Source organism: Theropithecus gelada, chromosome 12 (genome assembly GCF_003255815.1).
Source record: "Theropithecus gelada isolate Dixy chromosome 12, Tgel_1.0, whole genome shotgun sequence".
Taxonomy (NCBI): Eukaryota; Metazoa; Chordata; class Mammalia; order Primates; family Cercopithecidae; genus Theropithecus; species Theropithecus gelada.
In genome coordinates, this window is record NC_037680.1 from 104,304,566 (window position 1) to 104,376,654 (window position 72,089).

The 72,089-nt window shown below is 42.6% G+C and overlaps 1 protein-coding gene across 1 annotated transcript; it reads right to left on the minus strand.

Moving 5' to 3' along the window:
• Positions 1-1,857: 1,857 nt before the first annotated feature.
• LOC112636524 (thiamine transporter 2-like) lies at positions 1,858-43,547 on the minus strand. Its single transcript, XM_025405250.1, is given in 10 exon segments — positions 1,858-1,959; positions 1,961-2,007; positions 2,010-2,087; positions 19,868-19,941; positions 24,462-24,602; positions 33,445-33,636; positions 39,432-39,470; positions 39,839-40,167; positions 40,169-40,609; positions 43,398-43,547. Coding segments are annotated over 10 exon segments (1,593 nt in total).
• Between the last annotated feature and the right edge of the window lie 28,542 nt (positions 43,548-72,089).

Genomic DNA, 72,089 nt, shown 5'->3' on the forward strand with positions numbered 1-72,089 from the left:
CTCACATTCTAGAAAATCTTGATCTCTCTTAGAAAGCCTTTCATGGATGGGCAGTGATAGTGGAGCAAGTCAAAGACCCTGAGAGTAGCTTCCTGCTTCTGTTGTTTGTGCCCTCCAGTTACCAAACAGAATACTTGAATGTCCAGCATTTCTCTACAGTTTGTACTCAATTTTGAAATGGGAGGTTCCTTTAAAAAGAGATAAGCTGGGCTGGCCTCGGTGGCTCACATCTGTAATCCCAGCACGTTGGGAGGTCGAGGCGGGCAGATCACCTGAGGTTGGGAGTTCGAGACCAGCCTGGCCAACACGGTGCAACCCCATCTCTACTAAAAATACAAAAAAATTATCCAGGCACGGTGATGCACATCTGTAATCCCAGCTACTCAGGAGGCTGAGGCAGGAGAACCACTTGAACTTGGGAGACAGAGGTTGCAGTGAGCCAAGATCGTGCTACTGTACTCCAGCCTGGGTGACAGAGCGAGACTGTCTCAAAAAAAAGACAAGCTTCCTGAATGCATTCAAAATCCTGTTTTATTCACAAAGAACTAATTCGAACAAATTTTCAGAAACACACCTCTTTGCAAAATGCAGGTGACTACATTTGCTTTAGATTTCCATCTCCTGGGGCCATTTACTCCTTGCCTGGAGGGCAGAGTTCCATCCTTTCTTAGAAGCCTAATTTTTACCACCCCCCACCACACCATAAATTCAGCCAACAGTGCACATTTAGAACTGTGGTATTATCGAGTTAGCTTTCACATTTCCCTAACCACAAAATTAATGCCATCAGGTTTTACTGACTATGTAGGCATTGATGAACATTGGATTTGGGCTTTATCTTAGCCCTCCTGGCTTTCTTGTATCCACCTTGGGCCCCACTTCTTATTTTCAAGTCAGTTGCTATTTGCTTTTCTGTCTAAATTAATTTAACCGTGATTGGAGTATTGTTAAGGCTTGTGGTTTCTTTCTAATTCATTTCAGATATTACTTAATAACTTAAACTGTGATTTATGTTTTCGTTCATTTCTTGTTTTTTTTTTTTTTTTTTTTGAATTCATAAACCTAAGGGGACTTGAGATTAGAATAATCTAATCTGTGTCCTTTTGCCGGACAAGTGAATCCATTTCTGATAGAAAAACCATTTTTGTGTGTATAGGATCTATGGTGTTTTTTATACCCAGAGAGAAAAGTAGATAATAATTAGATAATCCTCAATAATCATCATTCACTTGGAAGGTATAAATTGAAAGGCAAATGACGTTTTATGACTCAGACCATGAGTAGTCTATAAAAGCATTAACAATTTTTAGAAGAGACTTCTTTCTGTTGACCAACACTCATCAAGAGACTCCTAGATGTAGGCCAGGCCTGCTGACTCATACCTGTGATCCCAGCACTTTGGGAGGCTGAGGCGGGTAGATCACTTGAGGTCAAGAGTTTGAAACCAGCCTGGCCAACATGGTGAAACCTCATCTCTACTAAAAATACAAAAATTAGCCAGGCGCGGTGGCACATGCCTTTAATCCCAGCTACTTGGGAGGCCGAGGCACAAGAATCGCTTGAACCCAGGAGGTGGAGGTTGCAGTGAGCTGAGATCGCGCCATTGCATTCCAGCCTGGGCAATGGAGCGAGACTCTGTCTCAAAAAAATAAAATAAAATAAAGAAACTCCTAGATATAAAGGCAGGTTTAAGGGGGTGAGACCAGTTCAGAGATGGAGCAAGTCCTGCCGTGGACTGTCTTTGAGATGGGATGCATTGTGCACAAAGAATGATCATCCTAGGCAAAGTGTGGTATTTGCCATGGTATCCCTATCAGAGGTGGGAAGCTAGCTTCCCTGAAACCATCTAGAAGGACTTCAGAGCACTGAATCTTGTGGCTTCTTATTCTCTGTGGACTTTGCATTACATGCTCCCTCCCTCACACTTGGTCTGGTTAGGGCGGTGCCAGAGAGAGTTTCAGGCTGAAGCTCGTGCAGTTACATGGCAGAGGCCGTGGCCCGCAGGGCGAAGGTCAGCACGCATGTCTGTATGGTAAGTTTCCTCATCCCTGGGTCCCAAGGCTCTAGTTTCTCAGATGGACTTAATACTAAAAAAAGAAAAAAAAAAAGATGGGTCAGAATTTAAAGAAGATATTTCTGTAGTTCAATTGTTCCCAACAAACTGTTTTCATTTTTCAGTCTACTAGTATTGTCACTTGGTTCACAAATCCCTATAAGACCTGCCTATAAATTCCCCCATAGTAAGGGATAGTTGACTACATTTGTGCTAATTATTCAGACAACCTAAACCAAGACTCAAATTCACAACTGGATGCCGACAGGTGTCCCCGGTGCACTGCATGGTGAGTTTTGCCCGTCTCTCCCAGGTGGGCCCCAGCGTGGCATGTTTAGCCCCTGCCACAGGTTCCCCTCCCTGTCCTCCCCTGACTGAGCCCCAGGAACATTCAGATGCACTGATGGGCACCCCTGCGCCTCTTGCTCGTATATTCCACCCTGACACCCGTGAGCGAGCCCGTGGGTCCTCTCTCCCTGTCTGCCTGGCTGAGACCACTCCCCTGGTGCCGCCTCCTATGTGACCCCCTCTTGGCATGCAGTGACTCTATCTCCTTAGGACCTGTGATTGGAATACACTGTTTTCCTGAACGTCTCCTTTGTCTCGTCTTCTTTTTATTTATTTATTTATTTATTTATTTATTTTTTAAATTTTTGAGATGGAGTCTCGCTCTGTTGCCCAGGCTGGAGTGCAGTGGCACGATCTTGGCTCACTGCAAGCTCTGCCTCATGGGTTCAAGTGATTCTCCTATCCCAGCTTCCCCGGTAGTTGGGACTACAGGCACATGCCACCACGCCCAGCTAATTTTTGTGTATTTTTTTTTTTAGTTGAGTTAGGGTTTCACCATATTGGTCAGGCTGGTCTTAAACTTCTGACCTCAGGTGATCCGCCCGCCTCGGCCTCACAAAGTGCTATAATTACAGGCATGAGCTACCGCACCCAGCCTCCTTTGCCTCTTCTTGTGGCCATGCCTGACGGACCATCTGACTATCTCATAATATGTGTGTGTGTGTATATATATACGCACACACATACACACGCACAACACAAACCTTACACCAGGCCACCTGGGCTCTTTTTTCAGGAATCTATGTCAACATGAGTAGTGACACCCAGCAAATCCTGGCAGACAGCCACTGTTTATGCTGACTGGAAACAAATTCACATTTTCAACGAGTGGGACAGGAGGAGCAAGTGCCTAAGAAGTGTTGGGTCTTGGTGTCTGGAAAAGCCACATGTCCCAGAATCCTGCCCGTTGGGTTGGTCCACATTACTGTGTGGGAAAAGCGACTTGAGGGGTCCTCCCTCATGAGAAAAAGTGGATGCTCCTTGCCTTAGCGTAAGATGGATGAACTGATGCTTCTCTCCTGACCCCACTCTTCCAGCTGAGAACCATCACAAGGGAAGGGGCAGTTCTACGGGTGAAGACTGGGAAGGAAGAATGAGTGAGAGGGTGGGACCCCAGAGGTAAATCCTAAAGGCTGAGAGTAACTAAGGGGCTTTGGGTAGCCTGAGGGTCCTAGAGGCACAGGGCTCTTGGAGCTGGAAAGGGAATAGAGCCAGAGCCGGATGAGTGCCCAAAACCACGTTGTCAATTTAGACATCGAGAGGCTCATCTCGCACCCGCCTCCGAATCTGCTCTTCTGAATTTCAGGGTGGAAGGAAAACTGTCTTTCTGTGACAGCATCTTCCCCTCTTTGGAAATCTTATTTGACATGATTATCTGACCCATGTTCCCTGTGTTTATAACATTCATGTGGTCAGTTCAACCTGTTTAAGCTTCTATCCAGAGCCAAGCTCTGCTTAGAGTAACAAGGTAACACCCTAGGTGGCCCTGGTGGGGTTGCAGCAAGAACCAGCTTCTCTTGGAGACACACCCAAGGAGCTTGACTTCCCTCGGCCCCCGCCCCACTGCTCACCCAAGCTGGGATTCCCCACTCTACCTCGTTTCCTTCTCACTTTGCTGCTAAACCAGCCACAATAAATCAAGAATCTGGAGTCTGCAAAGAAAAGAATCAGGGAATCTCCATGAAAAATTAGCAGAAGGGGTGTTCGGGGACATTTTTTATTACGCATGAAGACACTCTCAGTAGGGCGTATGATTATTTTGATTCTAATGCTGATATTCTCACATTACAATGAAAGCTAATTTTGTAGTTTGAAGTGGTTGATACCACGGACTTCCATGATACCTGACATGGCTAAGAGCCAAATTTCATCTTTGCCCAAAGGTGACCAGGCTCCTGAATGATCATATGACCATTTGCAGTCTGAACAGGTATTTATGACTCCAGACTTCTCTTTCTAAGACTCTATCAAGAGAGAGATTTGGGGAAAGTTTTGGTTTATGATAATGAAGTGTCAGGCTGAGGATGTGCCTCCAAGTCCCTTCCTTCTTTACAAACCCACAATGGATTAATCATCCATGAATCTGTGTCTTTGTAAAGAATTCATCTAGTTTTTTATTCTTTGATTTATCTTTTGGGATAAAACTCATTTTTCCCCATGGACAGACAGTTTAGAGACTGGAAAGAACAAAAGAGATAGCTCTTTGAGAATGATTTAGTATAATTTATTAAGATAAGTGTTGCTTTGTGCATACAAATATACCCAGGCAGCGGTAAAAACAGCATGGAAATGAAGGCAACCTTAGAGGCATTTCAAGAAGGTCTAACTATTTTGACTCCATTTCGTTGAGGTCGTGACTTGAATTGTAATCAACACAGAAGGCTGCATGGTTATTATTTTTGTTGGTGATGATTAAATGCAGGCAGAATCACAAACAAACTGTAGGAATGTAAAATACTCACAGGCAGGTGACAGGTTCAGGTCATGCTTGTGTCCTGTTAGTCAGGGGCAGACAGAAGGGGAAAGCTTACCTACAGCAGTTACCTGCAGCAGCTGCCAGAGGCAGGTGCCTCGCCTAGCAGCAGCATTGCTTCTGGCAGCAGCACTTCTGCTGGCAACAGCCCTTCTGCTGGCAACAGCCCTTCCCACAGCCGCAGCCACACGAGCTGCAGGTGCGGCGGCAGCAGCAGATCACGGGCGTGCTACAGCAGCCCCCACAGCAGCCGCGGCAGCAGGGGCAGCAGCTGGAGCAGCAGCCCACCCGGTAGCACCTGTAGGTGGTGCAGCTGCCACAGCCACCACCACAACCACCACAGCCACCACCGCAGCCACCACAGCCACCACCGCAGCCACCACAGCCACCACCACAGCCACCACAGCCACCGCAGCCACCACAGCCACCACAGCCACCACAACTTCCACAACCACAGCAACCCATGGTGTCAGCAGAGAGGACTCAGGAGAAGTGAGGAGGGAGGACTCAGGAGAGGTGAGGAGGTCTGATGCCTCCTTCTGCTCAGGGGAGGCCCTTATGTACCAACTCTGGAGACAGGAGAGGGAAGACACATGACCACTTCCTTGTTGTCATTTGACTTGATGTACATGGAGAAATCTCTCCATCTCATATTGATTTTCCTTTCAGACATCTTTGTCTTCACTACATTTTCGGTTTTGTTTATTTTTTTCATAAAACTGTATTCCAGTATAAGTTAAAAAGGCCTAAAAGTTCTAGGGAAGCATTCTGAGAGCTGAGGTGTGGTGAGGCGTCCTTAGCCATGATGGCCTTCTCCTTCTTCCTAAGATGCCCTGGGATTATGTGGCAAGTGCATAGGTCCATGAGTTGTTACAGGGCTTACAAACCCCACAAAGCACCAGGCAGCCCCTGGACCAAACAATCCGAGAGCTTCTCAGCGACAGGTGCAGTGATATTGAAGGCACAGTCCCTGACTTCAAAGGGCTTGCAATAGTAAGTAACCCCGCTAGCTGGGAGGTGTAAATGGCAGCAGATTCAAAGGTCACTGCCAAAGTCAGATGCCATCGTCCCATTTATTGGCCAGTGAAGGCACCGATGCTGCTCCTTCCCTCCTCATTTGAAGCACATCATTGTGATTTGTCTTCTGCACACGAGGTCTTAATGCTTATTTCAAAGGCAGAAATCAATCCTTTTAGGAGTCTGCATTTTGGTGATGTAATTCTTGGTCTGGTTCACTGTAACCTCTGCCTCCCAGGTTCAAGCGATTCTCCTGCCTCAGCCTCCTGAGTAGCTGGGATTACAGGCATGTGCCACGATACTTGGCTGATTTTTGTATTTTTAGTAGAGACAGAGTTTCATCATGTTGGCCAGGCTGGTCTCGAACTCCTGAGTTCAAGCAATCCTCCTGTCTCGGCCTCCCAAAGTGTTGGGATTACAGACGTGAGCCACTGTGCCCCACCAGGAATTCATTTTTGTCCTTGATTCGGTGATGTCAATTGATGGCTAACAGAAACAAGTCTGTGCTAAACAGCCTGGCCTGGGCTCCCTAGAGAATAAGCTCTTGGGCTATTTAGAGAGCACAGAGTGGGAACATCGAGGGACGCATGGTCCAGAGGTCAGAGAAGCTTGCTGAGCTGAATGAAGGCCCAGCATGGGAAGGAAAGGAGTTTATGGCTCCAAGGAGAAGCCTGTGTCTGTGGACACGGTTTGTGGATCACAAACTTCATGAGAGTTTGTGACCAACAAAAAGTCTGTAAAAAAGGCAAGAAAAATACGAGTGCAAGCAGGGTCTTCTCCATGCGTGCTGAGGTAGAGGCTTCTGGCAATCAGTCAGTGCTCAGCAGCCAGCAGCCAGCATCTCTGCTGCAGACGAGATCATCCTCCAATTCATTTTGTAACAGGCTCGCTGCCCAAAGCCTGTTTTCCCGACTTGGTAAAATTGTTCTTCAGAAATTTGAGCAAGAGAAAGTGCTGCCACGTCCCTATGGCTGATTAGAGTTGTTTATTAATGACTGCAAGCTGTCCCTGTGGTATTTGGAGTAAACAGAGCATTTTCAACTTGTCAGGGAGTTGCTTGAACTGGGATCGCGGGGACAGTGGAACTACGGATACTTGAATAGGTTTGAAGTTATTAATGAGGCAGAAGCAACAGAATTTGGTGAAAGACTAGAAATGGAACTAAGAGAAAAGAAAGATTCAAATATAAGTTTTAACATGGATTCGTACCTTGATGGATATGGAGCAGTGCAGGAAAAACACAGTTTTTTTTTCTGGTGGATAGTTGGTGATCAGGCAGGGAGAATTATGACTTGAGTCTGGAGCATGTGACACTGGAGATGTCTCTGAAACCCCAAAGGGAGAAGATGGAATGGAGAGTGGCTATTGATGGATTTTGTAGTCTGCAGGAGAGTCTGAGCTGGAGGCTTTCCGTGGAGAAACTAACCAGGGAATACACATGTGGAAATCTACACGGTGGGTGTGAATGTGAACACTCTAGGAGGGAGGACAGAGCCAGAAGAGAAGGGAGTGTTGCTTCAAGCCTTATCATAGACAATAGTGAGGAAAACAAAAAAGAAAAAAGTCATTTACTACAAAGATCCCTTCAGAAATATAGCTGGGAAGTGAGCACTTTTGCAAAAACGACATGTTTTATTTGGATGCTCTTATTTACTCTTTTGCATCTCGGGAGTTTCCAAGAAACCAGGGTGATTTCCTGGAGAGAAGCCATTGCAGAGAGATGGAAAAGCAGCTGGCAGCAACCTTGGGTTCCGGCTTAACCCGAAGTCTCAAGGATTCAACTGGTTTCTGAGAAAATGAAGATCCTCTCCTACATGTTAGCATCTCTTGGCTTGCTTTTAATCTGGTTTTAACAGAGATAAGTGAAAATGAGCAAACGTTTTGGGTCAAATATAGCCCATAAGGATGTAAACAAGGAATAATCCTAGATGACCTTATCATGGAAACTGCAGCAGCAACAAGGAAGTGACCACTGGTCATGTGTCCCGGGTCACTCCCTCTTCCTTTTCCTGAGATGGTACATAAGGGCCTCCCCCGAGCAGAAGGAGGCATCAGACCTCCTCACCTCTCCTGAGTCCTCCCTCCTCACTTCTCCTGAGTCCTCTCTACTGACACCATGGGTTGCTGTGGTTGTGGAAGTTGTGGTGGCTGCGGTGGTGGCTGCGGTGGTGGCTGTGGTGGCTGCGGTGGTGGCTGCGGTGGCTGCGGTGGTGGCTGCAGTGGTGGCTGTGGTGGTGGCTGTGGCAGCTGCACCACCTGCAGGTGCTACCGGGTGGGCTGCTGCTCCAGCTGCTGCCCCTGCTGCCGCGGCTGCTGTGGGGGCTGCTGTAGCACGCCCGTGATCTGCTGCTGCCGCCGCACCTGCAGCTCATATGGCTGCGGCTGTGGGAAGGGCTGTTGCCAGCAGAAGTGCTGCTGCCAGAAGCACTGCTGCTGCTAGGCAGGGCACGTGCCTCTGGGCAGGGGCTGCAGGTATCTGTCCTGTAGGTAAGGCTCCCAACCTTCCCATCCTGTCTGGTCTCTCCGTCCTCTATGGTCTTGAACTCTGTTGCTGTGTTTGTTTGGTGTTTCATGTCTTTCCATCTGAAAAGCTACCAAACTCATAGGAACTATCTCATGGAAAAATAGGAGAGCGGTGCAGCACCTGTGTAACTGTCCAAGTAACTGACCTCAGGAAAATGAAATCACAACTCCTCGTGTTTGGTCTGACGGACATACTCACGCCTATGCAGCTCCGTCTCAGTTCCACTCTTCCCATCGGCATGCGATGCTTCTTTGTTTTTTGCTTTTGTGTTCTTAGTTATCATGTAACCTTGTCCAAATTTCCTAATAAAATAAACTAAGTGCCCATAAAAAGTTCTCTTTTTTGCCTTTCTTCCATTTAATCACACTGAATTCTGGTTTGTCTGTTCAGAAACTGGAGAGATATTTTATCTTTTTTATATTTGAACAAAGCCTTTGAAACACTTGTGCCCTGGCTCATGCCTGTAATCCCATCACTTTGGGAGGCCAAGGCAGGAGATTCCAGGAGTTCAAGACCAACTTGGGCAACATAGTGAAACCCCCGTCTCTACAAAAAATACAAAAATTAGCCAGGTGTGGTGGTGCGTGCCTGTAGTCTCAGCTACTCGGGAGGCTGGGGCAGGAAGATCACTTGAACCTAGGAGGTTGAGGCTGCAGTGAGCCAAGATCACGCCACTGCACTCCAGTCTGGGTGACCCAGCAAGACCCTCACACACACACACACACACACACACACACACAAAATAATAACCAAAAAAAAAAAAAAAGAAAAGAAAAAATGAGAAACACTTGCTATGGCAGCAATGCAGCAAAGGATCATGTAAGAAGCTGCGGCCAGGCCTCTGGGGACCAGCCCTGCTCAGAGACACATCACGTTGCCCTGAAATGTGTCTTCCTCCTTAGAGATCCGGGGTCCCTGTTTTTGTTTGAGATAGAGTCTCACTCTGTTCCTCAGGCTGGAGTGCAGTGGCACTGTCTCGGCTCACTGCAGCCTCTGCCTCCTGGGTTAAGTGATTCTCCTGCCTCAGCCTCCCAAGTAGCTGGGATTACAGGCATGAGCCACCACACCCAGCTGATTTTTGTATTTTTAGTAGAGACAGGGTTTTGCCACGTTGGCCAGGCTGGTCTCAAACTACTGACCTCAAGTGATCCACCCGCCTCAGCCTCCCAAAGTGCTGGGATTATAGGCGTGAGCCAAAGGAGCCTGCCTGGGGCCTCTGTTTTATTGATGTAAGATGACACAGTCCTTCAGCAACAGACCCACATACCAAACTCAGGCGTTCCAATCAAGAACAAATATGGAATTTAATGGTGGGGTAAGCTCAGCTGGGTTTTGATGGATTTCTTTCATTCATATATTTCATATTCTTCTTTCTTCTTCCTCCCTTTCTCCTGTGTGTGAGGCTTTCTTCTTTTCCTTTTTTTCCTTACACTGCAACATTTCGTGGAAGACATTTGAAACATTTTATTTATTGATTTATTTTTGAGACAGAGTCTTGCTCTGTCACTCAGGTTGGAGTGTAATGGCGCGATCTCGGTTCACTGCAAACTCTACCTCCCAGGGTCAAGCGATTCTTTTGCCTCAGCCTCCTGAGTAGCTGGGATTACAGGCACCTGCCCCCATACCTGGCTAATATTTATTGAAACATTTTAGAACCAAATACATTCAACTGTGAAAAAACTCTCCCAGTGACACTGTCTTCTCTACTGTCCTTAGTAAAATTAAGAAATGAAATCAGGGCCTAATAAAAGAAAACCCATGGGAAGGGGATTTTCAAGCTTCTTTGAAGGAGGAAGTATTTTCTTCAACTGCTTTAATTTAATGAAGAGCATGTTGCTCTTTCCCTTCCCTTCTTTTTTTCTTGTTGATTATTTTCTCCAGCTTCCACACTTTTTCTGACTGTTGAGATTCTACGGTTTTGTTTGCTGTAGACTTTAGGCTGAGGAGATTTGGGATCAAGATGGTTTCATGTTTTCACACACTGATGCAGCCTCTCTGTTCAAAACAGGAAAAAGAAAGCTTGTTTTTGTGTTATATACACAGGATAGATATGTGTATATAACATATAAAAATAACAACATAGCTGAACTCAAAAACAAGACATCTATCTCTGGGGACCACAGACTGAAAATGTAAAATGCGGGGCTGAAGCTGTGGGCTTGCTGGGTTCTGGGTCACAGACATGACGTGCGTAGGATACAAGAGAGGCCAGATACCCCATGAGAGTGGGGATCAGAGCCAGTCTTGCTTTTGAAGATACGTGTCAGAGTGGGGCCCCCTTCATCTTGGAATAAACCTGCTGTCCTTTGCTGCCCGGGGCTGTGGCTTCTGAACTGCTAACCCCTTATACCAGGTGTCCCCAAACACCAGACCACAGACCAGGACTCACAGCAGGAGGTGAGCGGTGGGCAAGCGTGCAAAACTTCATTTGTATTTACAGCCTCAGCCGCCCCCCATCGCTCACATTACCACCCAAGCTCCGCCTCCTGTCAGATCAGCAGCCACAGCATTAGCTTCTCATAGGAGCACAAACCCTACTGTGAACTCCACATGTGAGGGATCTAGGTTGTACATACTTTATGAGAATCTAATGCTTGTTGATCTGTCACTGTCTCTCATCCCCCTCAGATGGGACCATCTATTTGCAGGAAAACAAGCTCAGGGCTCCCACTAATTCTACAATTATGAGTTGTACAATTATTTCATGATATATTACAGTGTAATAATAATAGAAATAAAATGCATTGTAAGTGTAATGTGCTTGAATCATCCTGAAACCATCTCCCCACTTCCCATGGAAAAATTGTCTTCCACAAAACCAGTCCCTGATGCCAAAAAGTTGGGGACCACTGCCTTAGAGAGACTGGAGGATACAGACAGTCTTTTTTATTTTTTATTTTTTGGGACAGAGTCTCGCTCTGTCACCCAGGCTGGGGTGCAGTGGTGGGATCTCAGCTCACTGTATCCTCTGCTTCCCGGGTTCAAGTGATTCTCCTGTCTCAGTCTCCTGAGTAGCTGGGGTAAAATTATAGGTTCCTGCCACCACACCTGGCTAACTTTTTTTTTTTTTTCCGTATTTTTAGTAGAGTTGGGGTTTCACCATGTTGGACAGGCTGGTCTCGAACTCCTGATCTCTGGTCATCCGCCTGCCTTGGCCTCCCAAAGTGCTGGAATTACAAACATGAGCCAACATGCCCAGCCCAGACACAGTCTTTAGACTACAGATTGACCTAAATCCTCTGCAGGCTTGAGAATAACCTATTATTATCCCCATTAGCACTACGGGATGGGACCTGGGGATGGGACAGGAAAAGACAACTGCAAAACTGCTAGACAGGTAGAGGCAGGTGGTGCTGGGTCGGGGTGTATGTGTGATTGGGATGAGGAGAGAAAGTGACAGCAGTGGAAACAAAAACACCTTGCACTGAAAATTATGACACTGACGGACTTCATCGGCCCCGCATGGCTTCCTGAGCCCGGCTTCTTGATCATGATGAATCTCAGGCTTCTGATGCCCCTCGCTGCCTACCTGTAAGTAATCAACCTGCTTCATGTCATTCGTTGTGTGTGTGGGTGTGAGCCTCCCTGGACTCAGACAAATTGGTAATCAGCGCGCAGTGAATCTGCTCCCCAAAACTGACACAGCAGGCAGGGTCCAGTCTGACAGAATCACGGCTTATTGGTGAAGCAAGGGGCAAAACCTCCCAGTACCTGGTTGAAGATGGAGACGTCAGCCTGGGGACACAAGAGCTGGACGGTACTGCTGGACATCTTATGGGTCAAGAGGGGTTATATGTGGGACTCCTGGATGTGAGTGAGCTGGCCATGGACTAAGGCTGCCAGAAAGGAATGTGGAAATGAGATCGTGGCACACGGGCCCCTGATTGTTGGGCACTGATGCGATCATTCATTCCTGGGGCTGGAGAGCTCAGGAAGAGAATGCTCAGGTGGACCCTGAGGCACCTGAGAAGGATGAGGAAAGAGGTACTCAGGTCCTGAGGCATCTGAGCAGGAACCAACCACGCAATGCAGGCTGCCACAGAAGGGGAAACTCTCTAGCTAAAGGACAGGTATGGAAATGGTTCAGAGATGCCTTATGTGGCCTGGTTGATGTGTTTGTTTGATAAAAAGACATTGCAGACCCAATGTCTCGGGCCGAACGGTGTGGTTGGAATGAGGCCAAGGTCTCTGGGTCTCCACTGGAGGTCAGTGGCACTATGCTCCTGTCCATACAGAAAGGGAAAGAAGGGGAATTCAGACGTTTCTGGGGTTCTTGGCTACTGGAATCCATATGGCAGTATTTCCAGGTCCCCTTAGGGGAAAAATTAACCTGGTGACATTGGGAGGTTTGAGGACAAACATGGTGACCTGTGGTGCTTATCTGTTTCCAGGTGGCGCCCTCAGGCCATTTTGGGTTCTGGAGACCACGGTTCCTACCACTTAGTGTATTATAAGCACTAACGTCGGCTGCTTGTAGCACAGACCATCACTGTGACCTGAGGGGGTACGGCCTCCTACAGCTAAGAATCTGAGCTGTAATAGTGGAACATATCCACTGCTGCTGGCTACCTAAGCTCCCAAACCTGATGGGTTATTCAACAAAAGCAGTACTACAAACTAAGAGAAAAAAAGTATATTACTTGTTTAAATCTGCATCAGTCAGGGTTCAACCTGAGAGACAGAACAAATAGGAGATATACATTAAGAAATTAATTTTAAAAAGTTGGCTTCCATGGTGTTGGAGGCTGATAAGGCAGTCCAAAATCCACAGGACAGGCCATCAGAAGGGGTGGGCTAGGACTCACAGGCATAGGCTGAAGCTCCTGAACACAGACTGACTCTCCCTCTCCAGAGGAACCTCAGCACTGCTGGTAAGGCCTTTCCCCTGATTGAATCGGGTCTACCCAGATTATTGAATCAGTTCCTCTAGGATTGTATTTTTTTTTTTTTTTTGAGATGGGATCTTGCTCTGTTGCCCAGGCTGGAGTGCAGTGGCACAATCTTGGCTCACTGCAAGCTCTGCTTCCCAGGTTCATGCCATTCTCCTGCCTCAGCCTCCTGAGTAGCTGGGACTACAGGCACCCGCCACCACGTCCAGCTAATTTTTTTTTGTATTTTTAGTAGAGACGGGGTTTCACCGTGTTAGCCAGGATGGTCTCCATCTCCCGACCTCGTGATCTACCCACCTTGGCCTCCCAAAGTGCTGGGATTACAGGCATGAGCCACCGTGCCCGGCCAGGATTGTATTGAAAATCAACTGATTACGGACTTCAATCACATCTGTAAAATGCTTCACAGCAACGCCGAGGTTCGTGCTCTTACATGTCCCACTCTTTTGGTTTCCATGTTGTTCTGGGGGTGGACTTGAATGTGTTGAAACAGCATTTTGGGTTTCAGTTGCTCACTGAGGCCATGTAGATGGTTTGTTTCAATCTGTTCAATTAAATAATTTGATGGTACCCAGTTCACTGGCCAATGGATGTGGTCTTGAAGGGGCTCATGATCGTCCAGTCTTTCAAGGCACCCAGTTTCATCAATTATCAACTCATGGCCAATCTTGTTTCATCCATGCCCCAACCATTTACCCTTCCCCTCATGGGTTAATTTGAATCCCGTATCATATAATTTAATACTAGCTTTTAATTTAATGGTTAATATTTAATAAATATTTCAGTTTGTAGTTTTAGAAATAAGGATCCAGAATGTAGAAATAAAGATTCAGAAAGAGTGTATTACAAGGTGAGAAGAGATGTAAATTTAAATACGATCATCATGGCAGGCCTCATTGAAAAGGAGACATTTGAACAAAGACTTAAAGGAAGTGAGTCGCAGAGCAAGCCATGTGGATATCTGGGGGAAAGAGTATTCCAGGGAAAGGAAGCTAAAGTCCAAAGATGGTTTCTGAAATATTTAAAGACGCTCAAGGAGCCCAGGGTAGCTGAACTGAGTAAGAGGAAGAACAGTAGAAAATGAGACCAGATAGGTAAAGGGGAGGGCAGGAAGACCAGGTGGGGTTTGCAGATTACCCTCAGGCCCGTAGTTCTTTACTGTGTATGAACTGGAAAGCCATTGGAGAGTTCAGAGCAGACAAGTGACATGATCTCCTGTATATTGTATAAAGAGAGCTCTGGCTGCTATTCTGGGCTAGGTTGAGGAGGGCAAAGGATTAAAGCAGAGATGAGTTAGAAGGTCTTGCAATAAACCACGTGGATGAGATAGTGACAACTCAGACCAGAGCGGTAGCCATGGAGGTGGTGAGAAGTAACTATCTCCTAGATTTAGTTTGAAAATAAAGAAAAGAATATTTTCTGACACGTTACTTTTGAGATGAGAGAGACTAGGAGGAGTCAAAAATGACTTCAAGGTTTTGGGCCTAAGCAACTTGAAAGATGGGGAAAAATGGCAGATAGCACCGTTTTGAGCAAGATGAGGATTCCACCTGGAGCAGGCTGAATTGCAGATGTCCACTAGACATCCCAATGGAACTGCTGAGTAGTAGGCAGCTGAATACAGCGGTCTGAAGATCAAGGGGAAAAGTCAAGGTCTGAGCTATCATTTTTGGCATCATCAGTATACAAATATAGAGATTGCATGAAACCATCAAAGACTGTATAGAGAAAAGAGTTTCTAAGCACTTAACCTTAGGAGCTCTAGGGTTAACACCTCTGAAAAAAGAGGAGACGCCAGCAAAGGAGACAGAAAGGAGCACCCAGTGAAGAAAGAGTAAAATTAAGGATGTATGGTGTCCTGGAAGTGAGTATGGAACTGCTTCAAGGGGCAGAGAGTGACAATGGTGACAACGTTACCAACGGGTGAAGCGAGATGCGTGAAGTGAGGTGAGCACTGGCGAATGACTGCTGGATCGATCCCGGTGATCTGGACAGGAATGGTTTTGGCGAAGTATTGAAGACAAAATAGGGATATGAATGGGTTTAAAGAAAAAGTATGAGGAGAGGAATTAGAGAGACAGGAAATAGACAACACTTCCATAAATTTTTGCCTTAAAGGGAAGCAAAGAGATGACTTAATCTCACAAACATAATGTTAAGCAAAACATCTATGTAAGAATGCCCAACTATATTCATATAAAATATTTTTATATATGTATATGTGTATAAACACAGATATACATATATTTTAGAAACAGGGTCTTGCTCTGTTGCCCAGGCTGCATGAACCCTATAGCGAACTGTGCGTGTGACGGATCTAGGTTGCACACTCCTTATGACAACCATACCTCATTGCAGCCTTGAACTCCTAGGCTCAAGTGAGCCTCCTGTCTCAGCCTCCCAACTAGCTAGGACTATAGTGGTGGTGATGAAGTGGTCTTCCCTAGGTACAGGCAGTAAGGAGGAGAATTACCTGTAGAGAATTTAAAAGCAATAGTAAAACTGATGAAGGGCCTGTCTGCATTTTATTGTTGCCATGTACCAGCAATTCTAAATAATGATGGTGATAAAGTATGCTCCCCACCAGGTGGGCTGCTACTCCTCCCGGCTTGGCATGCCACCCTGGCAGTGTCTAACTAATCACCTTTACCTTTTCCAGAACAGTACAAAAATCTTTGGTTTTGAACATTCTTCTAATCTCTAATTTATTACTGTCCAGAATGTTAGTCTTATGTTTTTGAAAACTCTTCAAGATATAAAAAGTTAACTACTGTTTGACATGGCCAGTGTTGAGATTTACTCACGTGTTTTCTGTTTCACACTCCCTCTTGCATCATATGCCTTCTTTTGGGGTAATTTTCCTTCTTCCTCGAGTGCATCCTTTAGCAGCTGCTTTTGGAAGAGTCTGTTACACCCTTACTGAGTGAGTGTGTCTCACTCACTCCATTTCTGTGTGTCTGAAAATGTCTTTATTTTACTCTCATTTTTTGAAACGTTTTCCTCTTTGTGTACAACCCTAAGCTGGCAATTATTTTCTCTGGCACTTTGAAGGCGTTATTCCACTACCTTTCTGGCTTCCACTGTGTGCCATTGAGAAGTCATTTGTCAATCTAATTATCATTTTTCTGTAGGCGATGCTCTTTTTATTCTTCTGACTGTTTATAAGATTTCTTTTTCTTTGGTATTCTGTAGTTTCACTACGGTGTGTTTAGATTTGAATTTCTTTTCATTTACTCCTTTGGAGAGCTGTTAGGCTTCCTCAATCTAATTCATGCCTTTCATCTCGTCTGCAAAATTCTCCATGGATATTTCTTTGTCTGTCTGTCATTTCTATCTTATTATCTCCCCAAGGAACTTCAAATAGACCTTTGTGGAACTTTCTCACGCTAATCTCCATATGTTTTAATAATTTTTTCACTTTCATCTCTGTGCTGTATTCTAAATGAGCTCTTCCAGTTTAATATTTTCTTCTTTATTGCTCTTAACTTCTCCATAGCTCTTGTTTATTAAGCTTCTATTCTTGACTACAGTCATGCATCCTTAATAACAGGGATATTTCTTGAGAAATGCACTGCCAGGTGATTGTGTCATTGTGCAAACATCATATGGTAGACTTATACAAACCCAGATGGCATAGCCTGCTACATACTTAGGCTAAATGGCATAGCCTATTGTTCCTAGGCTATAAACTTGTACAGCCTGTTACTGTACTGAATGCTGTAGACAATTGTAACACAATGGTAAGCATTTGTGTATCTAAACGTATTTACACATAGAAAAGATACAGTAAAAATACATATAAGGGATAAAACATGGTACACCCGTACGGGGCACTTACGTGAACGGAGCTCCAGGGCTGGAAGTTGCTCTTTTAGGATCTTGCTCTGTCACCCAGGCTGGAGTGCAGTGGCACAGTCTCGGTTCACTGCAACCTCCACCTCCCGGGTTCAGGCGATTCTCCTGCCTCAGTCTCTGAGTAGCTGGGATTACAGGCACCTGCCACCACGACTGGCTAGTTTTGTATTTTTAGTAGTGACGGGGTTTCACCATGTTGGCCACACTGGTCTTGAACTCCTGAACTCGGGTGATCTGCCCTGCCCACCTCGGCCTCCCAAAGTGTTGGGATTTTACAGGCGTGAACCACCGTGCCTGGCCACTTATTATAATTATCAAGTGTTACATGCTGTACGTAATTGCACGTGCTAGACTTTTATAAGACTTGCAGTGCAGTAGTTTGGTTTACATTGGCATCACCACAAACACATGAGTAATGCTTTGCTATACAACATCATGATGGCTACGATGTCACTAGGTGATAGGATTTTTTTTTTTTTTTGAGACGGAGTCTCGCTGTGTCACCCAGGCTGGAGTGCAGTGGCCGGATCTCAGCTCACTGCAAGCTCCGCCTCCCAGGTTCACGCCATTCTCCTGCCTCAGCCTCCCATGTAGCTGGGACCACAGGCACCTGCCACCACGCCCGGATAATTTTTTTTTTGTATTTTTAGTAGAGACGGGGTTTCACCGTGTTAGCCAGGATGGTCTCGATCTCCTGACCTCGTGATCCACCCGTCTCGGCCTCCCAAAGTGGTGGGATTACAGGCGTGAGCCACTGCGCCCGGCCAGTGATAGGAATTTTTCAGTTCCACTACGATCTTATGGGACCACTGTCATATACGTCAGGGGTTCTCAACCTCCAGTCCAAGGGCCTGTACCAGGGTCCATGGCCTGTTAGGAACCAGGCCGCCAGCAGGAGGTGAGTGGCGGGTGAGCAAGAGAAGCTTCATCAGGCCGGGCGCGGTGGCTCAAGCCTGTAATCCCAGCACTTTGGGAGGCCGAGACGGGCGGATCATGAGGTCAGGAGATCGAGACCATCCTGGCTAACACGGTGAAACTCCGTCTCTACTAAAAAATACAGAAAACTAGCCGGGCGAGGTGGCGGGCGCCTGTAGTCCCAGCTACTCGGGAGGCTGAGGCAGGAGAATGGCGTGAACCCGGGAGGCGGAGCTTGCAGTGAGCTGAGATCCAGCCACAGCACTCCAGCCTGGGAGACAGAGCCAGACTCCATCTCAAAAAAAAAAAAAAAAAAAAGAAGCTTTCATCGGTATTTACAGCCGCTCCCCACTGCTCGCATTGCTGCTTGAGCTCTGCTTCCTGTCAGATCAGCAGCGGCATGAAATTCTCACGGGAGCGTGAACCCTATTGTGAACTTTGCATGTGAGGGATCTAGGTTGTGCACTCCTTATGAGAATCTAATGCCTTATGATCTGTCACTGGCTCCCAGGAAAACAAACTCAGGGCTCCCACCGATTCTACATTATGGTGAGTTGTAAAATTACTTCATTATATATTACAATGCAATAATAATAGAAATAAAATGTACAAAAATATAATGCATTTGAAATCCTGAAACCATTCCCCCACCTTGGTTTGTAGAAAAATTGTTTTCAACGAAACCAGTCCCTGGTGTCAAAAAGGGTGGGGACTGCTGATATACACGGTCCATCATTAACCAAAACATACTTATGCTTCCCATGACTGTAGTTCTATTTTTCCCCAAATTCCTGATTATTTTGTTCTATTCTTAGGATGTTCTATTTATGTATCTTGTTCTATTCTTATGATGTTATTTTCCTCCATGTGTAAACATACTGAACATTTTATATTTGAATACTGATTATTCTTCTATGTCAAATCGTTGTTAGTCTGATTTCGCTATCTATTACCTCAGTTGGCTTGTTCCTGAAACTTTATATCCTTGTATGATTCTGAATTTTTAAAATTCATAATCTCATATTTGATGGAATTTTATTTGTGGCAATATTTTGATTCCTGTACTGAGGTGCATTCTTTCAGAAATCATTTGCCTTTGTTACATATAGGTGCCTGGAGACATTGCCAATCAGGACCACTTTAAACTAAATTTTCAGCTTAAAAGAGAAAAGTGTAGCCTGTAGGAGCAGGACTCCAGAATTATGTGAGTGCTGGTTTATAAAGACAAATGCTGAGGGCATATTCTCCAGACTCCACCCAGATTAGTCTTCTTCCTGAGGGATTTCCCCCTGTCATTTTGTATTTTGTTCTGATTCATCATTCACTGAGGATGTGGCCCTTTGGGGTTGCCACTAGAACCAAAACTTTAGGTTCTGGGGGAACCAGCAGATGCCTTGAGCACACAGCAGAGTCAATGCTTCCTTAGCTATCTGGCCTCCTGTTCTTGCTTTGGCATCTGAGGATTTTTCTTAGTTTCTTACCAGTTCAGCCATTTATTTTTTTTAAAAATTAAATGTATATCCATGAAATCCAAGGGTTTTGTGGTGTAAAGATTTTTCTGATATCCAGTCTGTTGTTGCCGAATGCAAGTAAGCCTTTCTTACTTTAATATTTTTTTAAAAGTCTGTTGCCTTTAATAAATAAGCTTTTCTTAATAAAAAAATTTAAAAACATTGACTGAAATTTGTTTAAACTTCAAACAACCCTAAAGTCCCCCTCTTAGTCCATTTTCTGTTGACTGAGAATACCTGAGACTAAAACATTTGTTAAAAAATGACGCTTATTTAGCTCACAGTTCTGGAAGCTGGGAGGTCCAAGATCAGGGGGCAGCATCTGGCTGGCTTTTGGTGAGGGCCTTGCTTTGTGCCGTGTCATAACACAGCGCATAAATCCATTAAGGAAGGAGAAGGAGAAGCGCATGTGCAGAGACCAAACATGGGAGGCAGCCTTGCTTATAACAACTCACTTGAGTGGTGACTAATCCATTCCCAAGCGAGCAAGAGCTTCCTTTCAGGAGAAAGGCATTGATCCCTCTTGAATGACCCAGTCACCTCTTAAAGACACCACTTCTCAACACTGCCACATTAGAGACCAAGCCTCAGCATGAGATTTGGTGTCATATTCCAGCCATGGCACCCCTTTCTCCTTTAAGTTCAACCCCTCAATCCCATTCCCCCTAAGGTAATTGCATGGAGACCATCTCCATTAGGATAGAAAAGTAAGAAAACAAGGCAACGTCTAAATGATCAGGACCCAAACTCACTGAAAATCCATTTAAGGAGTTTATTTTGTTTGATAATGATAATGTGGGCCAGGTACAGTGGCTCAGGCCTGTAATCGCAGCACTTTGGGAGGCTGAGGTGGGGGTAGATCACCTGAGATCAGGAGTTCGAGACCAGCCTGGCCAACATGGCGAAACCCCGTCTCTACTAAAAATACAAAAATTAGCTGGGTGTGGTTGCGTGTGCCTGCAATCCCAGCTACTTGGGAGGCTGAGGTGGCAGTGAGCCGAGATTGCACTCCAGCATAGGCGACAAAGCAAGACTGTTTCAAAAAAGAAAAGAAAAGAAAGAAAATCTGGCCTTTGACTTCAGCTGTCCTTTGAGTTAAGACACCAAAAAATAGTTTATGAAATAGTGGAACCTAAGGCTGATGGACCACACACATCCTGCATTTGAGTCTATGAATATGAAGTGAGAACACTCATCTGGGCTATCTGGACTGTCAAATACCACTTATTCCACACACACTGAAAAATGTCCATTTTGATATATGTGAGCCTATTCCAAATCCAGACGAATCCCCATTTCATGCACTTAAAATAATGTCATCACTGTATTTGACTTTTTGGGAGGTAATCTTTCTACGCAGAGTGCCCCTCTCCTTACTAATCCCTTTGGGGTTGCAACTAAAAATGCGTTTTCATGATTCTAACTTTTATTTAATTAAAGGTAGATTAAAGTACCAGTTATGCTAGCTGGTTAATCTAATGGAGGGTGCAATCAGAGGCCATCAGCTGGTCCCAGAGTGGCTGAGTGCAACGGCTGCTGGTTGTGAGCACTGGGCAGGGTCTCTGTGTATTTCCCAGTGAGGAAAATGAAGGCAGAGCAGCACAGCAGCTGTGGTTTCTGTGATATCAAGGGGGCACTTGGGGCCACTGGCCTTTCCCTTTTCTTTTTGTGTATACTCCCCAAACTTGGAGATAAGAGTCGCTTTTCATGTCTTAAGCCTCAAGACCATCCAGGGAGGAGAAGGGTGAAGGCAAAGAAGTTAGTGAATGACGGAGGCGTCTTACTTTCAACTCCCTTGATCAAGAAGAAATGGCGCTTACTCATTCTGTTTCTCATTCCAAAAGTTATCTCTGCAAACTGGGGGATGAAAGTGGGGAAGTGGGGGCTGATGAGAGGGATGAAGAGGTCTGGTAACAGGTAACCAAGAGGTGGGTGTTCTGGTGTAAAACTTGTGGGTTGTTATTACTTCATTTACGTAATTAAAGGCTTATTTTAAAAAATTAACCTTATTCGAGATGTTGTATGGTTATTTACCCATCCCCTCCAAATCCCTCTTATATTCAAACTTGTGAATTTCATCTGTTTTTGGAAATAAGATTCTGCCAGAAAATCATTTTATATCATTGGTCAACCACAGTATATTCTTATGCCTTCTGTAAAGATGATTATACCTACCACTCTCTCCATAACTGCCTTGGTGATTATTACTAAATTACTCTTCAGCTTTTTCTAGTTGAGATAAAAATGCTTCTTTTAGCTTTTCTCATGGGCCTCTTCCCCTAGTCTTTCAGTCATCTTCAAAGATGTGTCTTAAAACCTCTTTTTAAGATCTTCATAAATCCATTAAGATCTTTTAAAATCCATAAATAGTTCATGTTGTGATAGCAGTTTGAGAGATGCTGGGAAAATGAAGGAATCGCTTCTGGAAGTCTTGCTGCATCCTACTCTTTGCTGAATCTCTGTGTCAGAGAAAAATGCTGATTCAGTTTACACTTTCTACCTTTTATATCCCAATTTTTAAAAATGGCATTTGGCATCCTATTAGTGGAATATCATGAGTGCAGATAGAGCCAATGATAAATGGACAATTTGGGAGTTACTAATCAACGCACTTCCACATTACAGGCTCTTAAAAACTTAGTGAAAGCATATTTAATTAGATTCCTACCAAAAATCAATTTTTAAGAAGCACAGTTTTCAAGACCAGCCATTCGTAATAACATCTTTTCTTCTTTGTATATAGGAATAGGGTTTGTCTTCTGTTATGCCTTTGAGCTGTATGTTTTTGCTCATCCTGCTCTGTACCTGGGTACACTGGTCTCTTCTTTAGCAACCGAGCTTAAAAATAGCTTTCCATGGAAGAACCGAACTGAAAGTTGTTCCAGCATTGAGGATGTCAGCAGAGACTAGCAGAGGAGATATGGTGGCAATACAAATATTTTAAAGGAGTGACTTAAATATATTCCTCTTGGCCAAGAAGATAAAAGGATTCGGAAATACTGAAGTATCAGGGGATACAAAACGTAAAACTTGAATTTCTCTGCCAAATTTTAGACTTGTTTTCAGGTTTTAATGCTTGTGTGGCCCCCTGCCTTTTGAAGAAAGAGCAAAAGGTATTGATTTGCCAACAAAGAAGACACTTAAATTTTAAATTAGGATACACAAAACAGTGGCAGAAAAGAGAATGGAAGGATTGATGGGTCATTTTATTTCTAGTCATATTTTAACTAATTCAGTTATAGGAATTCATTCATTTCAACTTAGGATATAATGCATTTGTCGAAAAGTAAAGGAAATATCTGGAGCTGATTAACGTAAAAGTCCTTCGAAAAGGTAAGTGCCTCCTAACCATGTTGATTAATGTAAATAGATGTTATTTTTTCAATTAGGAAAAGAGAGAGAGATGTTTGTATATTGACAACACTAAAGGCCAGGAATAGTGTGGTTTAGAGGCCAGCACTTAACCTGTGTAAGAACTCAGACAGTAAGTCTTATATTCATTTATATTCTTACAGTCATTTGATTCATAAGAAAATGGAAATATTAAGAAAAGTTTACATCTTTAGGGTTTAGTTTAAAATAATCTAGAAGCAGGGATGAGAAATTTCATGGGGAGTGGGGTACAGATGAAACAAGATTGGCCATAAATTGATACTTGTTAAAGTTGAGTAAGGAGAAAATGAGGTTTCATTATACTATTTTTTCAAAATGTTGTATGTATTTGAAGTTTTCCAAAATGAAAAGTTTTAACATATCACTATAAACATCAAGATTCAAAACCAGATTTTGCTGATTTCAAGCTTGTTCTCTTGCTAACATATGATACAGAGAATAATTTCTGAAAAACTGAAGAGCAATTTGCCAACCAGATAGTAAATGAGGAATTTAAATTTTATTTTAGAAAGTAATGCTTGCACATTGAATAGCCTCAAACAAGCATATTGTATTGAACAAGTGTGTAGTACTGAATCTATATGAATCTTAGTGCTAACATTTCTTAAATGGAAGCAATCCTTTCCTCTGTTGAACAAGTGTGACTACAAAATAGATTTTAAAAAAATGTCCTGGCATTACTTCATTTAATTTTGTATTCTGAAATGATTTCTTTTTGCCTTTTTGCTTTTAAAGAAGATAGCTTCTAAATATTTTGTAGGAATTCTTATCTATTTATAGATAGGTAAGAATGACGATTTTTCCCATGAGACAGAGTAGATTTACAGAATTTGTGCACTAAGCTCTAATAAGATTGAACTTTAGCTAGGGCAAGGAAAAACCTTTAGCGGTAGCTAATGAGAACCACTTCCACTGGAATGACCTCATGGCTTTAATTTTACACAGGTCTTTCATTCCTTCACCTGTTTAGTGAAAAGGTCACCTGTTTAATGAAAATGTTTCTGAAGAAATAGAACCTTAACTACACCGTATTTCCATTTCTCAATACAAAATTATTCTATTGAAGACATCGTGCTAAAGGAAAGAAACCAGAAGCAAAAGGCTATATAAAAAATAATTCCATTGCTTTGGCATTCTATAATGACAAACTATATGGATAGAAAACCAATGACAAACTATATGGGTAGAAAACCAATCAGTGGTTGCCAGGGACGAGGAGTGGGGACAGGGGATTGGTGGCAGAGAAACATAAGGGCACTGTTTGGGCTGATGGAATTCTGCTTTATCTTCATTGTGGTGGTGGTCACACAGCTGTACATTTGCCCAAATTCATGGAACTGTACATAAAAAGTGTGAAGTTACTGCACATATATTATTTATCAACAAATCTGATTTTTAAAAGGATAAAGATAAATAGATATAGATATATAGTTTTGAAAATATGCCTCTTTGTCCATGACAGCACAGTGGCCATGAACTTACCTGAACGTCAAAGGGAAGCCCCAGTCCTTGGTTGTCAACCACAGTCATAGTCATGATGGGTTGAATCATCAAGGCAATGAAGGGTTTAATTCCAAATGCCAGGGCATAGTCTTCCATGCTCAGATTAACTCCAATCTGAAATCTGTCATTGTACAAATGGAAAGAGTTTTAAAAGGATGCACACATGTGCATTCAAATACAAAACAGCAAATGGTGTTCTTCGCAAGGCTTTGCTCTGCTGAGGAAGCCCAGGTTTCTATTGACAGTTTCTTTCTAAAAGCTCTTTTAGCAGAGAGAGCCTGAAGAAATAGACAAATGGGATGGTGCAATGTATTTTAACGTTCCGTGGGATGGGATATAGTATGCTAAGAGTTTAAAACTAGTTAACCAATTCTAAAATTATACCAGATTTTCAAAATACTCTGCAACTAGAAAACATTGAACGTTATTTGAGATAAATACGGCTTAGCAAGTCACTTTTAAAATTAGACGTATCAGGCCGGGCACAGTGGCTCGTGCCTTTAATCCTAGCACTTTGTGAGGCCGAGGCAGGCGGATCACTTGAAGTCAGGAGTTTGAAACCAGCCTGGCCAACATGGTGAAACCTGTCTCTACCAAAAAACACAAAAATTGGCTGGGTGTGGTGGCGCATGCCTGTAGTCCCAGCTACTCAGGAGGCTAAGGCGGAGAATCCCTTGAACCCGGGAGGCGGAGGTTGCAGTGAGCCGAGATCATGCCACTGCACTCCAGGCTGGGAGACAGAGGAAGACTCTGTTAAAAAAAAAACCAAAAACTAAGTTTATCAATATGTGAAAACAGGTCAGCATGATGAATTTTTTACTTTTTTAAAGATTTAATCACTGGATTATTGATTGTCTGAGTTAGCAATTTCAGAGTCTAATTAGTCAATATTTTTCTGCAAAATCCACAAATTATTTCCTTTCATAGTTTATTCAATCTGGTAATTAATTCATTTTAAATAATTGTACTGGGATGTTAAATTTAGTCCGTCAAGATTGACATACATAGTTAAAGTTCTTCCATGCAATTTAGCTAAAACATTTGTAATGTGAATCTATTTACAAAATGAACCAAATGAAAAATGTGAACTATTTTTGTGTCCCTTCCAAAATTCTTTACATAAAAAAACAAATAGAAGCATTTTAAAACTGTGTGATTTAATGAAAAGGCATTATTTCCCTGCAAGATACTACTAACTAAACATAGCAAACCCCATAAATGACCCTAGGTCCCACACAGTGAACATGACAGGTGGTCCAAATGGGACTTGTAACTTCAGGTCTTTCTTGTTCAGCTAACAATTTTTCCCTTGAACAAATGTGGAACTGCATTGACGCTTTTAAAACTTAGATGAAATCAAATGGCAGATTTCCTCCTTTTAGTATGCAAATTATTTCATGTTGGAACCTTGATTTAATCTGTTCAGATGCCTAAGCAGCTTGACAGTGATTTATTTGGTTTTGGATAAGACCTCTACATGTGATGGATTAGAAAAAAACACAGTTCTGATGGTGGGCTCAGAGTGGCTTTGAATCCTAAGATTTTTAGTGCAAACCCCCAAATTATTTTCAAGATACCTGAAATTACATGTAATCATACTATCTAAAATCTTATCTTGAACCTCCGGCTGGGTTATTTCACGGTGGCCTCCGCTTGGTTGCTGTGGAGACATTGAGGTACCAGGCAGAGAACACTGCCTAGGACTAGCAAGTTCTTAGAAAATAATTGTTGTATTTATGTTCTTCCATTGCGTATTTGGCACTAAGTACAGGTGAGTCTCTGGAGTATTGTCTGTAATTTAAAAAATGGAACTACCTTGAAGCTGTATTCAATCATTTATGTATTGTATATTACGGAAGTATGAGATTAGCATTTCCCAATTTACTCTATAACTTAAAGGAAAGTAATAGGAACATATGCTAAAGCATAAAAAAATTAGGTTGTGCCTGTATAACAATGAAATGGTTAAATTAAAAAAATTTCAGACTGGGTTCGGTGGCTAATACCTATAATCCCAGCACTTTGGGAGGCCGAGGCGGGCAGATTACGAGGTCAAGAGATCAAGATCATTCTGGCCAACATGGTGAAACCCCGTCTCTACTAAAAATACAAAAATTAGCTGGGTGTGGTGGCACATGCCTATAGTCCCACCTACTAGGGAGGCTGAGGCAGGAGAATGGCTTGAACCCGGGAGGCGGAGGTTGCAGCGAGCCGAGATCATGCCACTGCACTCCAACCTGGTAATAGAGAGAGACTCCACCACACACACACACAAAATTTCAATAGCTCAAAGTTTTATTTTCATATTGTATGTATGTATTTTTTTTTTGGAGGAAATACTAACCGAGTGCCTACATAAAGCGAGAACTAGAGGAAACAGCAGAGGCATAACAGGGAACAAGCTAGACAATGAGGACACCCACGGAGCTTGCACCCCATCAGGGAATAAATTAGTACCAGATAACTGCTTTGATTAATTTTTAATTAAATTGATCAGTTTTTATGTCATGAAAAAAGTGCAAAGTAAGTGTCTTTTTATATAATAATCACAAATTAGGCCAGGCGCAGTGGCTCACGCCTGTAATCCCAGCAGTTAAGAAGGCAGAGGCGGGCGGCTCACTTGAGGTCAGGCGTTTGAGACCAGCCTGACCAACATGGCGAAAGCAACATGGCGAAACCCCATCTCTACTAAAAATACAAAATTAGCCAGGCATGGTGGCGCATGCCTGTAATCCCACCTATTCAGGAGGCTGAGGCACAAGAATCACTTGAACCCGGGAGGTGGAGGTTGCAGTGAGCTGAAATCACACCACTGCACCCCAGCCTGGACGATGGAACCAGACTCCAAAATAAATAAATAAATAAATAAAAATCAAGAAATCACAAATTATTTTATGTAAACTTCTATCACACAATGATTGAAATCATGCATGGTCAACAGTCTTAGACTTTTCTTCTAAACCTGAATACTAACCCTTTGCATGAGATAAATTTATTCTACACTTGCTAAATTTGTAAGTTGCCTAGAAGTTGGAGCAGTAATTAGATGTAAATGAACTTACAGAGATTGAATTCACATATGTAGAAAATGATATTTTGTCAGTATGTTGAGTTAGATATGTAAATGATCATTTTATTTAGTGCCAAAGTTCACACATCTATTTGGTCAAGTTCCTTTTGTTCCTCTACTGAGTATGTCTCCAGACACTAAAATACTAGGTTTATTCAATCCTTGCCCAGTAATTACTTTTAAAAATGTATCCCAAATTAATTATGTCTGAAATGATTTTTCTCTTCACTAAACTTACTGACCATCTGAGTGAATTGACAAATTAGATAAAAGATGGCTGTGCAGGCCTTTGGTAGAAAACTCTGAACATTTTCTCTGGGAGAACCCTAACAGTTAGATAACGAGTCTCATTTTATGGCCTCTTAGAATCTCAGAATTCTCACTATTCATGTGGCTTAAACTTTCATGCCCATAACAAAACATTCTGAGCATTTCTTAATTCATCAAAGGATTTTGATTTTTCTAAATATCTCACATCCTGACAGTTAATTATTAATATTTTTCTAATTTCCCTATTTGTTTCCTCAGTAGAATGATGTTAAGTTGCATCCATCAGTAGAATGAGGTTAACATGCAGTAGAAATGCAATATGGCTGTGAACCAATATGTTCTGAAATACTCAAGACTAATATACATTTCTCTTTTCACAACGTGGAAGTTATAGTCAGGAATAGTAAAAGTGACTGAAAAATCATTATTATTATTTTTACTAACTTTCAGGTTCTCCTTCCTAAGTATAGCCATTGACCATGAAATGAAACTGATTTAGGTTTGGCTAGAATTATTTTTTCCTAATCAAGAGATTGCTAAGAGAAAACAAAATATTTAGCATGAATACTAGGGGAAGATAGAGATTTACTTCCTGTTACAGTAAGAAAATAGCAAGGTAAGCTAAAAATCATATTTTTCCATAAAGAAAAAATAGGCATAAACTGGTGAAAATCAAATAAAAACAGAAAATCTAAAAGCAATTGCAGGCTGGGTACAGTGGCTCACACCTGTAATCCCAACACCTGGGGAGACCGTGTGGTGTCTCGCACCTGTAGTCCCAGCTACTCAGGAGGCTGAGGCAGAAGAATCGCTTGAATCTGAGAGGCAGAGGTTGCAGTGAGCCAAGATTGTGCCACTGCACTCCAGTCTGGGAGACAGAGTGAGACTGGGTCTCAAAAAAATATATAAATAGGCTGGGAGTGGTGGCTCACTCCTGTAATCCCAGCACTTTGGGAGGCCAAGATGGGCGAATCACGAGGTGAGGAGCTCGAGACCAGCCTGGCCAACATGGTGAAACCCCGTCTCTACTAAAAATACAAAAAATTAGCTGGGCATAGTGGCAGGTGCCTGTAATCCCACTTAACATGGGAGGCTGAGGCAGGAGAATTGCTTGAACCCGGGAGGTGGAGGTTGCAGTGAGCTGAGATCGTGCCCCTGCACTCCAGCTCCAGCGACAGAGTGAGATTCTGTCTCAAAATAAAAATAAAAATAAAAATAAAAATAAAAATAACAAAAATTAAAATTTAAAGCAATTGCAACAAAAACAAAAATTGACAAATGGGACCTAATTAAACTAAAGAGCATCTGTACAGCAAAAGAAACTATCAACGGAGTAAACAGGCAACCTACAAAATGGGAGAAAATATTTGCAAACTATGCATCCAACAAAAATCTAATATCCAGAATCTATAAGGAACTTACACAAATTCATGAGCCAAAATCAAAGAACCCGATTAAAAAGTGGGCAAAAGAGGCGAGGCATGGTGGCTCACACCTGTAATTCCAGCACTTTGGGAGGCTGAGGCAGGCAGCTTGCTTGAGCTCAGGAGTTCGAGACCTGCCTGGGCAACATGATGAAACCCTGTCTCTACAAAATAAAAAAGATCAGCTGGGTGTAGTGGCACGCACCTGTGGTCCCAGCTATTTGGGAGGCTGAGGGGAGAGAATCACTTGACCTCTGGGGGCAGAAGTTGCAGTGAACTGAGAAAGATACGTAATCATCTCCCCTTTTTCATTTCTGATATTGATAACTTGTATTTTTTCCATTCTATGCATGAGCACTCTCTCTCACATTTATTAGACTTTTCAAATGGCTAATTTGGCTTTGGTAATTTTTCCTATTGTACTATTTTCTATTCCATTGATTTTATTTTTTGTTATCTCTAACATTTTCTTCTTTTCTTGAGTTTCATTTGCTGTTCTCTTCTAGCTTCTGAAGATGAATGTTTAAGTAACTTAATTTTTGTCCTTTCTCTTTTTAAAAAATAAATGCATTGGAGACTGTATGTTTCTCTCCCTGCCCTGCTTAACTGCATCCTATAAGTTGTGATTTTTCATATTTTCATTGTCATTCAGTTCAAATTATTTTCTAACTCCAAGTATAATTTTTTGACCATGTTCTTTCTTTAATTATAAAACATTTGGGTATTTTTAAATTACAGTTTTGCTAATGATTTTAGCTTAATTATGGCTGTCAGAATACTTTTTCCGTATGATTTCAATCTTTTGGTATTTATTGAGGGCTACTTTTTGGCCCAGTTCAAGCCTGTTTTTGGTCACTCTTCTATGTTCACTTGAAAACAGTCTTTATCCTGCAGTGTGTACAGTTTCCACATATCCATCATTGCAACTTTATTCGACATGTAGTTTGAATCTTCCTGATCCTCACTGATGTTTTTTGTCTGCTTGTTATTGAGAAAGCTGTGTTCACATTTGCAACTGTGAGGGTGGACTTTTTTATTTCTCTAAATTTTTTTTGGCGTTTTGCTTAATACATTTTGAGGCTATGATTTTTGTGCATACAAATTCAGAATAGCTTTATTGGCCGGGCACGGTGGCTCACGCCTGTAAACCCAGAAATTTGGGAGGCCGAGGTGGGGGGGATCACTTGAAGTCAGGAGTTTAAGACCAGCCTGGCCAACATGGCAAAACCCCATCTCTTCTAAAAATACAAAAATTAGTCAGGTGTGTTGGCACACGCCTGTAATCTCAGCTACTCGGGAGGCCAAGGCAGGAGAATTGCTTGAATCCGGGAAGTGGAGGTTGCAGTGAGCTGAGATCATGCCACTGCACTCCAGTCTGGGTGACAAAACAAGACTCCATCTCAAAAAAAAAAAAAAAAAAAGAATAGATTATTTACCTAGTTGTTAATTAACACTTTTATCATTATGAAATGACTATGAAACTTATAATGAAAAGACAAATCACTCTGGTGTTGTTGCTTATTTCATCTGATACTGGGATAACTAAATTAGCTTTCCTTGTATTAGCGTTTGTACAGTATATTTTTTCCCATTTTTTAACTTTCAAACTTTGGAGCCCTTATTTTCAAGAAGTGTGTCTTGAAAGCAACATAATTAGGTTTTCAGTTTTAAAATCCATTCAGCTGACTTTTATCTTATAATTGGAGTAATTAGTTCAGGCACATTTTAATGATGTTGCTGCTATACAGGGTTTTAAATTTACCATTTATTTGTCCTGCCTGATTTATGTTCCTTGATCTGTTTCTTGTCTTTTGTTGCATTAATTAAGTTTAAAAACACTTTCCCTCCCTTCATTAGCTTGTTAGTACTATCTTACTGTATTATTCTTTTAGTAGTTACCATATATATTACAGCATGAATTTTTGACCTAGCAGAATCTTCCCTAAAATAGTATTTTCACCACTTCTTTGACAATATAAGGATTTTGCAGTACTTTAAATCTATTATTTCCCCTTCCTTTTGTGCTATTACCATCATAAATTTTAACTCTACGTATATTTTTATTTATTTATTTTTTTTGAGATGGAGTCTTGTTCTGTCGCCCAGGCTGGAGTGCAATAGTGGGATCTTGGCTCACTGCGATCTCCCCCTCCCGGGCTCAAGCGATTCTCCTGCCTCAGCCTCTCGAGTAGCTGGGATTACAGGCACCCACCACCACGCCCAGCTAATTTTTGTATTTTAGTAGAGACAGGGTTTCACCATGTTGGCCAGGCTGGTCTCAAACTCCTGACCTCAAGTGATCCGCCGGCCTTGGCCTCCCAAAGTTCTGGGATTACAGATATGAACCACTGCGCCTGGCCTCTACATACATTTTTAAAACTAGAAATGTTAGGCCAGGTGCGGTGGCTCACATCTGTAATCCCAGCACTTTGGGAGGCCGAAGCGGGTGGATCACTTGAGGCCAGGATTTGGAGACCAGCCTGACCAACATGGTGAAACTCCTTCTCTACAAAAAATACAAAAAAATTAGCCAGGTATGGTGGTGCACACCTGTCATCCCAGCTACTTGGGTGACTGAGGCTCGAGAATTGCTTGAACCTGGGAGGCAGAGGTTGCAGTGAGCTGAGATTGCACCCCTTCACTCCAGCCTGTGCGACTCTGTCTCAAAAACCAAGATTTGCTTAGATTTAGTTACATATTTATTTTTTCCAGTATTATTTTTCCTATATTATTGCAATACTAATGGTGATCATTTTCATTCTGCCTAAAGAATTCCCTTTATATTTCTTTTAGTGTACACCACAATAATTTTGCTTAATTTTTGTCTTAAAAATATCTTTATTTTGACTTAATTTTTGATGAATATTTTTGCCAAGTATAAAATTCTAGGCTAGCAGCTTTTTAGTTTTCGCACTTTAAAAATGTTCTTGGGCAGAGGGCAAAAGTTGAAAAACTACCAACTGGGTACTAAGCTCACTAGCTGAGCGATGGGATCAGTTGTATCCCAAACCTCAGCATCATGCAATATACCCACGTAACAAACCTGCACATGTACGCCCTGAATCTAAACTAAAAGGTGCAATTATTTTTAAAAGATAAAAATAATAGGCTGGGCGTGGTGGCTCACGCCTGTAATCCCAGCACTTTGGGAGGCCAAGGCGGGCGGATCACGAGGTCAGGAGTTCGAGACCAGCCTGGCCAACATGGTGAAACCCCATTTCTACTAAAAATACAAAAATTATCCAGGCGTGGTGGCGGGTGCCAGTAGTCCCAGCTACTTAGGAGTCTGAGGCAAAGACAGCTGAACCCGGGAGGCAGAGGTTGCAGTGAGCTGAGATCGTGCACTGCACTCTAGCCTGGACAACGAAGCGAGACTCCGTCTCAAAATAAATAAATAATTAGAAATAAAAATTAAAATGTTGTTTCATTGTTTTCTGGCTTCCGGTATTTCTGTTGAAAATTCACATGTCGTTATTACTAATACTCCTTAGAAAGAAATGCATCTCATCTTCATTTTATAGACAAATAGACTAGAAAATTTTAAGGCCACAGGGCAGTAATGCTGCCAGTAGTGTTCAGCCAAGGAAAATATTTTCAGATGTTTATTTCTGATTAACTTGCTGTATAGAATGAAACACATTGTTACACAGGAAATGAGAAGTAGCATTTAATTCCTTGAAGTGTTCTTCAACCAGTATCTACCACCTCCTTAGCTCATTTTCTGTACTTTATGATTAATCTAAATCAAATACTTCGTATTTTTAAACTACTGTGTGATATAGTATTTATCTGTAGTTTAATAGAACAGCTTCACTTCTATAACAGCCCTGAGAATATTTGATAAGTTGTTTCAAAAAGAAATAGATACGCTCTGACTATTCAAGCAGGAAAAATGGGAGTGAAAACTAAACTTAGTCAAAATTAGAATCGTATCTTATACTATGTTGCTAAATCAGACAAAATCAAAGCCTAACAACATATTATTGCTTATGAATTGTAAGAACTTCATTTATCCTCCTGATTAGGAATCTTAGTCAAGTCGTAAGAGAAAGTTGATTCAAATGGGAATATAGTTTCATTGTCTCTTGTAGGAAGCCTTAGGTATAACATTGCAAAATGCTATTCAGAAGAATAAATAAACATGTTTTGTTGCTTTAAGTAGTTTAAGTAGTTAAAAGAAATAGATGGTAAATACTTACACAGCTATGGTTGTAAGGAACATAAAACTTGACTTGAATATCAAGAGACCAGCATAGCACACCCAAATATTAGTTGTGAAATGCATGAGAAATAGAGAACCTGCATCTGCTCCTGAGAAGATCACCAAGGATAATTTGCCCAGAAGATCCCAGTTGACTTTGATGTAGCCACTGTGAAGGCTGCCATGGCCCCTAAAATAAAATAAAATAAAATAAAATAAAATAAAATAAAATAAAAAGATAAACTACATCTTGTTAATCCATGTATAGTAAAATAGCACACAGTTTTGTTAAAATCCACAGTTACAGAAGCACTGAAGCATTTTCAGACTATAAAAAAAAAATGCTGACTTATTGTGTACTTTGAATGAAAAATTGCTTGATCCACCTCTGTGAACTGTACATATCATTTTCTCTTAAGGGTTGAAATAGACCAGCCGAATTTAGGCTTCCATAAATCATAGACTGGAGAGGACCCATGGAGAGGGCCATTTTTTTCTTTCCTCTTCCCTTTGCAGATGTTAAAACTCAGGCTTAGAAACCTGGTGTCAAATAAAAAAAAACATGTGACTTAGATAGGAGAGGCTTTATTTAGAAGAAAGGCTATTGCAATAAAAAGAACTCTTTGATTGCAGAAATCTGCATGATTCAAGATCAAACAGAAAAAGGATTTTCTTTTATAGGGTAAAGAGGGTACAAGCAGAGATAAGCAGAATCTCTGTAAAGGAAGCTGGATTCCCAGGGGGAAATGGTCAGTGGAGTTTGACAGGAAAATATCCCACTGTGGTCAGCCAATTCCCGTTTGGAGCTGATAAGGGGGACACATTCCACATTTTTTTGTGTTTGCTCAGGGTTTGGAGTAAGCAACATTTAGGGGCCTGTGGGAAAGCCAGGAGCCTGACTAAAGTCTGGTCAAGACAAACAGAGGGTAAGAAATGGGGAACTGTGAATGCCCGGTCATCGGACTGAGGTGCACAAGGTCTGCAGTCTAAAGTTTCCTAATGGTGGTGCCGCTCTTTTCTCCCACGCCCTTTCTGTGAGCCTATTACCAATGCCTTAGGAAGGATGGCCTCTCTCTCTTTGCCCTTGTCTCTGTTTTCTCTTTCGTTTCTGTAACACCATTAAAAAAATTTCCTCAAGATGCCTGACAGATGCCAAACTTTTCTATATATATATTTCTCTCTCTCTCTCTCTATATATATATATCTATAAATATATATATTTATTTGTAGAGATGGGGTCTCGCTATATTTACCAGGCTGGTCTCAAACTCCTGGCTTCAAGCAATCTTCCCATCTGGGCCTCCCAAATACTAGGATTACAGATGTGAGCCACTGTGCCTGGCTTGATCATGCCCTTCTTTATTTGTTCCTTCCTTCCTTCTTTTCTGCCTTCCTTCCTTCCTTCATTTGTTAAACCAGCAAGTACTTTTGAGCTTCTCTGTGGAACAATATAGTGGTAAACTTTGGGTCCTTGCTTTGAAAACAATACAGCCTAGTGGGGAAATTAGATAAATAAATTTAAGTTAATAAATAAATAAAAAAATACAGTGTGATAAAAGAGCTCTGTTGGGAGGCCAAGGCAGGTGGATCACCCAAGGTCAGGAGTTCGAGATCAGCCTGACCAACATGGTGAAACCCCATCTATACTAAAAATACAAAAATTAGGGGGACTGAGGCAGGAGAATTGCTTGAACCCGGGAGGTGAAGGTTGCAGTGAGCTGAGATCACGCCATTGCACGCCAGCCTGGGTGACAAAGCGAGATTCCGTCCCCCCCAATCCCTCCCCCACAAAAAAACCTCCGACCCTAATCCAAATCTTATCTAGTGGTTTTCAACCAGGGGTATTTTTGCCTTCTAGTGGACAGGTGGCAATATTTGAAGACATTTTTGGTTATCACAATGGGTGCATCCTGGCAACTAATGGCTTAGAGGCATACGATGTTGCTGAACATCCTACAGAGCTCAGAACAGTCCCCCTGGACAAAGAATTGCCCAGCCCAAGAGGCCAGCAGTGCAGAGGATGAAACACCAATCGGAGCCCTGACCTAACCAATCAAACGTTAGGAATTTTCAGGGAGGGAAGTGAGAAGAATGTGAGCTCAACAATGGGCCCCGCTTTGTTCAATAAACAGGTGGGTGTGGAACAACTTGGCTTTAGAATAAATAGCTTCAAAGTCTCATTTGATGTGAAAACTTTGTTTTGTCAGGAAAGTACATGCAGATTGTTGGGCTAACTTCAAAGACGGCTCTGGGGCCTGCCCTTTGTCCCCTGGAGTATTAATGCCCGTGTCAGCCCACCTCTCCCTCCTTGCACCACATTCTCTTTGGAAGAGTGTTTTAAACCTCACAAAGTATATTCTGTGAGAGACGACAATTATCTAAAACTCTCCAAACTACTGTAGCTTCTGAGCCAGGAGGAAGGTTTTGCCCAAGCAGAAGGCCCAGGAGGGGCCTTGAAGGGTGAACCCAGTAGCGGGAGCTGAAAACCCTCAATCCCGCAGAGACCTTCCCAAGATTTCTCTTTGTTGCTCAGTCTTCCTACCTTTTTCCTGTCAGACAACACACAATATCAGAAATTCATCTTTAGATAAGGAGGAAGGAGACACCAGCCAACTCAAGGGACAGCAATGATGCTCAGGCACACACACACCCACTGGGAGGGCCAACCTCATCCACCACCTCCCACCTTGCCTTTCTCATAGGGCACTTGTTTCCTGCTGTCATTTTCACCATAATTGAGGATTCCTACTTGTTAAGGGGTGCTGTGTCTGAGGTTTTTATTAAGGACAATGGAATAAAAACATAATATGCATACAAGGCCAGACAGAAAATTATACAGGATAATACAATAACTTGGTTGTGGAGAGAAGATAGAATGAGCAGTTATAAGAATTCATTCTGGGCTGGGTGCGTGGTGGCTCACGCCTGTAATCCCAGCACTTTGAGAGGCTGAGGTGGGTGGATGACAAGGTCAGGAGATCTCGACCATCCTGGTTAACACGGTGAAACCCCGTCTCTACTTAAAAAAAAAAAAAAAAAAAAATTAGCCAGGCGTGGTGGCAGGCGCCTGTAGTCCTAGCTACTCGGGAGGCTGAGGCAGGAGAATGGATTGAACGTGGGAGGTGGAGGTTGCAGTGAGCCAAGATCCCGCCACTGCACTCCAGCCTGGGCGACAGAGCAAGACTCTGTCTCAAAAAAACAAAACAAAACAAAACAAAACAAGAATTCATTCTGGGGTTAACTGTTGTTTGAACAAATAAATATCTGGATATGGTAGACAATGAGGAAGCTGAGTGTAGAGAACAGTCTGAAATCAGAGGGCAACAAGCTTTGGCAAATCCCCGTATGTACAGTTAAGGAAATATGCAAGTACGTTATTTGTCTTGCTGGGAACCCTGATATGTATAAGATAGCTCCAAAAGCAGAAGCTTTCAAACTTCTTTGACCATAGCCTAAGGAAAATATATTTTATATATTAATTAGTGCATATATATGTGTGTGAACAGAATTTTTGCAAAACAAAGTGTATCCTTACAAGCTGATATACTCCCTATTCTATATTAGACTAGTCTACTCTGTTTTAAAAATGCTAGTCAGCAACCCACTATATTGAGTTCAAGATTCACAATTTCTAAAGGGCCAGATAGTGAATATTTATAGCTTATGAGCCACATATCCTTTTTTACAACTCTTGTTCTATTTTTTTTTTCTACAATCCCTTAAAAAGGTAAAACTATGAGATGCGGTCACCGATGGCTTAGGTCAGTTTATGCATATCAGGTCTGCAGACCATTACCTGAGTGTGCCCACCTCATGGTAATGTGGTCTGCAAACCACATTTTTTCATTATTATTATTTTTTGAGACAGGGTCTCACTTTGTCATCCAGGATGGAGTGCAGTGGTCCAATCGCGGCTCTCTGCAGCCTTAACCTCCTGGGCTCAAGTGATTCTTTTGCCTCAGTCTCCCGAGTAGCTGGGACTACAGGTGAACGCCACCACACCCGGCTAATTTTTTTGCATTTTTTTGTAGAGATGGGATTTCATCATATTACCCAGGCTGGTCCACCTGCCTTGGCCTCCCAAAGTGTTAGGATTAAAGGCATGAGCCTCCACACCTGGCCTTTCAAACCACATTTTAAAGACTAGAGTTATTGAAAGATTCCAGAAAGAAAAAAGACTTTTTTTCTATTTTTTTTTTCCCAAGATAGAGTCTTGCTCTGTTGCCCAGGCTGGAGTGCAGTGGTGAGATCTCGGCTCACTGCAACCTACGCCTCCCAGGTTCAAGCAATTCTTGTGCCTCCTGAGTAGCTGAGATTACAGGTGCATACCAGCATATCTGGCTAATTTTTGCATTTTTTGTGGAGATGGGGTTTCACCATGTTGGCCAGGCTAGTCTTGAACTCCTGACCTCGTGCTCCATCCACCTTGGCTTCCCAAAGTGCTAGGATTACAGGCATGAACCACCTTGCCCAGCCTGTTTGTTTTATGAGACCGTCTCACTCTGTCACCTAGGCTGGAGAGCAGTGGCACAATCATAGCTCGCTGAAGCCTAGAACTCCTGGGCCCAAGTGACCCTCCTACTTCAGCTTCCCCAGTTGCTAGGACTACATGCACACACCACCATGCCCAGCTAACTAAAAAAAAAAAAATTTTTATAGAGACAGGGTCTCACTATGTTGGCTGGGCTGGTCTCCTGGCCTCCCCACCTTAGCCTCCCGAAACTCTGGGATTACAGGCATGAGCTGCCATGCCTGCCTGAAAAGAGTTTTGATAGTTTAACCTTAAACTGTCTAACTCTGCATGGTCCAACCATATTTGACCAGCAGGACACCAGTTTGTAGCTCCTGTTTTTAGGGATGAGTGTAACTTTATCTTCCCCGTATATCTTTTTCAAAGTTTTATTACATTAGTTGCCTCTTTAAATTTGTGACAAAACTCTTCTTTTTCAAACTATTTGGTAGTTGGTGTTGAAATCACTACAACAGGATATTGAAGAATACAAATTTGAAAGTTGTATTATTTATTTTACGTTCAGGAAAATTAAATAAAAACAACTAATTTTTACCTAAGATACTACAGTGCACAAATACTTCCCAATGCATGATATCTTTTGATCTTTAAAGCAATCCTGTACAGTTACCCAGGAGGCTGAGGCAGGAGAATCGCTTGAACCAGGGAGTTGGAGGCTGCAGTGAGCCACTGCACACTCCAGCCTGGTGACAGAGCGAGACCCCGTCCCAAAAAAAACAAAAAAAGAGCAATCCTGTGAAATAAACTAGTAGATATTGTTCTGGCCTTCAAAAAGAGAAAATGGATTGCTAGAATTTTCATTGATTTGCCTACTTGGCAAATGATAGAACATAGATAAAAAATTGAGCCCAGGGGCCGGGCATGGTGGCTCACACCTGCAATCCCAGCACTTTGGGAGGCTGAGGTGGGTGGATCACGAGGTCAGGAGTTCGAGACCAGTATGGCCAACATAGTGAAACCCCATCTCTACTAAAAATACAAGAAGTTAGCCCCGCGTGGTAATGTGTACCTGTAATCCCAGCTACTTAGGAGGCTGAGGCGGAGAATTGTGTGAACCCGGGAGGCAGAGGTTGTAGTGAGCTGAGATGGTGCCACTGCACTCCCTCCTGGGCGACAGAGCGAGACTCCTTCTCAAAAAAAATAAATAAATAAATAAAAATTGAGCCCAGTGTGTGTGTGTGTGTGTCTGTGTGTGTGTGTTTTAAATATACTCACTATCTTCTTTATAAACAGCAAAAATGTCAGTTAAATATATATTGTATAGTTGATGTAGCTTAGGTCTTGTAATATCAGTTCTTATTATCTTACTTTTTTCAGGGCTCTATTGCACTGAACTGCATTGATTGGAGTTACTTCCAAACAGGCCTAATTTTTTTTTAACCGTGGAGTCTCTTAAAAACATGGAGCGGCACATTTTCTGCATATTAATGAGATAAAGTCTTATATACCTAGACCCAAAGGTTTCAAGGGCTTCTACTGCTTCATTATATATTTGTAGGGTTTGACTGTATGCCCATCCAAATCTCTTCTTCAATTGTAGCTCTCATAATTCCCACGTGTTGTGGGAGGGGCCTGGTGGGAGATAATTGAATCAGGGGGCAGTTTCCCCCATACTGTTCTCATGGTAGTAAATAACTCTCACGAGATCTGACAGTTTTATAAGGAGTTTCCCCTTTTGCTTGGCTCTGATTCTCTCTTGCCAGCAAAGCAGTGACTTTGCTTCTCCTTTGCCTTCCGCCATGATTGTGAGGCCTCCCCAGCCATGCAGAACTGTGAGTCAATTAAAACCCTTTCCTTTGTAAATTACCCAGTCTTGGGTATGTCTTTATCAGCAGCATGAACATCGACTAATACATGTTTTGTGAAACTTTGAGATGGTGCCTTGTAATCCCATAGGATTTGAACATAGTTTAACATCTGGTGAAAACCTGCTGTGGAAAAAGCCCACCACAGGGGCCAGTAAAAAAGATGCGTTGAGGCGTAGCACTCCTGCAAATCCCGGGACCACTGCACGAAATCTCTCAAAGGCACATTGCTTGGCTTTGGGGTGCCCCACTGCTGGCATCCAGGTCCCCTGAAACAGTGGATAATTCCGTGAACTGCTTTGTGATCCTTGTGAGATCCCTCTAAGATGGCATCCTCTCCTGGTGGCTTCTGAGGAGTTTCTGTTTTGGGTTTTGCATGAAAAAAACATGCTCTTCTTGCGCATTGGTTGAAAAAGTGAGAAAAGGAAGGCCACGGAGACAGAGGCCAAGGATATGACGTTGAGGTAAAAGTACAACGGGTTCGCCAGGGATACCAAGCGTTGGGCCAGCACGGACCCTGCTGTGTAGGCGGCCAGGGTGACGCTCCTGCAGTAGCCGCTCACTCTCTGGTAGTGCCCGGGGCTGACCACGCTGTATACGTAGGCGTAGTAGGCCACCTCGGTGGCGGTCACCATCCCGTAGAGGGACTCTACAACCTGCATGGTCTTCACTCCTTGGCCAAACGAGAGCAGCAGCCAGGTAATGATGAAACTGATACCTTGCAAGATGATGACCGGCTTGTAGCGGACGTAGTGGGTGAGGACAAACACAGGCAGCAGCAGCACCAGGTAGGAGTATGTCCAAATGGGGAAGATCTCATCTGTCATCTGCAAGATTAAGTGGGGAGAGTACAAAGACAAAAAAAATCAGGATGTGAAATACACCCTGGGCCTCTGACACTTACCATTATCAAGATGACATGAATCAACCCCAGGATGCACTGCTTGGCCTTTGCCAAAGTGGGTCTAGTTTCATGGTTTACATGAATTTCTAGCAATACATTGGAAAGCAATGGGAAACTGAAATTCAGGGAAAAAAAAATTGAATGACAGATATTCATAAGGTGTGAATTTATACTTCCCGGTGTAAAAACCACAGCAGCTATTATCTTAGTTATCTACCTTTTAAACTTTATAAATGTAATTTGATCTGCAATAAGCTATGGAGGCTAGGAAAAGAGGCTATAATGGATAAATTAATCTTTTTACGCTTGACAGGATTTCCAGAACAAGCTAGGGCTGCTCAGACACTGCTGCTTACTAGCATGTAACAAAATAGTTTATTCTTCTTCACAGTCAGAACCAAAAGGTCAAAAAGGATGTTTCAGTACTGAAAGAACCTGACCGTCTTCTTTCCCTTTCATACCCATCAGTACAAAAATGAGGAGCCCATTGCGATACCATCTCGGTGATCAGGAAAATATGGAACAAATGACCAGTTTGAGACTGAATGTCAGAGAAAGAGACATGTGTGAGTTTATTTTCTACTCTTCTGTTTTCTTCGCTTTACTTTTTTGGGCTGCCCTGGAGGAATCATAAGAAACTACTTAGTAGCTCTCTCGTTCAAGTCAATTTTGGCCACAGTTTCTCTTGGAACTGGTGGCATTGGCCAATTATCTGAGCCCATCTGTAGTAAGTGATTATTTCATTTTCTATAAGGGGAATGTACAGTGGGTGGAGGATGACATAAAGGCGGTTGGGGTAGACCTTCTCAAATCCCTGTCCTCTGAATTTCTAGACAACCAAAATAAACCCATAGATTTACTGAGCCTGAGAATGCCCTTTGCTATGACCTAATCTGTGTCCTTATGCTTTGGGTTCCCAGGTAGACTTTTACCCAAGCACTCTTGAAGTTTGGTAGAACTTTATTCTTGCTGTTTTGGGCTTTTGGGTATAGTCACCAACATGGGAAAAGCTGTATGCCAGATATGTTTTTTGTGACAATGTCTGGTGTTTGAATCCAGCCCATTCATAGCTTCCAGCTAAACCAGTTTGTACCTCATGGGATGTACTGGTGTTTATTGTGAAGAAAATGGTGGATTGGTTTAGAAGGCAAAATCTACTTGGTGTGAGGTGGGTGAACGTAGGTGGTGGCTAGGAAAGAGAGGCAAAATAAGATAAAATTGTTGGGTGCAATGGCTCATGCCTGTAATCCCAGCACTTTGAAAGGCCGAGGTGGGAGGATTGCTTGAGCCTGGGAGTTCCAGACCAGTCTGGGCAACACAGTGACACCCTCTCTTTACAAAAAAAGTAAATATTAGCCTGGCACCTGTAGTCTTAGCAACTTGGAAGGCTGAGGCAGGAGGATTACTTGAGCCCAGGAGTTCCAGGCTGCAGTGAGCTATGATTGTGCCATTGCACTGCAGCCTGGGCAACGAAAGTGAAACTCCGTCTCAAACAACAACAACAACACCACCACCACAAACAGACATTCGGATTCAATAAGTCTGGGGCGGGGTCTGAGTATTTACATTTCCAACAAATTTCCAGATGATGCTGATATGCTGGTTCAGAGACAACACTTTGAGAAGCACTGGCTTAGAGGCTTCTTAGGACTGTTATTCCTGTGACTGTAGTAAAAGTTAAAAACAGCCTTAGTATTTATAAATAAAGAGGGGAAAACCTTGTGAGGATTTTTCACATGGTTGTCAGTAACTTTTCTCCTGCCCCACCCTCACCACAAAATTTCATTTTATCCTCTAAGACTTATACTATTTATTTATTTATCTATCTATCTATTTATTTATTTGAGATGGAGTCTTGTTCTGTTGCCCAGGCTGGAGTGCAATGGCATGATCTTGGCTCACTGAAACCTCTGCCTTGCGAGTTCAGGCTATTCTCCTGCCTCAGCCTCCCGAGTAGCTGGGACTACAGGTGCTGGCCACCAGGCCCAGCTAATTTTTGTATTTTTAGTAGGGTGGGATTTCACCATGTTGCCAGGCTGGTCTTGAACTCCTGACCTCAGGCTATCTGCCCGCCTCGGCCTCCCAAATTGCTGGGATTATAGGCGTGGGCCACCACACCCAGCCAGACTTACATTCTTTAGTGGGGATGGCTTCATTTTAGGTTAATGATAATATGCATTGAAGTCCTGGAGTATTGTTTTTGTACAACTGAAAGATTAGGTAAGGCTGTTTTCCACCATAAAGAGTTTATATTTTTGACAGGGCGCAGTGGCTCATGAATATAATTCTAGCACTTTGGGAGGCCAAGGTGGGGGGATTGCTTGGGCCCAGGAGTTTGAGACCAGCCTGGGTAACATAGTGAGACCTTGTCTCTACAAAAAATAGAAAATTAGCCAGGTGTGGTGGCACACACCTATAGTTTCAGCTACTCAGGAGGCTAAGACGGACCGAAGGATTGCTTGAGTCTGAGAGATCGAGGCTGCAGTGAGCCATGATAGTACCATGGTACTCCAGCTTGGGCAACAGAGCAAGATCCTATCTCAAAAAAAAAAAAAAGTTTATATTTTTATATGTCAAATACATAAAATTCATTAAGGCCCATCTGTTCACATTAGAGGGTGTAAGAAGTACTAGTATTTGGCTTCTACCCAAGGCATTAGAGATAGTTCTAGCTAGAGTTAAATCTAAGATAAGCATGTTAGTTAACTTACCATGCTGAGGCTCAAATATTTATCTGGTCCCAACAAATAAGGTACAAAAAATGGATCTGATGGTTTCATCATGGAGAAAAATCCAAATAAATGGAGAATTATGGTGGGAAAAACCCAAGAACAGCTCAGTGAAATTTGGTGACAATTCATGATTGGTTAAACTGTCACAGGGAGAAAAAAGCAAGTAAGGAGACTGGTAATCAATCTAGTTGTTGTTTTTTTTTTTAATGAAACTTGCATTCTCTTCCCTATGTTCCTTTTGTCCTTCAGTCTTAAAAATGAAAAAATAAAAAACATTGTGATTGAAAATATGTCACAGGTCAAAACACAAGGCTTGAGTCTTTGCTTTTGGATTTCTTATCGAAAGAGAAAAGTAATAATTACTTGAAAACAGTAAGGGATTACGTTTCAGTTTGGCTGGAATGATGGGGTCGCTGATGGAAAACCACTCTTAAGTTTCATTTAGGTAAATCAACCAAATTCTCTTTTCATCTTTTAGAGTTAGAAAAACATCAGGGACTTTCTTCTGAAGCAGAAATCTTGGGCAGAAGAAGAGACAGTGACATTGGCAGACTTTAGACAGGAAAGAGCGTTACCAAGAGATACTAAGCAAACATCTGCTTCGTGCCCCTTCCCCCAGCATCCTAAAACATGTAGCTATTAATAAGCTGGAAACTAATTTTAATGAGTATTTATATGTAGTGAATAAAAAAGCCTTTGGGAGATAGGATTTATAAAGCAGATAGACTCTTTGCTTTTTCTAAGCATCAAACTCAAAGTGAACATTGGCTTAGCATAAGTAGCCTAAATTAATTTGAACTGTCGTCCATCCGGGCAATTTCATGTGTTTTTAGTACCTATTTCTAGAAGAAGAATTATGTGAGACCTAAACAAGATCACAACATGGATAAAATTCAAATACGACACTTAGAAGTACTTTTCTGAGTTGATATTTTAGCCCCCCTTATGATTCTTTTCCCACTTCTGTAACCATATTGAAAAGTAAGAATTTATGGTCAGAATGAGAAGCCTCCGGGTTGGCTGATGGCAGGCAGGACCAGGGCACCTTTTATTATAGAAAGTCTCCAGCAGCACCAGGCGGGGTCTCACCCTCTCAGTTGTTCACCACTTCCTTCCTGAAGGCTCCCTGACCCTCTCCGTCTCCTCCTCGTCCTTCCATTAGACATCATCTCAGTCCAGCTCTGGCATGCCATTGAAGACCATGGACTCTGCAGTCAATCAGCTCCAAATCCTTCTCTGCTGCTTACAAACCTGTGACCTTTGGTAAGTTACTGGATCTCTTTATACCTCAGATTCCTCATCTGTAAAGTGGGGATGATAATATGTTTTGAGGATTCCATTCGCTAGTACATGTTGAAACAATGTCTGGCACACACTACGCAGTCATCAATCATAAGCTATACAATTTGCCGTACTGATGGCTTTGAAAGGTATTGATGTGTTGACACACACATCTCACCACTAGTCTGGGATCTCCTTGAGAGCAGGGATTCAGCTTTGTCACCTTAGAGTCTAGCCCCGTGTCTGACCCATCAAAGGTATCAAGCTGGGAGCAGTGGCTCATACCTATAATTCTGGCACTGTGGGAGGTAGAGGCAGGCGGATCACTTGAGGCCAGGAGTTTGAGACCTGCCTGACCAACATGGAAAAACTGTCTCTACTGAAAATGCAAAAATTAGCCAGGCATGGTGGTACATGCCTATAGTCCCAGCTACTCTGGAGGCTGAGGCACAAGAATCGCCTGAGCCTGGGAGGCAGAGGTTGCAGCGAGCCATGATCTCGCCACTGTACTCCAGGCTGGGCAACAGAGTGAGACTCCATCTCAAAAAAAAAAAAAAAAAAAAGTATCCTAGAAGTGCGTGTTGAAAGTACAGTCGTCAAACCAGACTTTTCTAACTGACCATAAAAATTCAAGTAATAATAAATTTTCCAAGCATTCGCCATATTTAAAGTTGTTCTCTGGAGTGAGAACTACAAGCCACCATTTGATTCTCAAGGATATGCTGGTTACTTACTCCTAAAACAGCTCTGGAATAAGGAAAAGAGGATTTCCTGGTGGGAAGAACATGGGCATTGTAGTTGAGTAAATTTAAGTCTCTGATCCACTCTCTCAAGTCGTGTGATCCTGTCCAAGTTTCTTTGTGTCTTGGGGCCTCAGTTTTCCTTACCTGAAGAGGGAGATGGTAATGCACATCATACAGGTATAGTTGTGAAGAAATTTCCTGGCCTAATGCTTTCATGGTAGCAGGTGCATAACGTGGGTTACATTCCACGTTATGCCACCTCTACGTAGGAATCCACATCTAGCTTCTGTGACCGTGGAGGAGAGAAGGATCATCTTTACAGAGAGTGGAGACACTGGTCATCATCCAGCTCATATAAGCCACAGGCAGGTGCTGGAGCCTAAAACCACTAAGTTTTAAGTGAGTTTAGCAATTGAGATTGTTATTTACACTGATCAGTCCCACTGGCAATTAGGGGGAATAGCCAGGGGAGACTTGTATTCATTAGAAATAATCCTCTGGAAAGTGAGATATTAAATAATTGCATACCTTAGAAAAAAGCATAATTTCTTGTCACCAGATCCACTGCAGTTTTACAAGTGTATTTTGGAGAACATTAATTCCTGGGTTACTACTAATAAAATATAGAGTAGAAACGATTTCTAGGGCCAGGCACAGTGGCTCACACCTATCATCCCAGAGTTTTGGGAGGCCAAGGCAGGAGGATCACTTGAACCCAGGAGACTGAGGCTGCAGGGAGGAAAGATCATACCACTGCACTCCAGCCTGAGTAATAGTGTGAGACCTTGTCTCAAATAAAACCCCCCAAATTAGCCAGGAAATCTCAAGTCCTCTTTCTGAATCAGGCATGGACCAGACATCACTCACCATTTTCGAGGACCAGGAGAGATCATGACTTCAGGTTTTTACATTGGAAATAACTCCCTATTCCTCCCCTGATGTTAGCAGCAGAATGTTTAACTCAAGATGGTTGGATGGGTTGGTTCAATTAAATTAGGAAGTCCATTACCAGCACAGTGAAAAGACTCAAAGAATATGAGTGATCACATGGAGAAATAGCTACAACAAATCCTCTTCAGTGTGAGATTTCCACAACTCTGATTAGGATGGGCACCAACTTTGCCCCTTGCTAGTATCTTCATTTATTGTAAAAAGATGGTGAATGGTATTTTATCTGTCAGCATTCTGCTTGCACGGCCCCTCTGAACTGAATGCTTTTCCTTATGGACTACAGAAAACGAATGTCTACCGAGGAAAAACTTTGAAAACATAAAGAATACAGTATTCCTTGATTATATGGTCTCTCTGAGGTGGAAGGGAGCAAAAAACTCAGCGGGAAAGACTCAAACACTCCTTCCTTAGGGCTATTTTTCTAACTTCAAGGCATTCTTCTACTTGTACAATTAAAGGCACAGTTATAACTATGGAAAAAAAAAAAAAAAAGACAGTGAATTTACAATCCCATGTTATCCCAGTGGCATACTTTTTAATATATCGAGCAGGTGTTAATTTTTATTTAATGTTTAACCTCTGCTTCCAGGTCATTGGTTAAAATGTCACCGAAGAAATGCTCTGATTTGCTCCTAATTATGTTAGAATGCAAATTTCTAACCTTTGCAAGGAAGATGGGTGCAGAGAAAGCAGTGGACTTCTGGTCTGGGCCACTGGTCTATCCTGGTGTTGCTATAGACGGCAATCCTGGAACTTAGGGGCTCTGGCTTACTGCAGAGCTGGTGGGTGCTCTGAGCAGCGTGGTATTTCATAAACAATCCAGGTATTACTGGGATGTGGTCATCAGATATTTTTTCTGTTGTACTTAATCACAGCTAGGTGACCTTACTCAGATTCCTTAACCTTTCTGAGTCCCACTGATTAAGAGAAGATAAAAATTATCCACCGTCTTGTTTGTAAGGAGTAAAGAAGATCAATAGGGGAGGAATCCAAGCAGCACCTGATATAATAAATACAGCTGTCTTTCCCTTGCTTTTCTTTGAAAATCTGGTCTAGTCCCAGTCACCTGGAAGATCGCAAGGACCAACGAACTGGTGATAAAATAAAAGCCCATAATGTCAGACCCAGCTAATATAGATTGTTGATCATCTGTACAAAAATCAATGTAAAAGTTTACGAAATCAATTTCAAGGCTGTGCTGTAAGAATAAGGAGAGATTGAAAAAGTAAATTTATGGCTTAACTAAGGTTGCAAGGAGAACTATTTCTTTAAGGAATTACATTGTCTGAAAGCACTTTGTAGATACTGACTTATGTAAGGATAGTAATAAATCATTCTCATCTGCTCTTTAATCAGATTTTCAGTCCTTCATTCCATAGTTCCTTCCATAGGGAACCCTCGGTCAGCTTCATTAAATTCTGCTCAAAATACATGCTTTCCACACACATACTTCCCCCATTTGGATGTTTTACTAATTCATTTGGATTCTTCTCTACATAGTCTAAATCAGCAAATGTTTATCATACGTACTTTTTGAAGAGTTGAAAGGAAGTGATCCCTATATTCTAGTGTCTCATGACTCATGTTTCAGCATTAAAAGTATTTTTTTATCCAGATTACTTAAATCAACATTCCACCCCAACATTTCCCATCTGAACCTTGGCCTGAACCTTGGCCTGCCCATTTTTCCTGGCAATGTTGGTTAACACCCAATGACCATGTAGTTTCATCATTTTTAATGGTGATGAGGTAGATTTCCTTCTAGTTCTCACATTTAATAGTCTATGTCACTGATCTTGTTATTTGGATGCCATGAGCTAGGACTAGGGACTCATTTCAATGACCTGTTTCTCTGTCACCCAAGAAATCACAAGGCTCAATGAATTGCTGATAGCAATTTTGGTACTAAAAAGTAGGGCGTGGCTATACCAAATATGTAAAAGTGTGGAAGTGCCTTTGGAATTCTGTAATAGGTAGAGGCTAGAAGTGTTTTGAAGCACTTCATAGTAAAAGCCTAAATCACATGTCCAAAATTATTGGTAGAAATACAGACATTAAAGGCAATTCTGGGCCGGGTGCAGTGGCTTATGCCTTAATTCCAGTACTTTGGGAGACCAAGGCGGGTGGATCACGAAGTCAGGAGTTCGAGACCAGCCTGACCAAAACGGTGAAACTCCGTCTCTACTAAAAATACAAAAATTAGTTGGGCGTGGTGGTGCGTGCCTGTAATCCCAGCTACTCAGGAGGCTGAGGAGGGAGAATTGCCTGAACCGAGGAGGCAGAGGTTGCAGTGAGCAGAGATCATGCCACTGTACTCCAGTCTGGGCAACAGAGCAAGACTCCTCCTGGCAGAGTGGGGGTGGGCGGGGGGAAAGACAATTCTGATGAGGGCCCAGAAGGAAGAGAGGAGAGCTACAGAGAAAGCTTCTATTGTCTTAGAGAATACATGTACCACCATGTATGGAATATTCCTAAAATTAAGAAACATTACAAGGTGTTTCTGGTGAGGTCTCAGGTGGAAAAGAGAAGCTTTTATTGGACACTGAAGGAAAGGTGATTGATCTGTGTTATAAAGCAGCAGAGAACTTGGCTGTATTATGTTGTGCTGTTGGAAGGAAAGTAGAACTTGTAAGTGATGATGCACTTGGATATTTAGCTGAGGAGAATCCCGAGCAGAGTGTGCAAAGGGCAAGCCTGATGTCTCCTTGTTGCTTGTAATAAAATGTGAGAAGAAAGAGATAAATTGAAGAAGGAACTGCTAAGCAAAAAGGAAGCAGTGTCTGATTTGGAAAATTCTCCAACTGTCCAAATAGAATACTGTAGAAACATCACAGATATGGCTCAATAAGTGTTTGCTAAATAAATGAGGTGTGTGGCTCATGGATCCAATCAGTTATCTCATTGGAAACCAGGAATAGAGATGTAGTTGTTCAAGAAAGATCTGTGCAGGGCCCTCTTGTCTGATGGCTTAGATCACCATGAATTTCTTGGGAGGCTGACAAGGCTTTTGAGAATTTTATACCAGGAGAAACATTGCCATTCTTGACTGAAAGAGACAATAAAATTAAGAAGAATGACTTAAAGGCTGGAGTGCTGGATGCAGAGGCGAATCTCGAACTCCTGACCAGTTCAAGATCAGCCTAGCCAACATGGTGAAACCCCATCTCTACTAAAAATACAAAAACTAGCCAGATGTGGTGGCAGGCACCTGTAATCCCAGCTACTCAGGAGGCTGAGACAGGAGAATCGCTTGAACCCAGGAGGCACAGGTTGCAGTGAGCCAAGATCACGCCACTGCACTCCAGCCTGGGTGACAAGAGTGAAACTCCATCTAAATAAACAAATAAAAACATTGTAGTCTTTTATGAGAACATCTAAGTTTTTAAACAACCACCATATGGGTGTAAAAGACCATCAGGCCATAGAGGATTATGCTCAGGTCTTGAAATCTCTTTTTTCCTTTTTTAATTTTAAGTTTTCTTCAGGCTCAGAAGGTATCAGGCCTTGAAATCTAATGGAACTTGCCTTCATAGGTTTCAAACTTGTTTGGGACCCATGACCCCTTTTGTCTTTCCAATTTCTCCCTTTTGGAATGAAAATGTCTGTCCTATGCCTAGATACTGTATTGTGTAAGCAGATAACTCATTGTCTGACTTCAGGGGTTCACAGACGAAGAGGAGTTTGCCCCAGGGTGATTCATACTCTGAGTCTCGCCATTGATGATGTAGATGACAACATTTGGGACGTCGAGTTGATGATATTTAGATGAAATTTTGGACTTGGAGTTGATACTGGAATGGTTAAGACTTTTGGAGACATTTGGAAGGGGTGGATATGTTTTGCATGTGGGAAAGACATGAATTTTGGGGCAAAGGGGAAGACTGTTATGAATTGCTTGTGTCCCCCAGAAAGACACGTTGAAGTCCTAACCCCCAGCATCTCAGAATGTGACTTTATTTTAAAATAGGGTTGCTGTAGATGTAATTAGTTCGGTTATGGTGAAGTCATGGTGGAGTAGGGTATGTTCTTAATGCAATGACTTGGTGTCCTTATAAGAAAGGGAAAAGAGACACAGAGACAGACCTGACAGCGAGAAGACAGCCATGTGAAGACCAAGGCAGAGACTGGAATGATATATCTACACGCCATGGAACACTGAGAATTGCTGGTAAACACCAGGAGCTGAAAGATGCAAGGAAGGGCTGTTCCCGATAGGTTTCAGAGGGTACATGGCCCTGTTGACATCGTGAATTCAGACTTCTAGCCTCCAAAACAGTGAGACAATAAACTTACGTTGTTTTAATTCAACCAGTGTTTATGGTACGTTGTTAAAGCCACCCTAGGAAGCCGACACAGATTCTGGTGCACCTAATTTGAATTTTTAATCATTTGCACAAAATGTGGGATTAATGTCACATTAAAAATATTTCATTTAAATCTACTCTGTTCTGATTTTCCATGTATCAATACTTTCATTATTGTTAAATACAAATAGGACAGATGAATCTGTATTTACATGTGGAGTGAAATTTTCCAGTTTGTTTTTGTTATCTTTAGCTAGGTAATAAATGTTAGTTACATCCCATATGGTGGTTGTTTGAAAACTTAGATGTTCACATAAAAGACTACAATGTTATTTATTTATTTATTTATTTATTTATTTATTTATTTATTTTGAGACAGAGTCTTGCCCTGTCACCCAGGCTGGAGTGCAATGGTGCGATCTCGGCTCACTGCAACCTCCGCCTCCCAGGTTCAAGCGATTCTCCTGCCTCAGCCTCCCAAATAGCTGGGATTACAGGTGTATGCCACCATGCCTGGCTAATTTTTGTATTTTTAGTAGAGGCGGGGTTTCATCATGTTGACCAGGCTGGTCTCGAACTCCTGACCTCCCACCTTGACCTCCCAAGGTGCTGGGATTACAGGCATGAGCTACCACGCCTGACCTACAGTGTTATTTTTTAAAGCTAGATGCTATATGAAATGCTGACATGATAAAGGGGTGCTTAACCCTTTTAGATGACCTGCGTTTTTAAGAAAATGGCAATTTTCATATACAAATGTATACATTTTAAAATAGTTTAGTCATTACTCGATGTGTAATTTATTTTATATGGATTTTCCCCTCTGAGATTCAAATGTTTGTAACCATTGCTGTCTTTTTTACAAGTCTCTCTTCTTTATCAAGTTATCATATTTGGGAGCAAGTGTAACATGATAGAAATGAAGATGTCTCTTGCGCGGGAGGCTGATGCGCCAAGGGAACCTTGGGCAGGATCCATGCTTTCAGCTAACACAGGCTTCATCTACCCTAAGTGCTCAGGCAGCATTTGGAGAAGGAAGAAGGATGACTGGAAGGAAGAAAGTTACTTTTTTTTTTTTTTTTGCAGCTGTGGGGAAATTTCACTGATCCACACTTTTACTCAGCCTGCCCGGTCATGAACAGAGCATAATTGCTGCACGGCTGGCCAGAACAAACACTTGAGCTGGAAATACCAACTTCTATATATGTTCGACACAGGTTAGTTTTACAGAATTTTCACCTCTACTGCTCAATACAAAACCTGTTTTTCATAACTAGCATTACTTCCATCCGCAGAAATTTTCAAAGAAAAGATGACTCAGTCTATTCTAGAACCTTTTGTTATTCCTGGCAGTGCTACAATGAAATTGGGTATAGTGGGATTTATTGTTGGGGTGGATGTAACTCCTATTGAATCTGAAAGCACAGCATCAAGTGAAAACTGCTGAACAAATGCTAAGCATAGAAACTCTTCTGTTTATGAACTTTTTGGTTTTCAATAGGCTGCCCTGAGTCTGCTTTTTTGTTCTTAATTGAATACAACATGGTACAAAAAATTACTACCCCTGGCCGGGCGCAGTGCCTCACGCCTATAATCCCAGCACTTTGGGAGGCCGAGGCGGGTGGATCACAAGGTCAGGACTTCGAGACCAGCCTGGCCAACACAGTGAAACCCTGTCTCTACTAAAAATTACAAAAATTAGCCGGGCATAGTGTCGCACTCCTGTAGTCCCAGCTACTCAGGAGGCTGAGGCAGGAGAATCACTTGAACCCGGGAGATGGAGGTTGTAGTGAGCTGAGATCCTGCCACTGCACTTCAGCCTGGGATACACAGTGAGACTCCGTCTAAAAGAAAAAAGAAAAAAGAAAATTACCTGTGGGTGCTGGGCAGAGCCATAATTTTGTTTCTCATTTGGAGGGATTAAGGACTGCTTGGCTAAGCCCATCCCCAGTTATTGACTCAGTGAGACTTGTTAGGAGGGTGTGAAACCAAAATTTTTTATTTCTAACAAATTCCCAGGTGTTGCCGCCGCTGCTGCTGCTGGTTGTGGACCTCACCTTGAGAACCACTGCGTGCCTCACAGCCATCTTGGCCGGCTCTCAGCCGTCTTGGCCAGCTCTCAGGCTGAAAGTTTGAGAGAGATTTCTGTAGTCATTTTAGCTGTAATTCCCCCGAGGGTTACACTAGAGGGCAGTGTGATTACAGCTACTGCGATGGAGAGCGGATTGACTTCACGCTGAATCCAGACCGAGGTTTTTTATTTTGTTTATGAATGTTTCATGTAGGCATTTATAGGTAGAAAAGGTACTGCTGCTAAAAACAAGTTAAAAGTTTGCCCTCTCTCTCTCCTGTTTTTTTATTTTATTTACTTATTTTTTTGAGATGGAGTTTCGCTCTTTTTGCCCAGGCTGGAGTGCAATGGCACGATCTCGGCTCACTGCAGCCTCTGCCTCCTGGGTTCAAGAGATTCTCTTGCCTCAGCCTCCCGAGTAGCTGGGATTACAGGCATGCACCACCACTCTTGGCTAATTTCATATTTTTGGTAGAGATGGGGTTTCACTATGTTGACCAGGCTGGTCTCGATCTCCTGACCTCAGGTGATCCGCCTGCCTCAACCTCCCTAAGTGCTGGGGTTACAAGCGTGAGCCACCACGTCCAGCCTTTTTATTTTCACATCATATATATTCATTAGCTGGAGAGCTGAGGCTGTTGAGGTGTACAATTTTATTTTCCATTATTCAGAGAACATTAGAGATAAATTTGCTCTTTGAGCTCACTATTTCTAAATGTGTTTTCAGTGACTCCAGTTTTGTTAATATAGAAATAGGGTCTGAGACCAAATAAAGCTGGAAACACTGAGTTAAAGTTACACAGACTCCTTTATTAAAATGTTCTTAGAACCTGTATTCGTACATTGGAAACCACTGGGAGGAGGATGCGGAAGGCGGGACTGCTGTGGGAGGGATGCCTTTTGGGTACTTTGGATAGGAAACACCTACCTGGTCCTGATTCTTCATCTTTTCCTTAAGGAATTAAAAACTGGAAGAGAAAAATGACTGCTATGTAGTGACAGGACCTTTCTCCGGACTGTAGCCCAAGGTACTTTCCGTAGGACCAAAATATTATTACCTGGAGTTGTGCGTGCAATGACAATCCCCAGGCCAGTCAAATGCACTCCGTCTTCAGGCCTTGGGTCTTCCTGTTGCACCTGTCAGAACGCTCTTACTCCAGGCACCTGCAGCCTTGCCGCCTCACTGCACGCAGACTGCTCAAATGCCACCTTACCAAAGAGGACCTCCCAGACCACTCTCCAAAATGGGCCTCCTTGGGTCACTCTCTATTTTCGTACCTTGCTTTGTCACCACCTATTATATGCTTAATTATTTTTTGTTTGCTGCTTCTCTCTAAAATAGAGCTAGAGCAGAAGGGACTTTATCCAACTTAGTGTCTGCTATATTCCTAGTACTTTGTAGGTGCTCAGTGAACATATACTGGATGAATTAATATTTTCAAAGTATCTAACATAAGATTGGTTATTCTATCAGCCAGAGTTCTCCAGAGAAATGGAAGCAGCATATTGATATATAATTGGTTATTCTATCAGCCAGAGTTCTCCAGAGAAATGGAACCAGCATGTTGATGTGTAAGTATACATAACACATTATACATATATATAATGTTAAATATGTTAAAATGGTAAAAATTGGTATCTTTTATTAAATGGTTCTAACAGTACCCAGATAATCTGAACATTATATACATTTACAGAAAAATTTCCACTTGCACTGCTGGGTTTAAAAGTGCAATATCTGACCAGGCACAGTGGCTCACACCTGTAATCATAGCACTTTGGGAGGTCAGGGCAGGCAGATCTTTTGAGCCCGGGAGTTTGAGACCAGCCTGGGCAACATGGTAAAACCTCATGTCTACGAAAAAATACAAAAACTAGCCGGATATTGTGGCGGGCGCCTGTGGTCCTAGCTACAGGACTAGGATTATACCTAGACCTACCCTACACCTATGCTGAGGTGGGAGGATCACCTGAGCCTGGGAAGTTGAGGCTGCATCAAGCCATGATTGGGCCGTTGCACTCCAGCCTGGATGACAGAGTGAGACCCTGTCTCAAAAAATAAAATAAAATAAAATAAAATAAAATAAAATAATAAAAGTGCAACATCTGACTTTCTAGTAATTGTTTAAATGTAATGATATTGTATACTCTGGTTTCTCTTCAAATTGTGTACATCTTTTGCCTTTTAAATGTAATGATATTTTATTTTATTTTATTTATTTTATTTTTTTGAGATGGAGTTTCACTCTTGTTGCCCAGACTGGAGTGCCATGGCGCGATCTCGGCTCACTACAACATCTACCTCCCAGGTCAAGGGATTCTCCTGCCTCAGCCTCCCAAGTAGCTGGGATTACAGGCGTGCACCACTATGCCCAGCTAATTTTGTATTTTTAGTAGAGACGGGATTTCTCCATGTTGGTCAGGCTGGTCTCCAACTCCCAACCTCAGGTGATCCGCCCGCTTCTGCCTCCCGAAGTGCTGGGATTATAGGCGTGAGTCACCATGCCTGGCTGGTATTTTATTTTTATATACTCTGGTTATGTTAGAGAATATCCTTCTAGGCTTCAGGGAGTTTGAATTTAAATATTATTAAGGTAAGGGGTATTTATATTTATCCAAAGGTCTCTCTGAGAAGGAATTCTACACTGGGTGGGACCGTAATTAAGGTAACTGCCTTGGAGAGTACTGGTCATTTTAATTTTCCACTCTCCAAATTTCACAGACATGTTCTCATTGTCATACTGACCTACAGTCATACAGGAAAGGGAATCCAGGCAACATCATCCCAGGCTTCTTCTATAAAGGAAGGAGGAGACCCTAGAAGGTGGTGGTGGTGGTGATGCCAACAGACATGAAGTACAGGACCTTTCAAAGGAGGTTTTGAGATTCACACACCTTCCATAAGGCCCACCTTCCCCTCCTCCACTGAGGATCACAGGGTTTCATTGTCTGTCCGTCAGCCACAAGGCATGGGGAGTGGAGTGTGTGTGGTCTTAAGATATAAAAGAAAGCCTGAAAAGAAACGTAATGTGCTAAACAACTGATGTGTTAAACACCTGCCTTCTGATATTCTTAAACGGCAGGCAGTCCTGTCTCCAGTGAGAAATAAATGTGTTTTGATAAATGCATTTACACTTACTCTCTGGTCACGATTGGCCAGTCCTCTGGGTAATGTCACTTTGAAGGAAGGTTGGATGCTTATCAGGAGAGAGTGAGTGACCTTGGGTGGAATCCAGCGCTCAGTGGGGGACAGCTTCAGGGGGATGACCTTCCAGATCACACCACACTGGCTGTCACCCCGCTCTGCCCTGCACAAGGTGGACCCAGGTGAAGATAGCCCTTTTTGGCGACCCGTTGGATGAATTCTTGTCTTCCTTAAAGTAAAGTTATTACTGTTCCAATTTATATCAACTGAACTCTTGCTTACGTGGAGTAGGTGGCAATGACAGTCAGAAACTGAATTATGCTCATAAAGAGCAATGCTGACAAGGAGAAAAATCTGTCAGTGGTTGAACTGACACCGGCTGCTTCCCATCTACTTTGACTTCACAGAACGTGGGGAGATGCTCTTTTCTGTGGGATACTTCTGAGGTTTGCTAGGTCTTTCCCGTGCAAATAAATGATGAAATAGCTCTCTGTGGAGTCTCTTAGGAGCCTTGCTGGGGTCAGTCATTTTCTGTGCTCCAGAAAGCTCATCCTCTTTTTCCTTCCATTATATTTCTGTCTCGTCTGACCACATGCTGTTGCACAACTCCAAGGCTGAACTTGGAACTGAGCTTCCAGTCTTTTCTTCCTCATGCTTTTCGGAGACCTGGAGATGCTGAAATTCCTCTGCCTTTTCTTGTCTCTTTGCCTACTCCAGCACTTTTGTTTTCTGAATTTGGTGGGAGAAAGTCAGAAGAAATAAATCTCATAGAATAAACAGAATAACAGTCTCCTTAGAGAGAGGAGGTGATGAAGAAGAAAAAATACAGACATGGAAGTAGATGGTCTTAAAGGAGAAGGGAGGTGGAAGCCAGTTCCCACAACTAACCAACTAACAAGGAGAGTAATAATGCTGCCTTTTCAGGATTTTTTTTTTTTTTTTTTTTTGAGACAGGGTTGCACAGGCTGGCGTGCAGTGGTGCATTCACAGCTCGGCTCACTGCAGCCTGGATTTCCTCAAGCTCAAGCAATCTTCCCACCTCAGCCTCCCAAGTAGCTGGGACTACAGGCACACGCCACCATGGCTGGCTACTTTTTGTATTTTTTGTAATAGAGACAGGGTTTCATCATGTTTCCCAGGCTGGTGTTGAACTCCTGGGCTCAGGCAACCCACCTGCCTCAGCCTCCCAAAGTACTGGGATTGCAGGTGTGAGCCACTGTACCCGGTCTCTTTTTCAGGTTCTTGAGCTCAAATGTCAGCATCATCATTTTCTAGCTATGATCTTGAGAACTTAGATGTGGTCATTGATATTGTCCTTGCTTCTCATTGCTGCCTCCAGACAATTATTCCCAGCTCCTTGGGAGAAAATGAAAATGTCAATCTATTTGAAACTCAATCAGCTAGAACTCTGTCTCCTCAGCGCTGACATCGGCTGACTCCCTGGTCCACCTTCCTCAGTCATCAAACTCTTTGGCATCCATTCTCCATCCTAGGTCCTGCCATTATCTTGCAGTTTTTCAGTATCCACATGTGATACATCTTGTCTTTTCTGTTCCTCAGTCCCCTCATTTCCAGACTCCCTTTCCCCTCTACCTCAGCTCCCCATTCTTGTGGCCACATCCTGTCCTCCCTCCAGTGTAAGGAACTGTGTCATCTGGCTCTGTCTACAGGGATCTCGCCTTCTTGCTTACTCGATCATCTACTTCCACCAGACCAGTCTTCAGTGTTATCGGGACATCCTTGTTCTCCTCCCAACCTCTCTGCCTGTCCTTTTGTCACTTCCCTTATTTCGTCTACAGCAATCACACCAATGCCCAAAGCTCCATGGCCTCCCTGTGTTTCAGTCACATTTATGTGGGAAAAAAACCAATTCCAGGAAAAAGCTTTGATCTGCTTGCTAGAGAAAGTCACACAACAAAGCAAAAATAATTCCATTATAAGCTCACAATTCCCAACCTCAGGTGGGATTTAACCAGGCAGTCCTGCGAGGTTTCTCTAATTGGCTAGTTTCTTTTCTTTTCTTTTCTTTTTTTTGAGACTGTCACCCAGGCTGGAGTATAGTGGTGAGATCTTGGCTCACTGCAACTTCCGCCTCCCAGGTTCAAGTGATTCTCCTGCCTCAGCCTCCCAAGTAGCTGAGACTACAGGTGTGTGCCAGCACACCCAGCTAATTTTTTGTATTTTTAGTAGAGATGGGGTTTCACCGTGTTGGCCAGGATGGTCTTGATCTCCTGACCTCGTGATCCACCCGCCTCGGCCTCCCAAAGTGCTGGGATTACAGGCATGAGCCACCGCACCTGGCTGGCTAGTTCTTACTGTCTATCTTGGCCATTTTACACTGTGTCTGTATTTCTCAGTCCTCAAATTCCCCTACTCTGCCTTCATTCCCGGAGACCATAACCTACTTTATCGAGAAAAAGGAAGCCACAAAATGCCATCTCCCTCAAGCTCTCAGGAACATGCAAACTACTCTCCGTCTGCCTCCACTCACCACGTCACTGCTCTGTGACACGAGGCAGCTGTCCCTTCTCACGAAGGCCAGTCCCTTCATTGGGACCTGGCATTCCCGCTCCTTCCCCCTCTGAGCACATTTGCACTACATTTTTTTTTTGTTTACAAAAATAAATATTTCACTTCTTTTACTTAAATGGACCCTTCTTGTTTAAAAATTTATTCATCATCTTCCAGTTTAGAAAATCCTCTCTTGACCCGGCAACGCTCTTCAATGACGGTCTGACCTCTCTTCCCTTCATCAAAGACAAACCTCGTGAGCACGTTTTCTACGTCGACTGTCTCTGCGCTCCTCCTTCTCATTTTAAAACTCACCTGAAGGTGTCCTGTCTCCTAAATAGAAGCATCTCTTGCTGAGGTCAAAAATAACTTCCATGTTTGCAACTGCAGTGCAAACATTCCAGCAGCCTGCTGCTTGATTTCTCATTTTCATTGACCGCTACTGATCACTTCTTCCTGCTTCAAACATTCTCTTCCCTGGGCAGCCAAACCCTTTCTGTTTTCCTGCTTTTTCCCCCTGTCCTCTCCTTAGACCACCGTGCATGCTCATTCTTCTCTAAATAATTGTATTTCTTCAAAAGTCTGTCCTTGAGCTGCGCACGGTGGCTCACACCTGTAATCTCAGCACTTTGGGAGGCCGAGGCAGGTGGATCACCTGAGGTCAGGAGTTCGAGACCAGCCTGGCCAACATGGTGAAACCCCATCTCCACTAAAAATACAAAAATTAGCTGGGTGTGGTGGCGGGCACCTGCAGTCCCAGCTACTTGGGAGGCTGAGGCAGGAGAATCTCTTGAACCCAGGAGGCAGAAGTTGCAGTGAGCTGAGATCGCACCACTGGACTCTAGCTTGGGTGATACAGTGAGACTCCATCTGAAAAAAAAAAAAAAAAAATCCTTGGTTCTCTCCTCTCTTTTTTTCACTTTATATCTTCTTTCTAGGTGGTTTTCATCACTGTTCTGGCTTCACTTACCATCTATATGATACTCACTCTTTTTTGTTTTTGTTTTTTTTTGAGATGGAGTCTCACTCTGTCACCCAGGCTGGAATGCAGTGGCATGATCTCGGCTCACTGCAACTGCCACCTTCCGGGTTCAAGTGATTGTCCTGCCTCAGCCTCCTGAGTAACTGGGACTACGGGCATGTGCCACCACGCCTAGATAATTTTTGTATTTTTAGTAGAGTTTGGGTTTCACCATGTTGGCCAGGCTGGTCTTGAACTCCTGGCCTCTAGTGACCTGCCCATCTCGGCCTCCCAAAGTGCTGGGATTACAGGAGTGAGACACCATACCTGGCCTTGTGCTAGGTGTTCTTTTAGATACTCTTTTAATCTTCACAACAGTTCTGGGAAGTAGGACCACCCGTTTCATAGGCTAGAAAATTGAGGTGAAAAGATGTTAAGTGACTTTCCCGAGGTCAGGCAGGGAAAGTCATGCATGGTGCAGGGATCTGAAGCTGGAAAGGCTGACAGGAGAGTCTGAACCACTAGTCCGTACCTCTTAAATAAATGGCACAGACAAAACACATCCACCTGTAGCTCCAACAAAATACCGTGTCAAACCGTCCCATTCCCTCTTCAGTCAGTGAGGAGATCAGGAGGCTGGTAAGTTGAACAAACTATCCTTTCTGATTACTGCTTGTTTTTATTCCTTTCCAGGTCCATTTTTCTTGTCTTTTGCATGTGTGTGTGAAAAGATTTTAAGCTTCCGATGTGATTTCTGTAATAGTTACACAACGATTCATGCTTCCTGTTTCTTCCTGTCAATTTCATTAAGTTATTTTTTAAATTATTTGTAGAGTTGGGATCTCACTATGTCTCTCAGGCTGGTCTCAAACCTTAGTTTCAAGCGATCCTCCTGCCTCAGGCTCCCGAAGTGCTGGGATTACAGGCGTGAGCCAGTGGCCAGGCAAGTTTAACTATTAAAGTCTGAAGTTAGTCAGTGTGCTTATTCTCCTCCCAAATAATTCAAAGATCTTAGTATGCTTCATCTCAGGCGATTGCCTTTCTAACTGAAATGCAGTGGTTGTGCTGTATTTTAGTGCTGTTTTTTCTTTACCCTATGGATGAGAAATTACTGTTGTTTTGTGGTTATTTGACTTTCTAGATCATCGGGTTTACTAGTTACTTTGTTCAATACCATCCTTCTCAAGGTCTCGGACCTTTCCTCTGGAATCATTTCCTTCTTCCTGAAGTACATCTTTTGAGGGAAATTCCTTCAGAGAAGGTCTGTTGGTGGTAAATGCTCCATTTTTGTTTGTCTGAAAACATTTTCGTTTCCCCAAAAGCTTTGAAAGAGACTTTCTTTTGGATACAATTCTAGGTTGATATTTATATCCCACAGTCTTCTGGCTTTCATTGGGCTGAGACATCTACTTTTGGTTTAATGCTCATTCCTTTGTAGGTAGTCTTCCTTTTCCTTCTGGCTAGTTGTAGATTTTCTTTATTGTTATTTGTTGTTGTTTAGTTTTACCAGAAGGTGTGTGGTTTGAATTTCTTTGATTTTTATGCAACTTCATTTTTTTGAGACACTTGAATTTGAACATTGGTATCTTACATCACTTCGAAAAACTACCGATCATTATCTTTGAATATTACATCTTCTCCATTGTATTATCTTCTTCTGTAGTTTCAGTTAGACATTGGTTAACGTTCCTCCACAGAAGCGCTGTTGCACATTTCAATGGGAAAATTCTTTATTGTTGAGACTATTTCTTGCATTACAAGACATTTTATATTCCTGGTTCCCAGATACTAAATGTCATTCAGATGAAAGTGACTTCATACTTTTCCAAATGCCCCCTAAGATAAGGAGCAACACCTTTGCTTGAGAACCACTCTGAGAAATCTTCCCTTTTTCAACTATGTTTTTTTACCTTTCATATTTTTTTTTTTTTTTTTTTTTTTTTTTTTTTTTTTTTTTTTTTTTTTTGAGACGGAGTCTCGCTGTGTCGCCCAGGCTGGAGTGCAGTGGCGCGATCTCGGCTCACTGCAAGCTCCACCTCCCGGGTTCACGCCATTCTCCCGCCTCAGCCTCCGAGTAGCTGGGACTACAGGCGCCCGCCACCACGCCCGGCTAGTTTTTTTTGTATTTTTAGTAGAGACGGGGTTTCACCATGTTAGCCAGGATGGTCTCGATCTCCTGACCTCGTGATCCACCCGCCTCGGCCTCCCAAAGTGCTGGGATTACAGGCTTGAGCCACCGCGCCCGGCCTACCTTTCATATTTTTAAATCTCTTTGCCTCTCTGTGCTGAATTCTGAGTAGCTTATTAAGCTGTTTTCCATCACCAAATTTCTCTTCAGCTGTGTCTAATAATCTGTTTAACCTGGCCATTGAGTTCTTACCTTCAATTGTTTCATTTTTTATTTCTTCAAATTAGGGAAATTTGGTCCCTTTGCAGATTTGCTTGGTCACCATTGGTAGTCTTGTGTTCCTTTGCCATATTTACATTATCTTCTTTTATTTCTTTGAACTCAATATGTCATTGACTATATAAGAAACTTTGTAGGCCGGGCGCAGCGGCTCACGCCTATAATCCTAGCACTTTGGGAGGCCGAGGCGAGCGGATCACAAGGTCAGGAGTTCAAGACCAGCCTGGTCAACATGGTGAAACCCCCATCTCTATTAAAATACACAAAAAAAATTAGCCGGGCGTGGTGGTGTGTGCCTGTAATCCCAGCTACTCAGGAGGCTGAGTCAGGAGAATCACTTGAACCTGGGAGTCGGAGATTGCAGGGAGGTGAGATCACACCATTGCACTCCAGCCTGGGCAATAGAAAAAAAAAAAAGAAAGAAAAAGAAACTTCACTCTTATGTGTCACTAAGAAAGATACCAGGATCTCTTTTTAACAGACAAGTGTTCCTATAGTCTCCTGCTGTAGAGTAATATTTTTTTCTTTTCATTCAATACCTTGAGGGCACAGACAAAGTCTTGTCCATCTTCAGAAACTGATTAAAGATCTAGCACTTTTTCTTGAGATTTCCCTGTAATCTGAATCAAGGCTTATACTTTAGGACTATAGTGGGAGAAACCAGTGAGACAGTATATTAGCTTGCCTGCTGTAACAAAATACAGCAGATTGGGTGGCTTACACACACACACAAAAATTGATTCTCTTAAAGTTCTGGAAACTGGAGTCTGAGATCAAGATGCCATCAGGATTCGGTTCTGATGAGACTTCTCTTCCAGTCTTGTAGACAGCTGCCTTCTTACTGTGTCTTCACCTTATCCTTTCTCTGTCAGATAGAAAGAGCTCTGGAATCTTCTCCTCTTTTCATAGGAACACCAGTCCTATAGGACTAGGGCACCACCCTTATGACCTTATTTAACCTTAATTATGTCCTTAAGGACCCTGTCTCCAAATACAATCACATTGGGAGTTGGGGCGTTCACATACGAGTTTTGGAAGGACACAATTCAGTCCATAACGGATGGTAACTGTAACAGAATTCAAAATTCAAAGGAAAATCTAGTTGATACACCACAAAATGTATTTCAATTACATAAGTCTTTTCTGTAATTTCTAGAGTTCTATTTTATCCATCCATGGAACCATCTTTTTCTTTGCAAGTTAATACGTCAGGTATGCATTATATAATGTGTAATGAATGATGTTTCCATGTTACTCACAGTCAGAAGGACATGTACTTTCAACTGTGTGTCTAAAGGTGGTGATAATTTGCTTTGAGTAATACACATTTCCCTATCCAGTCAATCTGCCAAACAGTGGTACAGAAGACAACAGGGATATTTAGGTACAATCTGTGGATATGATAATGGAATATAGCTAAGTGGCCCACAGAGCAGAAGAATCTCTTCTCTGGCCCCAGTCAAGACCTTGTGGTCCTTCCTTGAGAACACAGTCTCCATCTGGTTCTCTCCGGTGCTGCCAATAGCCTGGAAGATGGGCTGCATTCCCCATTGATCCTAGTCCTGCCTGGCTGCCTGGAGGCCCTTGGTTCCTTGATCATTTCACTCCTGCCATGGTGACATCCTGGCACCTCATCTGCCAGCTTCCTCGGCTGTCCTCTCTGTTCCGTTGTGCAAGGAGATGTTCCGGGTCTCTTCCATTTCACATGGGATCTGAGGGAGGCTTGGGGGTCACTCTCTGAAGTTGAGCAGGCCATCCCAGGAAGAGGATAAGATACACATCAACATATTTCTTCTACCTCTATTTTTCTTTCTCTTCTTGTCCCCATATCCTGCTGAGTCAGAAGGCATTCATATCCCCCTTCCTTGTATATCACACCTTCTGAGTTTTTTTCTGATTTAATCTTTGAAGCCTGGTTCTTAATATGTAAACAGGAGCTTTACAATTTTAGAAAAATTTCTTCTAAACTGTAACTGTTTTTTTTTTGTTTGTTTGTTTTTTTTTTTGAGACGGAGTCTCGCTCTGTAGCCCAGGGTGGAGTGCAGTGGCCGGATCTCAGCTCACTGCAAGCTCCGCCTCCCGGGTTCACGCCATTCTCCGGCCTCAGCCTCCCGAGTAGCTGGGACTACAGGCGCCCGCCACCTCGCCCGGCTAGTTTTTTGTATTTCTTAGTAGAGACGGGGTTTCACCGTGTTACCCAGGATGGTCTCGATCTCCTGATCTCGTGATCCACCCGTCTCGGCCTCCCAAAGTGCTGGGATTACAGGCTTGAGCCACCGCGCCCGGCAACTGTAACTGTTTTTTAAAGCCAAATGTTTCCAGAGTGGATATACATGAGAAGAACTCTAGATTCCTTTATTCATTTCCTTTACACATACTGGGATAAATAGTAACAAGGAAGTAGCTATTTGTCATGTGCCGTGGGTCACTCCATCACCATCCTTCTCAGGATGGTACATAAGGGCCTCCCCCAGCAGAAGGAGGCATCAGACCTCCTCACCTCTCCTGAGTCCTCCCTCCTCACTTCACCTGAGTCCCCTCTACTGACACCATGGGGTGCTGTGGTTGTGGAAGTTGTGGTGGCTGTGGTGGCTGCGGTGGTGGCTGCGGTGGCTGCGGTGGTGGCTGCAGTGGCTGTGGTGGTGGCTGTGGTGGTGGCTGTGGTGGCTGCGGTGGTGGCTGTGGTGGTTGTGGTGGTGGCTGTGGCAGCTGCACCACCTGCAGGTGCTACCGGGTGGGCTGCTGCTCCAGCTGCTGCCCCTGCTGCCGCGGCTGCTGTGGGGGCTGCTGTAGCACACCCGTGATCTGCTGCTGCCGCCACATCTGCAGCTCGTGTGGCTGTGGGAAGGGCTGTTGCCAGCAGAAGTGCTGCTGCCAGAAGCAACGCTGCTGCTAGGCGGCCGGCCTGGCTCTGCTTCTAGACTGAGATGCTAGGTCCTGCTTTCTCCAGGTAATGAGACTTTCCCCCATGCCCCTGCCTGCTTCTCTCCCAGACCTCCCTATCTGGTATCATCTGGGTGTCCAGGGACTTGCTCCTTTGGATTCTATAACCCCGTCTTTGAATGTAGTGGTTTAAAATCTTTTTATTAAAAAAACAAATCCAAATAGGAAATGGCCATTACCAAAATACAACCCCAGACTCATCCTTAAAGATCAGTCTGCCTCACTGAGCCCAGCCAAGAGGGCCATGATCCCAAGTGCTCTGTTTCCTGGGTATTCGGGTGGTCTCCACCTTCGTGTTTCTACTTCTCTACACCTGTATGAGCACTGTTTCCCACCTTTTCTATGAGTTTTGTTTCCAGTCACCACATAGCTACTGCTGATTTCCCTAATAAAACAATGTCAACAACCCCTAGTGCTTCTGTGTTTATTCTGCCATGTCAACAGGGGGAACGTAAGACATTTCTATCTTGCTGGGTATGGTGGCTCACACCTGTAATCCCAGCACTTTGGGAGGCCGAGGTGGGTGGATCACTTGAGGTCAAGAGTTCAAGATCAGCCTGGCCAACGTAGTGAAACTCCATCTCTACCACAAATACAAAAATTAGCCAGATGTGATAGTGCGCGCCTGTAGTTCCAGCTAATTGGGAGGCTGAGGCAGGAGAACTGATTGAACCCGGGAGGCAGAAGTTGCAGTGAGCCGAGATAGCACCACTGCACTACAGCCTGAGCAAAAAGAGTGAGACTCTGTCTCAAAAAATAAAAAAATAAAAATAAATAAATAAATAAATAAAAAGAGATTTCTGTCTCCTTGAACAAGTTGAGTGACAGACGCACCATGACCAGACTGCAGTGCCACCACCAGGCCTCTGGGGACCTGGCCTCCCTGCCACCTGCCCTTTCTCCATCTCCTGAGATTGGCACTTCCCTCAGGTATTTCCACACCTGCTGCCACGTACCCCTGTTCTTCTAAAGACCCCAAGAACCAGCTTACTTGTCAAAAAGTAACCATGCACCTCTCCAGATGCAGCTTCCTCAAAACAAATCTAAATACTTCACGTAAGTCCACGTCGAACTGTAAACAAAAGGCAGGCCTAAACAAGCTAGAAAAATGGCCTGTCGTTTTTTCTAAGGATAGTTATTCTCTTGCCTTTTCTATTCCCTTATTTCTGTTCTTTGTCTGTAAACTCTTGTGTTTGTGATTGTTGTCCCCGAGTTGTTCTGTGTACAAACTAAAGTCCTTAAAATGTTTCTCCATAGGGTATTCCTATGAGCCACAAAACTGCTATCTCTTACAAAGCAAACCTACATTCTCATATTTTTTTACCTTATTTTTTATTTCTAACTATATTTTTCTTTTCTTTTCTTTATTTATTTTTGAGACTGAGTCTCACTCCATCACCCAGGCTGGAGTGCAGTGTCGTGATCACGGCTCACTGCAGGCTTGAACTTGTGGGCTCAAGTCATCCTCCCTCCTCAACCTCCCAAATAGCTGGGACTACAGGTGCATGCCACCAGGCTCAGCTAATTTCTTCTGATTTTTTGCAGACACAGGCCTTACTATGTTGCCGAGGCTGGTCTTGAACTCCTGGGCTCAAGTGATCCTCCTGCCTCAGCCTCCCAAAGTGCTGTGATTGCAAGCTTGAGCCACAGTGCCCAGTATCTTCTAACTTTATTAAAAGTGAAGGAACTGCAAATGCCTAAAAACTTGTAGTCAATAGAACAAATAATGTTTTTAGTGCTTTTTCAAAGGCATGTTTCCCTCTACTAGTGTATTCCAAAGAGGAAAGGAACTACAATCAGTTTATTTAGTAAATTAAGCCAAGATGCGATATGAGGCATCTTTCACTGGGAGTGACCAAGGTTGACTACTCAATCTTTTACTTACATTGACTTTGAATACCAAGTGAGTTGACCAAAGCATTTGTGACTGTTATTATATTAACAACAAAGCAACCTTTGTTATGTTGTATAGTTGGTTAACAAATATGAACACAGAAACCAAGAGCACCTACATGACCTCTAAGGGCAAATAATTAATATGAGTGACATGTTCGGTGTCACTGTTAAGAATTGTGAGCCCCATTAGCCAATTTTTCTAGGACCCTATGCTTTACTAGCATAAATATACACGGAAACTTTGGAGTCAATACCTCCTTATTTAAACTAGTGGCTGTAGGCCGGGTACTGTGGCTTATACCTGTAATCCTAGCACTTTGGGAGGCCGAGGCAGGCGAATCATCTGAGGTCAGGAGTTCAAGACCATCCTGGGCAACATGGTGAGACCCAGTCTCCACTAAAATACAAATATTAGCCAGGTGTGGTGGTGTGCACCTGTAATCCCAGCTACTTGGGAGGCTGAGGCACAAGAAGCGCTTGAAACCAGGAAACTGAGGTTGCAGTGAGCCAAGATCACGGCACTGCACTCCAGCCTGGGTGATAGAGTGAGACTCTATCTCAAAAAAATAAATAAATAAAATAAAATAAAATAAAAGTAAAATAAAATAAAATAAAATAAAATAAAATAAAATAAACTAGGACTTTCCAGGAGGTGGTACTGCCCCCGTGGGGTGCTTGGGAATTTGTAGAGGTGGTTTTTCGTTGTCACAATCAGGAGTACACTACTGGTATCTGTTGGGCAGGTGCAGGGATAGTAGATCCTGCCATATACAGGATATCTCCACAACAAAGACTTGTTTTGTGACACATATGATTTTCAAAAGTCTCTTTGGCATTCAAATAAATGAAGCCCCTGTGTATAATTATTGGAACCCATAATTAACTCCACTCTACATATAAACAGAGTATTTTTCCCATTAGCTTACTGTACAGTGAAGGTTCTAGGAAAGCAATAGCTATGTAAATTAAGAGAAGATTGCATTCTGGTTGGTTGGGAATTTTACTAAGCATGGTCCTTAATTTCAGCAAATCATGTCATTGATTGTCCCTCCGCACAACAGAATTCACTTGCATGTCCATAGACAAGAATCAACTGCATTATTATCATTTCTTGGTGTTCCCATTAGTTCTCTGCATGGTTTTCGGTTCTCTGTAACAGAGTTATGAAATAGGCAGTGGAAGGCTAACATCAGAAAACCCAGAAAGATGTACTATAAACGATGCGTAGTCCTCAGCTGGAGACACCCAGTAATATTTTTGCTTATTCCAAATTTCTTAGGCATTTGAATTCGTTATAGTAGATTAGTTTCAGGTCTTCTATTAACAGTATGTTACATTGCTCTTTCTGTGTATTTTTTATGCCAGGGGCACACTGCCTTCATTATTTTAGCTCTGTAATAGGCTTTTATATCTAGTTGCAGGAAGTCGTCTCTCATTTTTTTTTTTTTTTTTCAAATTATCCATCTCCGCCGGGAAGCGGAGGTTGCAGTGAGCAGAGATTGTGCCACTGCACTCCAGCATGGGCCACACAGTGAGTGAGAGCCCGTGTCAAAAAAAAAAAAATTATAGATGTGAAAACTGAGGCTCAGAAAAATATCTTTTCCTAAAGCGATTGCATACAAGAACCAAGTACAAAAGAATTACTCTACCTTGCCTAGGCATTCATGTGCTTACATAAAAGTTCCCTATCTATTTTTTTAAGCAATAACAATTACACCTTAACAATATCTTAGTAATTGCTTCGTAGCTTTAGATTTTTAAAAGAGGCACAGCACGAGACCAGAGGTCATGAGGCTCACCTGAGCCCAGACTCTCATTTCTGTCCTCACTGGTCAAGCAGTCTAAGTGATGACCAGCTGGATCAGTGGTGAAGTAACTGTTTCCTGACACCAGGACACAGCATTTCATGCTATGGCTTCCTGCAATCTGAGATCTGACATTGCTCAAAAGCTTAAATCTTATCAAAGAACATTTATGGATTCTCTTATTTTTCTACATTTATTTTTCTTTCTAAAAGTCATACATGAAAACATTCTTTTAAAATTTTCAAATGATGTAGACAAAGCTACTAAGTTTCTCCTTACAAGTATCTCATCAATTCCAGTATGCTCCCCTGAGGAAATCAGTATTGTCAGTTTGGTGTGTCACTTTCCATACCTCTTCCCAGGTATATGCATGTGGCTGCAGAAACATAGGCTTTACTTTTGTGACTATTATCTTAAGTAGCACCGTATGACACTTACTGCTCTGCAGTGTCTTGGAGATCATTCCATGTTCGTATAAGGTCTACTTTATTCTTACTAATCGCTGCAAAGTATTCATTGGCATAAAAACACTGTGTTTAAATTTAATCAACTCCCTGTTAATGGGCATTTAGCATTGGTTCTAATCTCTTGTTCCTCCTTGTTTGTTACTTGCCATCAGGAGGATGAATGTTTCTTGAGGTTAAGTGTCAGTGTGGAATTGCTGGTGTCTTAGTTTGGTCTGCTATGACAAAATACACAAACTGAGTCTTATAAACAACAAACTTTATTTCTTACAGTTCTGGAGGCTGGGAAATCTAAGATCAAGATATCAGCAGATGTGGTATCTGGTGAATGCCTGCTTTGCCACAGGTGGTGCCTTCTTACTGTGTCCTCATATGGTGGAAGCAAGGCTTCCCATTTAAAAAACAGACAGAAGTGATAAGTAGTGTGATGACCTACCTTATTGCAAGGTTTTTATTGATGCTACGTCTTCTCTATTAAGTCTTTTGCAGTAGACACAATATGAAAGGGATATAATCCAATAGTAATTGTTTCTCTGTTTTTTTTTAGCATCTCCATGGATATAGTATCCATGGAGTATCCATTAGTCAGACTCATCATCTGACTAAAATGAGTAGCAGGGTTTCTAGGAAAATCCTACTGACTTAGAATCACTGTATCTGATTACAAATTACGGCCTAGCTCTGCACCTCCTGAATATGTGTATGTATGAAAGTGCATACATTCTGAGCATGGTATGTATTTTTATATCAGAAGTGGTCTAACATTCTAGTATAAACATTTCTAGTTGTTTCTTTGTTCACTCATCAGGAACAAAGGTGTTGACTTGGCTCAGGATCAGAATGCCGTAGAAATGAGAGCTGATTGTAATGGGTTTCTGGAGAAACAATTTCTGGAGAAACATTTTAACAATTGCTTCAACTAATCACTGATGTTCCAAACACTCAGTGTAACTTGAAAAATGTATTTTGCTGTCATCTGATTTCAGATACTGCTTGGTAGTCATTAAAAAGTAGTAAATGAAAGCATTGCTCGGTTTGATTCACTTATTCATTTTGAGGTTAGTTTTTAAAATGGGCATTTTCAGCATTTGGTAGGTAAATTAATGTCTAGAATACTCCAAATTTTACTGTTGGCAAATTTATTTTTGTTAATATACTGGGAACATTTGTAGTACGATTGTAAACACAATTTGTAGATTTTCAAATCCTGTTAGTAATCATCCAAGCCAAGAGTAAATGTAGGGTGGTAATCATGTAAATAATCCAAAGCCTTTTATACTTCTGGTTTTTAAAAATATGTGAGAATAGGTTAGTGTGAAATTATTTAACTTCCTCTCATAAAAGGGCACATTCTGTATGTTTTAGGTTTTTAGGTGTTTCCACTTATAGAAGTGAGACAATTTAATACAAAAATACCAACAAATCAGCCAGGCTCAGTGGCTCACACCTGTAATCCTAACACTTTGGGAGGCCGAGATGGGAGGATCACCTGAGGTCAGGAGTCAAGACCAGCCCAGCCAACATGTTGAAACCCTGTCTCTACTAAAAAATATAAAAAGTAGCTGGGCGTGGTGGCGGGCACCTGTAATCCCAGCTACTCGGGAGGCTGAGGCAGGAGAATTGCTTGAACCTGGGAGGCAGAGGTTGCAGTGAGCTGAGATAGTGCCTTTGCACTCCGGCGTGGGTGACAAGAGCAAAACTCAGTCTCAAAAAACAACAACAACAAAACGCAAAAACCAACAACCAAAACAAGAAAAGAGAAAAGAAATATACATTGTGGAAGATCTAAATCGGTCTATTTAACATATGCATTACCTTTTATACTTATTTTTTGTGGTGAGAACACTTAAAAACTGCTCTCTTACTGATTTTCAAAGGAGCTCCATTTTGACTGATTTATTTTATTTTTAAATTTTTCATTTATGCATACTCACATTGGCGGTAATAGAGACTGATATACTTTAAATATAACCGCATCTTTGACTCATCATCTGACTAAAATGAGCAGCAGGGTTTCTAGTAAAATCCTACTGACTTAGAATCACTGTATCTGATTACAAATTACGGCCTAGCTCTGCACCTCCTGAATATGTGTATGTATGAAAGTGCATACATTCTGAGCATGGTATGTATTTTTATATCAGAAGTGATCTAACATTCTAGTATAAACATTTCTAATTGTTTCTTTGTTCACTCATCAGGAACAAAGGTGTTGACTTGGCTCAGGGTCAGAATGCCTTGGAAATGAGAGCTGATTGTAATGGGTTTCCACTGCAAACACTGAGGAGTGAAGAAGGCCATTTTAACTCTATAGTTAAGTGTGGTAAGGGCGAAGCTAAAGCGAAAGTCAGGGAAATCACACTCCACTTTAAATATTAGTTTCTACTTTTTCATAAAATGGTTCCACTTAATACCAAAACGGGTAGATATGATTTTCACAGCCAGGTGCAGTGGCTCACGCCTATAATCCCAGCACTTTGGGAGGGTTAGGTGGTGGATCACTTGAGGTCAGGAGTTTGAGACCACCCTGCCCAACATGGTGAAACCCCGTCTCTACTAAAAATGCAAAAATTGGCTGGGCGTGGTGGCACCTGCCTGTAATCCCAGCTGCTTCAGAAGCTGAGGCAGGAGAATCCCTTGAATCTGGGAGACTGAGGTTGCAATGAGTCGAGATCGCACTACTGCACTCCAGCCTGGGCAACAGAGTGAGACTCCATCTCAAAAAAAAGATAAGACTTTCACTTTATTTCTTAACTTTCTTCCTCCTAAGCTCTAATCAAGTTACTAAGAGGCAACAAAATATACAACAGCAAATGTTAAAAATCAAATAAGTAAAAGTTTCTTTTAAAAACAGGAAAGATCTAAGTAATCCTAGAGGGAGCTGGAGTTAGTTCTAGATTTACATAGAAAGTTGTTTCACTCACTTGAATCTTTTATAAGATATTTATATGGCCGGCACAGTAGCTCACGCCTGTAATCCCAGCACTTTGGGAGGGTTAGGCGGTGGATCACCTGAGGGTAGGAGTTCAAGACCAGCCTGACCAACATGGTGAAATCCCGTCTCTACTAAAAATGCAAAAATTAGCCGGGTGTGGTGGCAGGTGCCTGTAATCCCAGCTACTCGGGAGGCTGAGGCAAGAGAATCTCTTGAACCCAGGAGGCGGAGGTTGCAGTGAGCCGAGATCGCAC